General features: G+C 42.4%; 1 protein-coding gene across 1 annotated transcript; it reads left to right on the plus strand.

Moving 5' to 3' along the window:
- The first annotated feature begins 31,978 nt into the window (after positions 1 to 31,978).
- Positions 31,979 to 45,250, plus strand: LOC117347549 (interleukin-20-like). The gene is made up of 6 exons (XM_033918637.1): positions 31,979 to 32,002; positions 33,844 to 33,894; positions 36,682 to 36,744; positions 37,082 to 37,234; positions 42,901 to 42,975; positions 45,061 to 45,250. The coding sequence occupies exons 1-6, from the start codon at positions 31,979 to 31,981 to the stop codon at positions 45,136 to 45,138; spliced, it is 444 nt and encodes a 147-aa protein (XP_033774528.1). The 3' UTR covers positions 45,139 to 45,250.
- Positions 45,251 to 62,936: the final 17,686 nt, after the last annotated feature.

Genomic DNA, 62,936 nt, shown 5'->3' on the forward strand with positions numbered 1-62,936 from the left:
CCTAGGCTGGTTTTGTCCAAGAGTTCAAGTTCAAGTTCAAGTTCACTTTATTTTTGATGAATCGCCTATTTAAAACATTCTAAGCGATGTACAAAACAAATTATAAGAGAACATACAATCATATTAGTAATACATTAATAACAGCAAAATAAATAAATATTTGTTAAATGATTACATAAAACAAAAAAGATCTCTATACATAATGTTAAAAACAAACATGAAAAGAGGGAAAGGGGGGAAAAAGTTACAAATTTTTCTCTTAATGGAGGAAAAAACATATATTAGGGAAAAAAAACAAAGGGAGGGGAAAAGGAAAAAGAAAGAAAAAAAAGGAAAAAGAAAGAAAAAAAAAAAAAAGAGCATGCATGGTGAAGTGAAAGGCTGTATTACTTTACCTCACCAGAGATCCGATGTGATACAAAAAAACAAACAAACCCAAACCTCCCCCCCCCAAATAAAAATAAAAACCAACAAGGTTACATTATATATTCCAAAGCATATAACTTTTTATTCTAGTAATTAGTATTATAGCAGCATTTGTCAAATCAGAAATAAATCAGTTTGGACATATACAATGGAGAGAAAATACCTCATACGAACAGTGTCAGCATCTGTAAGCATGGCACAGTCTCTCTAAGGTAACTCTGCCAAAGCATGGGGGTTTTATACAGAAAGTATCTTTTCCTAGTAAAACCTTTCCCTAGCTATTATGTACCACCCTATTGGATAAACCAAATGCCTATCTAACCCTCTCCTAGTCTACGCCTCCATTCTTCCCTGGGGGGGGGGGGGGGGGCCCTGGACAGGCATAGCTTCTAGAACTTTCTTCTTCTTGAAGTTTCCATTCTTCACTCGGGTACATAAATATCAGTGCCTGAGTGCTTTAGCCTGGCATCACTTTATCAGGAGAGTTCTGCTGACTGGCATTTTTCTTTCGGCACTGTTCATTGTCTTTCCAGCACTGGTTGGTGTCCTTGAGCAAGAAATCCACACACTCACATGCCACACATTAGCATCTCAGCATCTGAACTGAAACCAGTTTGCACAAGCCCTTGACTAACAACTTCAGCAAAATGTAGGAATAGGTCTCACAACCTGTAAAAGTCTCCCAAAGGCTCCTGCCATCTATCTCAATTGATTTCTAGTTCTACACTAAAGTCCATATAATAGTGGGAGTTTGATTCATTAGCAAAGAGCTGACGTATGGGATGCTTTGCTTGTTGAGGTGCGCAATGCACATGTTACCAGGGTTATTACAGTACCGGAAGTAACCAAAGCAGTGGTGTGGCGAGGATGAGAGGTGCCTGGGGGAGGGGGTGCCCCTCCCCTGATCCCCCTGCCTCGAATTGTTCACTGCCGCGAGCAACAAGAACTTCATTGTGCTCCTCGCGACCCCGTAATCTCTCCCACTGACGTCACTCCCTATGCACCCGGAAGTGACATCAGCGGGGGAGATGATGTGGTTGCGAAGAGCTCGTTAAAGTTGCTGCTTGTAGGGGTGAACAACTAGAGATGCCGGGAAGGGGGCGGGTGTTGCGAGGGGAGGAGTGGGAAGAGGCGAGCTGCTGAAGATAGAGAATGGCAACAACATGATTATGATTGGTTTTCTCTGTTTAATTTGTAATTGTGTCTGGTTTTTTTTTTTTTTTATTATATCCCGCTTAGATCTATTGGATATCGTGACTAATGAAATAAATCGATCTGTAGGAAATGGAGCCAAGGTGGGGATGCTGTCTTTCTTGCTGCTGGAACCCAGGGAATAAGGAGGCAGAGAAACATTCCCAGAATCCTTGCCACTGGGATTCTGTCTGGTCTTAGCAGGGAAATAGCGCATTCCATGTGTAGAGCTTCCCAGGCCGGGAGGAACAATTGATGCTCTGCTACCCTCTGCTGCTGATAATAGGGATTTGTCGGAAATCATTTCATTTCAAAAGCCATTAAAGTGAGCAGGAGAGGCTCCAGCCTGCTTACATCACCTGGGGCTGCTGATATTTAGTGGCATTTAACCATGTAGTGCCAAATTTGCCAAGACACCCAGTTCCAGGAGGCCAGTCCTCGTTATAAACTTTACATCCCAATGCACTGCAGTCCAGACGGCTTTTCAAAACCCGGCACTTTTGCCGGGTTTTGAAAAGCTTCTAACAAATCACCATCGGGCAGGAGGGCATCTGCACACACACGGATGCCACGCAATTATGTCTTGCGCACACGCCCATGCGCATGACATCATCGCATCACATCCATGCATGCATGCTCGGATGCCCTCCTACCCGAAGAGAGCAGGCAGCGGAGAGCGGGGCTGGGGCAGAGCTAGGGTGGGATTGGGGGTCCAGATTTTCGGTTTGGTAACCCTAGCCATACTGGGTCAAACTGAGGGTTCTTCTAGCCCAGTCTCCTGTGCCCAACAGAGGCCAGTCCAGATCCCAAGTGCCTTGCAGAATCCCACATGGTAGTAAGAGTCCAGAATCTCAAAGAGTGGCAAGATTCCGGGGTGCCAATCCCTGGCCCTGGATTATTTGGCTGCACACCCTGAAACTTAGACCAGTTTCCAGATTCCATAGATGATATTTGGGCAACGATCCAAGTGGTGTGCCCAGCTAAACTGGCTCATCCTATGCCCTTCAAATGAAAGAGACTTGCCTCATAAGCCAATTGGGGGAAATTCAGTAAATGGTGTCTTAAAAAGGTGGTCAACTATCTCTTGTCAATCACACTTATGTGTCTATTAGAGAATTGCACCTAACTTACTTAGGCGCTTAGAATGGTTTTAAAGGCGACTAAGGATTAGACACTGATCGTGTCCCGACCACTTTGCCACCTGATTTTCCTCCAACCCGATTCACTAACCTCTCTGCCGATCATCCTCCAATACGATCCGATCTGCGCATGCAAATGAGGGGAAATGGCATGCAAAGTAGGAAGGACGCGAATCACCAAACAAATGCAGACACACCGACGGGGCTTTCCGATCCAAAAACAAGCGACTGGTGAGGACCACTCGCTTGTGTAAAAACCCTGCTCTCTGCCCCGATCCTGCTTCTTCTGCTCTCTGCCCTGACTCTCCTGCCCTTCCCCGCAGTGCAAGCCAGTGGTTTTAACCCACAGGTTTAAAGCGGGTTAAAACCAGGGGCTCGTGAAAGTAAAAAAGTAGTAACCAATATGGAAGATTTCATGCATTCAAATCCATTCCTTAAACCTATGGAGTATTGTTCCTTGAATGCCCACAAAAACAATGGTGCATTTTCAAATGTAACCCAGTGTTCTTCCTGTTTGAAATTTGTATTTGGATAGTGGTAGATTTGTCCTAAAATGACTCCCCACTTCTGTCCCCCTCCTTAAGGTTGTTTCGTTGGTGTTTTCAGAGCTCTGCCAGGCATGGAGGGCCAGCGCTGTGCAGACCATCTAAGGATAGAATGTGCATGCGTCGGGATCACTGGAGAGCGATCCGTGCGGTCGGTTGGGGGCGTGATTCTGATTGCCTTCATTTGCATGAGGGTGATTCGTGAATCAGTCCCCCAGCCATGGATTGGATCGGATCGCTCATGAATCGGATCCAATCCGATCTGTGGCCTTAGTGAATCTAGCCCTAAGTCCTTTAGAGATTCACATCTTTTTTTTTTTAATTATTTTATTTTAGAAATTTTTACATTATTTAACATAGAAACATAGAAAACATAGAAAAAAGCAGCAGAAAAGGGCTATAGCCCACCAAGTCTGCCCATTCCAAGTATCCCCTCCCCTGAATTTACTCCCTTAAAGATCCCACGTGAGTATCCCATTTTCTCTTAAAATCCGTCACGCTGCTGGCCTTTATCACCTGGAGTGGGAGTCTGTTCCAATGATCCACTACTCTTTCGGTGAAGAAGTACTTCCTGGAGTCACCATGAAACTTCCCTCCCCTGATTTTCAGCGGATGCCCTCTGGTGGTCGAGGGTCCCACGAGCCTTCTGACTCGATGCGTCCCATGATGTACTTATATGTTTCAATCATATCTCCCCGTTCTCTTCTTTCCTCAAGTGAGTACAGCCGCAATTTTTTAAATCTTTCTTCATACGTGAGATCCTTGAGCCCCAAGACCATCCTGGTGGCCGTTCGCTGAACCGACTCGATCCTCAGCACGTCCTTTCGGTAGTGTGGTCTCCAAAACTGAAAACAGTACTCCAAGTGAGGCCTCACCATGGCTCTGTACAACGGCATCATAACTTCAGGTCTCCTGCTGACGAAACCTCTGCGGATACACCCCATCATTTGTCTTGCCCTGGAGGAAGCCTTCTCCACTTGATTGGCAACCTTCATGTCCTCACTAATGATCACCCCTAGGTCGCGTTCCGCCGTGGTCCTAACCAAGGTCTCACCATTTAGTACATAAGTTCTACGCGGGTTTCTCTTACCCAGATGCATTATCTTGCATTTTTTAGCATTGAAGCCTAGCTGCCAAGTAGTTGACCATTGTTCCAGCAACAGTAGGTCGTGTGTCATATTATCAGGTAATAAGCTTTTGCCTACTATGTTGCAAAGTTTGGCGTCGTCGGCGAACAGTGATACCCTTCCTCTAAGTCCTTGCGTCATATCTCTTATGAATAAGTTAAATAGAATAGGGCCCAGGACCGAGCCCTGCGGCACTCCACTGATCACATCTGATGCTTCGGATGGGGTACCGTTCACCACCACCTTCTGAAGTCTACCGCTCAGCCAATCCCCAACCCATGTAGTTAGAGTGTCTCCTAATCCTATCGATTTCAGCTTGTTCAGTAATCTTCGATGAGGGACGCTATCAAATGCTTTACTGAAGTCCAAATATACCACGTCCAGTGACTCTCCGGCGTCCAGTTGTCTAGTAACCCAGTCTAGTAACCCAGTCACTTTGGTGTAAGTGGGTTATAAGTCTGTTAAATAAATATAGTTTGAGCCCATTACTAGGTCTCAGTTTGCCATTTCGAACTTGACCTCTTTGATCATTTATGTTGGGTCATTTAACTATTGTGATGGCATTTACAGGCTGACATTCAGCCTAAAAAAGATGACCATATCACTGCCCTACTACCACATGCTTCACTGGCTGCCTCTAAAGGCCCAAATCGTGTTTAAACATTCACACATGGTTTACCATCTCGAGATACCACCATCTGATCATCCCTTCACTCAATGGAGTGAAATACAAGAGCATCTCCAACCCCCTCTTTGCCCCAAGAACCTGGAACTTCATCCCACCTTCGCTACAAACAGAATCAAATGATCTCATTCTTCAGGAAAAGACTGAAAAGCCACCGATTTTGCAAACCTCTTGCAACTTAGGTAGTGCAAGCAAGCCGCCGCATTGACACTCAGCTCAGTGGCGCAGCGAGAGTGAGAAGCGCCCCTCCCACACCCTCGTCTCCACCCCATCCCCCTGCTGTGCGCGCGCCTCCTTCCCTTCCCCTGTAGCTCTAGTTGTTTTCCCGCCGTGAGCAACAACGTCAATGTGTTCCCTGCGACCGCTTCAGCTCTCCCACTGACATCACTTTCAGGTGCCGCGCACAGGAAGTGACATCAGAGGGAGGGCTGCCGGCGTCGCGAGGGGCACGTTGAAGTTGTTGGTTGTGGCAGTGAATGACTAGAGGATGAGGGAAGGGGGCAGGAGTGGAAGAGGCGGACGGGTGCCGTGCCCCCACCAACATGGTGCCCAGGGCTGACCGCCCTCTCACCCTCCCACTTACTGCGCCACTGACTCGGCTGCTTCCTTCCTAAAACAATGTGACCTTTCTTGAACCGTATGGTGTCCTTATAATGTATGGTATCTTTCTACTAGAACATAAGACACCTACTCTCTTTCCCTCTTTTCTAACCTCACCATCATGTTTGTCACTGTTAAACATCCTTTAAGTACACATCCCCTCTTTCTTATAAGTATTATTATTGATAAGCATTTCTCCTACTCTTATTTTTCATTTTATTGTAAACCGGCTAGATACTAGTTGATGGTCGGTATATTAAAAATTATTAAACTTGAAACTTGAAACCATAAGAATTGCTGCTGCTGGGTCAGACCGGTGGTTCATCGTGCCCAGAAGTCCGCTCATGCGGCAGCCCTTAGGTCAAAGACCAGTGCCCTAACTGAGACTAGCCTTACCTGCATACGTTCTGGTCCAGCAGGAACTTATCTAACCTTTTCTTGAATCCCTGTAGGGTGCTTTCCCCTATAACAGCCTCCGGAAGAGCGTTCCAGATTTCTACCACTCTCCACTGTATTCTATCTTCTCTTCTGGAACAATATTCACCTACTTCTCTGTTGTGAATCCTAACCACGTTGCTACATGGGCCTCTTAACCTGTAAATCGCCTTGAGCCTGCGATCATGAAGTCTTCATTGCACTAGATTAGTTAAGGCTGCAACTGCTGTGGACTGGCTCGGCTGATTCTCTTCATAACTAACTAACCAGCTAATTAATAGTTCTCTCTCCCCTGCCCATAGTAGGTCACTGCAGGAGATTTAAATTTGTAAGTTTTTTCCCCTTTCAGTGTGGGGTTTTTTTTCTCTCTTGGGTGTATTCACAGCCATGAAATGTATTTAAAGCACCTTTGTATCTTTATTCTCAGTGGCTTAAACTACATCTTGACTCGGGGAGCTGAGAACGCAGAACGAGGAAGTCAGCTATTTTATTTTGCTAATAAAATTTTGTAAGGGAAGTTTGGAGGATCGCTAAGAAACCCTCTCCCTGTTCTTACAGCCATTCTCCTTGCTAAAGGGGGAGTGCTGGTGGTTCCCCTGGGCTGAGGAACGATGCTACTGATTTATGGTGACCGAGAATTTGATAATGATCCCTCTGTGACACAGAGGGCTATATAAATTTCTCCAGAACTCAGCTGTGAAATACACATTCAAAACATGCCTAAGCAAATAAAGGGTTTCTCAGAGGCAGGGAAGCAAAGCTAAAGCTTACATACAAACTTGTGCATTACACATCTGAGCTGTCACTGGCAATTAGTTAATAGGCTTAATTGGCACCATAATTGGTATGGAGGGGGGGGGGCGGATTCAGTGGGTTCTTGAACAGGGGGTGGTGGTTTCTGACCTGACCTCAGCCCACTAGACCACCAGGATTTTGTTTTGCGGTAGTGAGAGTGGTCAGGAAGATCAGAAAGGGGGGGGAGCTTGGTGTCGGGGGGGGGGGGTACAGGTTTTGAGCCCCCCTGCCATCTGGGCTGCAGGGTTTTAAAAAATGCTGTTGTGATGTGCACAACATACACACAACAGTTACAGCAGCTCCAGAGTGGAAACTAGGGTCTCTTTTGTGAATCGGTAGGGGAGTTTGAGAAGGAGGGGGGGCTCACGGGGAGGGCAAAAAGAGGTTGGGGGCACCACCTACTCTCGCTGCCACTGTCATCTTACCCTCCTGCGATTGGATCCGTGAGGTCCGCAGGAGTTAAATACGAGGATCGGTGCGGACCCCACGCCAAGGCCCTGCACTTCTAGTTCTGTGGGGTCCGTAAGATCCTCTTTTTAATGTCTACCTTTGCTGGCTGCGGACCTCGCGGATCTTAACCACATGACCGGGTCCACAGAGATCCTTGTTTCAACTCCCTCAGACCTCACGGATCCTGCTCACCCCTGAAGTGAACATTTTTAAGGGCATGCAGTTACGATCTGAGAGGTTGGTGGGGTCCGCGAGGTCCTCATTGTACCCAGTCCCACTGGGCTAGATGAACCATTAGTTTGTCCCAATATCACTATTCTTATGTTCTAGCCCCTTTGCCTTCGCAGAGAGTTAAGACAATCTCTGACCCTGTTGGTTAGCCATTCAATCTAATTGAAATTGTAGCCCTTATTTGTGGTTAGAAGTTAAATATATATTTTTCCAGTTCAATTCTCAGGTGATTTGCAGAAAATGCTGACGAATCTTCTGTGATTCTGGGATGGTGAACTGGTGGTTGGATGCTCAGGACTGGATCGTTTATCAGAAAATCATCTCAATTCACGGAAAAGATGCCTGCTCTCACTAGGGAAAAGAGAGGAATAGAGGATAAGCCTCAAATAGTGCCTTGAATACGTTATTCATATTTGAGCAAATAGTAATTTAAATTTGTATACAAATATTTATAGGCCTGGAAGTATTTTCTTTATTTGCTCCTCATGGACTACATGTATTAAATGTGATTCTCCTTGTTTATATAAGACTGAATTCAAAATCTGGGGCTAAATCAACCCTCAATCTCTGATTTCACACGGCTTCTTTTATTATTCTTATGCTAAAGCTCAATGTCCATTATTAGCATTTGGTATTTGGCCAAATACGAAGGGGGTGCTGAAAAGTTCTCAGCCCAACCAACCAACTTCCTCAATTCTGAATGTTATTTTTCCACCATCTTATTTCGTTAAGTGCCAATTTGCAGAAACGAAATTCTATGTCTTGACATTGTTCCAGATCATTGATTGAACCATATCCCTGCCAATCTCTTCTTGCCTGGGCTGAGAACTTTTCAGCACCCCCTCCTAGTTGAGATTGTGATGTCATAATGCCTCATTCCACCAATAAGAGCCAACCTCATCAGTGATGTCACAATGGCTTCATTGTTCTATACTTGGCTCACTTCTGATCTTGTACTGGAGGAGAGTGTGGTGCCGTGGTTAGAGCTCTAGCCTCAGCACCCTGAGGTTGTGGGTTTAACCCCCATACTGCTCCCTGTGACCCTGGGCAAGTCACGTAATCCTCCACTGCCCCAGGCGCATTAGATAAGATTGTGATAGGAAAAATGCTGACTCAAGGGCTTCAAGGTAAAATAACACTATTCGCCGATGACGCCAAACTATGTAATATAGGAGTCACGCTGGATAAAAATTTATCCTTAGAAACTCACACCGACCTCATCGTCAGAAAATGTTTCTCGGTACTCTGGAAACTACGCACCATAAAAAAACATTTCAACAACACCGCTTTCAGCCTGCTAGTGCAATCTGCCATTCTCAGCATTCTAGACTATTGTAATATTATCTACCTGAACTCCACAAAGAAAACTACCAGGAGACTAAAATTGATCCAAAACACCGCCGTTCGTCTTATCTATGGCCTAAAGAAATGGGAACATATCACCCCTTTCTATCACCAACTCCACTGGCTGCCTTTCGAATCCAGAGTACTTTTCAAATTCGCATGCTTCTGCTACAAATCGGTAAATGGCCTCTCGCCAAGATACATCAACCCCCTCTTTAACCTTTACTGCAACAACAAGAAATCCCGCAGAATTCAACTGTTCGCCTACCCCTCGCTAAAACTTTGTCATCTAAAAAGATTCCTAGACAAAACTTTTGCCTTCCTAGCTGCCAAGATGAACCCATGGCTTGCCCAAATGATACTCGAGGCCCCCACTTACCTCAGCTTCAGAAAAATACTCAAAACTTACCTATTTAACAAACAAGACCCATAACCGCCCCCTTCCAGCATTACCTGCCCCAAGTTCGACCCTCCCCCACCTTCCTAAACGCTTTCTTCCCTCTCTTCTACCCACTCCCTTCTGCATCAGCCAAGTTCGGCTAAATTGTGTTATTAATCTAATAAATTGTTGTAAATCGGCATGTCAATGCGGATCCTAATGTAATTGTTGTGAACCGCCTAGAACTCGAAAGGTATGGCGGTATATAAGAATAAAATTATTATTATTATTATTATTAATATAGTAAGCGAATGCAGTTTACAGAATTGTATGGCGCAGGACCTGCTTACATTGGAAAGTTGGTCCTCAACCTGGCAACTAGGCTTCAATGCTAAGAAATGTAAGGTCATGCACCTCGGAAGCGGAAATCCATGCAGGACGTACTTCTTGAACGGAGAAACTTTAACTAGGACTTCAGCAGAACGAGATTTAGGAGTAATCATCAGTGCAGACATGAAAACTGCCAATCACGTGGAGAAGGCTTCATCTAAGGCAAGACAGATATTGGGTTGTATCAATAGAAGTTTTGTCAGCCGAAAGCCTGAAGTCATAATGCCGTTGTACAGGGCCATGGTGAGACCTCATCTGGAGTACTGTGTGCAATTCTGGAGGCCACATTACAGTAAAGATGTGCACAGAATTGAATCGGTTCAAAGGACGGCCACCAGGATGATCTCGGGGCTCAAGGGTCTCTCGTACGAAGAGAGACTGAACAAATTGCAGCTCTACACTCTTGAGGAACGTAGGAAGAGGGGAGACATGATCGAAACATTTAAGTACCTCACGAGACGTGTCGAAGTGGAAGATGATATTTTCTTTCTCAAGGGACCCTCGGCCACAAGAGGGCACCTGCTCAAACTCAGGGGCGGAAAATTTCATGGCGACACCAGAAAGTATTTCTTCACAGAGAGAGTGGTTGATCATTGGAACAAGCTTCCAGTGCAGGTGATCGAGGCAGACAGCGTGCCAGACTTTAAGAATAAATGGGATACCCATGTGGGATCCCTACGAGGGTCAAGATAAGGAAATTGGGTCATTAGGGCATAGACAGGGGGTGGGTAAGCAGAGTGGGCAGACTTGATGGGCTGTAGCCCTTTTCTGCCGTCATCTTCTATGTTTCTATGTTTACCTAGGGGTTGTTGCTATATAACATTCTTTGATAGGACTTTAGAATATCAGGCGGGGAAAGCGGATTCCTGGATAAGCCCGCTGATTGCTCAGGTGTATTCTTAGGAAAGTATTAAAAACTCCTCTGTTGATCTTCAAGCTTTTTATTGATTTTATCATGCCGTGTTTGCAAATTTTTCTTTACAATTAGGTTGTATTTTAATCGCGATATTAATACTAGTATGTTTAAGCTGTATTATAATTCTGCCCATAGAAATGTGTTTACGATTGTATTTACTGTTGTGAACCGCCTAGAACTAATGACAGGGCGGATAAAATGATGATTCTTATGATGTAAACCGCTTTGAGTGTGATTGTCTACAAGTCCCAACCCCTTTCCTTCTGAAAACCCAGCCATTAATGTGGGATTTATTATCTGAAGTTGTGTCTTTCAGAAGAATGTTGTTACCAAATATATATTTTGATACTCTCAAGGTGAAGATAATGTAAGTGCTCAGAGTTAAATTTCAGGATGGGATTTAAAGTTCATTTCTCTTTTCCTCATACCAGCAGAATCAATGTCAAAGCAGCATCTGCATTTCTGTGTGTGGAAATATATCGGACACATTTGCCCCCCCTTTTCTACAAAACCAAAGCGTGGTTCTTAATGCCGGCCAAGACGGTAACAGCCATAGAATTCTGTGAGCATCGGAGCTGTTGCCACCACAGCTGGGGCTAAAAATGCTCGCACAGTTTTGTAAAAAAAATGGAAGGTGGTCCGGAGGGCTGTGGTCTTCTTCATAAAGCACTACAACAACCCGACTTAACAAATTCCTCCCGTTGTCTCTTCTTCATGTTGAGCTCGACACGGTTTACAATGTTTAAAAATATAGGAAGAGAGAGGAGAGAGATTTTACAAGACCATGTGAATAGAGGAGGGTGTGGACAGGGGAAGAGATGTTAGATGTTAGAGAAAAGCCAGGTTTTCAGTTGTTTTCGGAATAGTTGGAGGGAGCCCAGGTTCCGCAGCGGAATAGTGAGATCATTCCAAAGGCCTGTGATTTTGGAGAGAAGGGATTTTCCCAGTTTGCCAGCGTGGAGGATGCCGTGTAGAGAGGGGAAGGATAGTTTATATCTGTGAGCGGATCTGGTGGTAGCAGGCGTCCGGACGAGGAAGGATAGAGGGATTAGGGGCGGAAGGATGCCTTGAATGATCTTGAAGGCCAGGCAGGAGCATTTGAAATGAATTCTGGAAAGTACTGGGAGCCAGTCGAGATTGGTAAGTAGGGGGGAGACATGATCAAATTTGCGTTTAGCAAAAATCAGCTTGGCTGCAGTATTCTGGATATCTCGCCCTTGAATATGCTTCGTGCTCGAAAATATTCAGATATGTCACAACACTCAGAGCTCAAGCGTTGTCATTGCTTCAAGTTTCATGTGCCAGATCATCACTGGTTCTCCACTCACATATAGTTCAAACTTATTTATTAATTCTATTAAATATTACTTACATTTGAATTCAATGGTACTTAACTCTTGTGGCTTCAATGTCGGGGATAAATTACAGCCAACATGTTTCGCCTAAGCTTATTCAAGGCTTTTCCCCTATAAAGCAAACACAAAAAACCCAGTTTTTGAAAATTGTTCATTTAACAAGAAAGTAGTATTAGAAGAAAGGTATATATATATATACTAGTCTTTTAGTCTGTTACATTAATGGGTGCTAGAATATATGTCTGTCTGTCTTTCTTCCTTTCTTTCTCCCTCCCTCCCGCTGTCTATCTTTCTTTCTCCTTCCCTCCCGCTGTCTATCTTTCTTTCTCCCTTCCTCCCACTGTCTATCTTTCTTTCTTTCTCCCTTCCTCCCGCTGTCTGTCTGTCTTTCTTTCTATCTGTCTCTCTCCCTGCCCCCATGCAGCAGCAGCATTTATTCCCCCCCCCCTTACTTCCCTGGGCAGCAGCCACAGCAACATCAAAAAAACGCATTGGAATTTTCCTTCAGTTTCATGATTTTTGCAGTCGGCACCCTCGGATTTATCTTTTTTTTTTAATTATTATTTTTCGATGTGGTTTGAGATTACAAAGGGAAAATCTTACCTGGACCGTAAGACACTTACTTCATTTGCCTTTTTTTTTTCTTCTTCTTGGACATCAAGGTACTTCCATTCAAATATGCATTTTTTTTCTGACTTCCCGACGTTTTTCAGATGGTCCAGAGGGTTTGGAGGTGTGGGACAGTGCTAGGCGCTTCACTAAGGAGAAGAAATCAGAACTGACTGGCTTCAGGTTTTGGTGTCTATCTTATTGAAGTTGCTTCCTATATTTTTCAACCATTATTAAAAAGAACTAAAACAGAAGGGCAGGAGGCCGGTATTCGAACACCTCAGGCCAAGAAACTTAAAACAACCCACAAATTATTTGTAATACTGTGTCTAGAGAGGCACAGTCTTCTTCTAATTTAGTGTCATCCTTTCCCCTACCCCTCCTTTCCCTTCCCGCGTTCTGGCCTGCTATCTTAGTCCCTTGGTGCTCCCCCCTTCCCTTCCCACGGTCGCACAATTATGAAAAACTCACCTCCCGTTGGTGCTGGAGCGGAGCTAATTTGGCAAACGTTTAACCGGGCTTGCTCCGTTTGTCTCTCTGTGGACATCCCCGATGGATTCCTAAAAGCCTCGGAGGAGCTCTTCCGGAGTCTGAACGGTGAAGAGAACTCACTGAAAGAGTGGGCAAAGCAGGAAAAACGGCACTACCTGTCAAAGTTTATTTTTAAGTTTAAAGGAGCCACAGCGGCTCCCTTCACGATCACCGCCTGCGTCGGAAGCCTTCTCCGACGCAGGTGCGGCTTGTGAGAGGAGTCGCCGCTGCACCTTTAAACTTAAAAATAAACTTCAGCCGGTAGTGCCATTTTTCCTGGATGTCGTAAACTTCAGGGGTCTGCGACAGAGGGAACTTTGTAAGCGCGCATGCCGGCCACGGACCTACAGATCAGGGATCACGGAACACGCCGGTAAGAGTGCGCATGCGCGCTTAGGGTTTTATTATTATAGATATTTTATTTCAATCTCCAATGCGTACCTGTTGGTTGAACCACCATCCTCTGCATATAATCTTTAAATCAAAAATGGCGGCAGCGTTCTTTGCTATGGTTTTAAAGTAGACGCCGGCTCCAGCTGAGCAGTGACGTAAAAATTATGCACAGGCTGATGTGCTGAATGCGCTGCACTGCTCCCAAACTCTATGAGTTTCGGAAGCAGCGCAGAGCATTCAGTGGCCCGGCCTGCGCTAAAAAACGCTTTTACAGTTTTGTAAAAGGGGGGGGGGGGGATAAATAAATGGTTGTAATTTCTTGTCTTCTCACAAGGTTCTCCCTGGGCCCCTTCAGCACGAAAGCTCCAAAAATTACATTTTGATCCACGGTTAGCGCCCAAGAAAAAGATCTGGGTGTCATTGTAGACAATATGATGAAACCTTCTGCCTAATGTGCGGTGGTGGCCAAAATAGCAAACAGGATGCTAGGAATTATTAAAAAAGGGATGGTTAACAAGACTAAGAATGTTATAATGCCTCTGTATCACTCCATGGTGCGACCTCATCTGGAGTATTGCGTTCAATTCTGGTCTCCTTATCTCAAGAAAGATATAGTAGTGCTAGAGCTTTGGATAGGTACTTGGAAGACAAAGGGATTGAGGGGTACAGATAAGAGTAGAGGTAGATTACAGGGATGGGATTAGAGGTAAAATTATAAAATTAATCAGGGATCACTGTTCAGGCACTAGGCCTGATGGGCCACCGCGGGAGCGGACCGCTGAGCAAGATGGACCTCTGGTCTTATGTTCTTAGAGTTCAAACAAGAGCGACCAAGATGGTAAAGTGGATGGAACTCCTTTTGGATGAGGTAAGACTAAAACGATTAGGGCTCTTCAGCTTGGAAAAGAGACGGCTGAGGGGAGACATGATTGAAGTGTACAAAATCCTGAGTGGAATAGAACGGGGACAAGTGGATCGATTTTTCACTTTGTCAAAAATTACAAAGACTAGGGGACACTCGATGAAGTTACAGGGAAATACTTTTAAAACCGATAGGAGGAAATTTTTTTTTCACTCGGAGAATAGTTAAGCTCTGGAACGCTTTGCCAGAGGATGTGGTAAGAGCGGATAATGTAGCTGGTTTTAAGAAAGGTTTGGACAAGTTCCTGGAGGGAAAGTCCATCATCTATTATTGAGAAAGACATGAGGGAAGCCACTGCTTGTCCTGGATCGGTGGCATGGAATGCTACTGCTATTTGGGCTTTTGCCAGGTACTTGTGACTTGGATTGGCCTCTGTGAAGACGGGATACTGGGCCAGATGGACCATTGGTCTGACCCACTAAAGCTATTCTTATCTTGGTGCTCTCCTTGTAGAATTTCCCTCTAAAATTCTAGAAATGATGATTCAGCAGAAGCCTGTGCACCTGTTAAATAATCACTGAAACAGAATTTCTAAAAACCGCTCTTCCTGCAGGGCCAGCTGCCAAATACCACAGTAGCTTCCTGCTCCACTTTCAGAACTATGGGCGGCACTCTGTGTACAAGCCAGGTGAGGGCAGCTACCACTTTCTTTCACCTCTTCCTGGATGGTATTCTTGTAAATCCAGGATGAGTTCAAACAAGATAAAAACAAAGCAATTAGATGTAAGGCAACAATTTTTTCAGCTACTTCCAGTAAATAGAAAGACATCTGGAATGTGAGGCTTGATGCTCCTTCTTGTCATTTAATCCATCTGGAAGAACGCAACAACTCTGTATTTTATGTAAGTGGTCCCCAGTGGTGGAATATGCTTCCAGAACAGATTAGAATTACATAGAAACATGATAGCAGATAAAGGCCAAATGGCCCATCCAGTCTGCCCATCCACAGTAACCATTATCTCTTTCTTTCTCTAGGAGATCCCACGTGCCTATCCCTGGCTCTCTTGAATTCAGACACAGTCTCTGTCTCCACCACCTCTTCCGGGAGACTGTTCCACGCATCCACCACCCTTTTTGTAAAAAAAAGTATTTCCTCCTGAGCCTATCACCTCTTAACTTCATTCTAAGCCCTCTCATTCTGGAACTTCCTTTCAAATGAATCGCTCTGGAGCCTGTTTATTCCAGGGTGCAACCAACCCCATGAGCACCTTGGGACCTCTTAGGTGGCATGTCCCGTTGATGATCTTGTGATTTCACGGACACAGCCTTTGGTCCGCAATGTTTTGAAGTACCTACTGCTTGGTAAAGGTGGAAAGTAGAGCGGTGCCTGCTGAAAACTGATGCCATCATGGGAGAGTGACCTGTTGTGGCACCGAGGGGAGGGAAAGGAGAGGAGAACAGGTCAAGTGCCCTATCCCAAGTTAACTTTGAACGCGCCCAAAATAAGTGAGCCACTGCCACACCACTGGACCTGAATGCAACACATCTTGAGCTACAACTGAAAAAAAGGTGGGAGTCATATTCCAATTATACAGGGTGCCCACATAAACACTCCTTGGGGTTTTGGCACTAGGGGCATCCTTTTTCTTATGTTATCCATGCAAATGTGTGATTCATTATTCCTTACAAAAGTATGTCTTCTTTGAACCTTTCCAATTGACGGCTTTCCTTTCAACGTCGCGATTGGAGAAAGATAAAGCTATAATTTAATGCCCTAATTAACTAAGTTATTAAGGTGTATATGTCAACTGGATATCAACCCGATTAGTTCTTTAATCTTCAGTTATTGTATTTTCTTTCTATTATTCCGCTATCCACCTTTTGGATCTCATTTATTGAGGACTAGAGCAATAAGGGGACATCTTTTCTTTTCAATTATATTTGTTGTTAAAGTACCATTCTGTACAAGTTTATACTTGAATTGTTAAAATGAAAATGATAAATAAATAAAAACCAAAAACAAAAACCACTCCTTGCTTTGAAATGGTTACAAAATCAAAACTTATTGGAATATGTTTCTAAATAAGATGACAGCAAATGCAAGTCCCAGCTGTGATTGGTGCAGAAGTTACAACCTTCAGACAATGCAATGTGACAAAAGGACCATGTGTTCCTAAAGTGGCCCCCGAGATCACCAGACTTTACTATTGGTGACTTTTCCCTTTGGGGGTACGCACCTCCACTACCCGCAACTATGGATGATCTGCAGGAACGCATCACTGAAGCTATATCATGCCGGATATGCCTTGGAGAGTCTGGTCCTAGCTCGATTATCGCATCGATGTTTGCCGAGTAACAGGTGGGGCGCACGTCGTGTGTATGTAATCAACAGATACCATATAAAACTTTATGAGTTGATGTAACTGTCGCCTCAAAGGTGAAAGAATATTCCATTACATTTTGGTTTGGTAACCATTTAAAATCAAGGAGTGTAAATTAAATCTCTTTGAGGCAGATAAGGATTGGTGCAGAGCTCACCAGCTGTGTTCGCCCTGACAGGAGCATAAGAACATAAGAACATAAGAACATAAGCAATGCCTCCGCTGGGTCAGACCTAAGGTCCATCGCGCCCAGCAGTCCGCTCACGCGGCGGCCCATCAGGTCCAGGACCTGTACAGTAATCCTCTATCTATACCCCTCTATTCCCTTTTCCAGCAGGAAGTTGTCCAATCCTTTCTTAAACCCCAGTACCGTGCTCTGCCCTATTACGTCCTCTGGAAGCGCATTCCAGGTGTCAACCACACGTTGGGTAAAGAAGAACTTCCTAGCATTCGTTTTGAATCTGTCCCCTTTCAACTTTTCCGAATGCCCTCTTGTTTTTTTATGTTCTGAAAGTTTGAAGAATCTGTCCCTCTCTACTCTCTCTATGCCCTTCATGATCTTGTAAGTCTCTATCATATCCCCTCTAAGTCTCCTCTTCTCCAGGGAAAAGAGACCCAGTTTCTCCAATCTCTCAGCGTATGAAAGGCTTTCCATCCCCTTTATTAGTCGTGTCGCTCTCCTCTGAACTCTCTCGAGTAACACCATATCCTTCTTAAGGTATGGTGACCAATACTGGACGCAGTACTCAAGATGCGGACGCACCATTGCCCGGTACAGCGGTAGGATAACTTCTTTCGTTCTTGTTGTAATACCCTTCTTGATTATCCCCAGCATTTTATTCGCTCTCTTGGTGGCCGCTGCGCACTGTGCCGTCGGCTTCATTGTCATGTCCACCATTACCCCCAAGTCCCTTTCTTGGGTACTCTCATTCAATAAGAGCAAATTAAGTATCTCCTCGGTTAGCCTGAGGAACCTATAGTAGCCCCGTACAAGAGAGCAATCAACCAGGTCTACAAAACCCGATTAGCCAAACTGTTTGGAAGATGAGCGTTCTTCAAAATACTGCGGATCATTTAATTTACAACTTGAAAAAAAATCTGAACGTGTAACACCTTATTAAGGAAAGTGCATTGGCTCCCAGTTGAAGCCAGGATGCTTCTCCAAGTTACTTGTATAAGATATAAGACACTCCCCCTCCTTTACGAAGGCGTAGCATGGGTTTTGGCGCCGTCAGGAATTCTCGGAGCAGTTACCGCCGCTGAAGCCCACGCTGCGCTGTACCGTGTTACATGTGGAAACGTTTTAGACTTCTTGAAATTGAACGCCGCCCTCGTGGTTGTTCCCTATTCTCTTTCCCATCCTTAAAAGGATCTAGAAAGAACCTTATCTTTCCAGGCAGATAAATGGAGTAAAGCGTTACCTTGGTTTAACTGGGGATTCTTATTCCTAACAAGAGTTTAGGGAAAATGTGAAAACTTATCTTTTTGATAAATGTGTCTGATATTTTGTCAGTTATATGAATTTCTATGTTATTGCGGTGTTGTACAGCTTCTCTTTACTGTAAGCCACAAAGAACCGAGAGATGCTACGGGATAAAAATAAAGATTTATTATTATTATTCCTGCCAAGAAGAATGAGAGCATCTTCCACATAGTCACCAAAGTATTAAGGGCTCCTTTTACAAAGGCACGCTAGCGGTTTAACGCGTGTACTAAACCGCAGGACGCGCTCGTCACTACTGCCTCCTCTTGAGCAGGTGGTAGTTTTTGGCCAGTGCGGGGGTTAGCGCTTGATGAAAAGTCACGCGGGTTAAACCCGCTAGCGCGGCTTTTGTAAAAGGAGCCCTAAATGTTCTGATCCTTTGACCGATGAGGTCATAGCCAAAATCTAATATTTTTTTTGACCTCTTTATATACAAGCAGACATTTTACCAAACACAATCCAGTGAAATAACACTTCTACGCACACCATTATTGTGTGGATCCAGATTACACTCAACAGGAGCACATCTCCCGATGACACAGGGTCGTATGTGGGACTCGTAAGTACGCAGTAGTCCTTAATGCCTAGTGAACACTTTTTGGTGACTTCTGCAACAGAACTCTAGAGGCAGGCGGAGTCAGATTCGTTTATACACACACTGATAGTATGCGGTTCCAAGGTCTTTGCATATTATCAGTGCCTGCTCTGTTGGGTTTTTTCACTACATGACATACAACAGAAACCACTGGAGAATAAAGCCCAAAGAGGCCTCGACGACGAGGAAGCACAACACAACGGAGAAGTCGTGAGGATAAGATGTCAATAAGTCGGTCAAGGGCATAAGGTTCAAACTTCACTTTATTAGTGGTAGCACTGCGAAGACTCAAGAACTCAGAGTATGTATTTTATTACACAATTGTGTATTCGGAATTAGTGAAGACTAATCTTTTTGGTACATTTATACCTAAATTAAGAGGTCTTTTGAAATTGTAGTACATATTTTTATACAATTGTGAATTGTTCTGTTTAAATTTTTCTGTCTTTCTTCCAAATCAATATTTGGTCTGGCCCCCACGTATCTGGTTTCTCAATTTAATCTGGATAGTTCTATTAGGCCCAGACGTAGAATTCCTCTGTTCACCTCTCCGACAATACAGGCCTGGACAGAACTCTCGCCTTCCAGGCAGGTAAATGGAACGATTGGCTGGGTAACATTATCACGCATTCCTCATCCTACCTCAATTTTAGAAAATCTGTAAAAACAAATTTGTTTAATCAGTTTGTAACCTAAGAATTTTATAACTTTCCACTCCTTCCATTCTGTAAGCTTGTATTCGATGACTTTGCATTGTAACCACTTCGCTGATTGTCCACCGCCTCGAATTATCATGTCTTTGGCGGTATATAAGAATAAAATAATTATTATTCAATGATTGTTCACTGCTTTTTTAATGTAAGCTCCCTTTTGAGGAAGTAATTATGTCTTTTTTATACAGTTGTACCTTTCACTGAATGTTCAGTACTCTTTTATGTAAACCGCCTAGAACTGCTGGTGATTGTGGTATAAAAGAATAAAGTTATTATTATTATTATTATCCTCACGACTCCTCCATTGTGTTATCCAACAGAAACCATCATCAACTTCTTGTCCTCTCCTCCTTCTTTCCTAAACCCCTCACCCCAAATCCCCTACCCCATCACCCTGCTTTTTAATTTTTTTTAGCAAATAGGTTGCACCGTTAATAACCAAGGTAGATGACAATAACCCTTCTTAACAGTGAGATCATGCTTTCTCTCTATATATCCATTTCATTGTTTATTTTAAAATTCTCAAAAATGACCACACTCGATTTTGACATAAGATACACAAGCTATGGCCACTCTGTACTCTATAAGTCTACCTTCTCTTTTCCGTATTCCATTATTGAATAGTGGAGGTCCTGTCATCCTTTCAGCCACGATGCCCAGAGCTGCCTGTAGCAACAATCTTACTCAACACAAAAGAAAAAATTCCACGACCAAAATATCAAATATATAACATAAGTGGAATAAAAAAGATGAATTTATTAATTCGTCAGTTCAATTGTACTGATAGATAGTTGATGAAAGAAGGCAAACCTCAGACCGTACTTCTGTGTCCCATAACAGCCTATTGACTATTTGACAAATGCAATACAATGGTTTCAATCATTGGTCCGCCTCGTTCCTTTTGATATAAATACAATAATTTGTTAAGTGTGAAAAAAATGATTGTATTTATATCAAAAATTATTGTATTTATATCAAAAGGAAGGAGGTGGACTAATGATTGAAACCATTGTATTGCATTTGTCAAATAGTCAATAGGCTGTTATGGGACACAGAAGTACGGTCTGAGGTTTGCCTTCTTTCATCAACTATCTATCAGTACAATTGAACTGACGAATTAATAAATTCATCTTTTTTATTCCACTTTTGCTATATATGCAACAACCTTACTCTCCACCCCCAGAAGTCTTGGATAACAGAAAAGCTCACTAAATATGCAAAAAAACGCCCTCAGTTGGTTCATGATTTCACATTTTATAATGATTAATGGATGCTGTAAGGGCAGGAAATGGCGTCAGTTTCATGGAGAAAGAAGAAAAAGAGCCCCCTGGGCCTTGAATCATTAGTTCCTGCTGGCAATGACACCTGTAGGTTGATCCCACTCAAACTGCCAATAGTTTATCCAGATCTCTCCAGGAAGTTCTTACCAATATAGGCTCATTAAAGGAGCTGTATTTGCTTTTTCATTATTTGAATATTATTTAAGACTGAAATAATTCTGTTTCTTTTCTGCTCCACTTAATTAATTGCAGGTTTTGGTTTTGCACTCAGCAATTTCCTGGTGCTACCTCTTGCTTTCTAGGTCAGATAGAACCAACCTCTCCTGAAGCCTTACTGTTTCGTCATTCACAATTTCCCCAAATTTTGCCTCTGGTATAGTTTAACTCTCTTGACAAGAATCCATGGCCACGGGGTCAAAGGTGGCTCCTTCTGGAACCTGGGGCTAGATTCACTAAAGTCAGCAATCGCTGCTAACCGACACGATTCACAAAAGGCCCACTGCGTGTTTTTCCCCTCGATCGCCCTTTTTCCAATCCGGCCAAGCGATTGATTCACTTACATTGCTTGGCTATTTCATTGGGTTTTACTGATCCCAAAACCCGATTGCTGTAGACCTGTCGGTAACTGTGTTACTGACAGGAATGACGGTTCATAGTCAGATGCGCACGGACAAATAGGCCAAGACAAGTGAGCGCCCAGACTGCGTGTGATTTTGTGGCGCCATTTTGTGGTACGCTCAATTGTCTTGCGCTCAGTTGTCTGCTCGCAATTGTCCACGTGCTTTTGGCTTGCGCACATTTGACTTGCCACTGGACTGACGGATTTTGGTTTTTTTTTTCAATAGCACAGATATTTTGCATATATTACACAAGCAAAATATCTGCCCATAACCAAAAAAATGAAAAAAAATCCTACCACTGCCACGGTCCTCCCCCAATGACCCCTGACAATCACGTGTGCCCCCCCAACAAACACGGTGACCCTAAAACAAATGGTAGAAGGGATGCTCACTTCCTCCTACCACAAAGGTACTCACTCACTCCCTCGCTCCAACCCCCCCCCCAAAAAAAAAAAATGGCAGGAGGAATGCAAACTTAATAGTGAACCAATCAATGTTGGAAAATAGGCCAGAGTATCGGCCAACGGCGATTGAGTCACTATCTTTAGTGAATCTAGCCCCTGGTACTTATTTCACTGCTATGTGAGGGTTAGAACTCCTGCTTCTCTGGTTGCTGCTTCTGTATCATCTCAAGCCCTGACTACCTGAGGAGCAGAAGTCAGCCACTGGCAATAAGCGAAAGGTAATGGTCACGATTACCCAATAACAAAAACCATAAAATACTAGGAGTCACATTAGATACCCACCTGACCATGATCGAACACACGAACCTGATGGCAAAAAAGTGCTTTTAAGCACTATGGAAATTGAAGACCATTAAAAAATATTTGACCCTCTATCTTTTAGACTACTGGTTCAGTCATTGGTCCTTATCCATCTTAAACACTGCGGTGAGCACTAGAATACCAATACACCTATTGTAAAACTAAACTAGCCAGATTAATACAAATCGATCCTGCACAGTCAATGCTAACAGAAAACCATGTCATTGTTATACACAAAGAACACAGTATGGTATATGTAATGACAAACTAAATATGTAGACGAAGTTAAACTGAACCGCCAAGAAACCAGACTCTGCATACAATGCAACACCACAGAAACAGTGACATGTATTAAAAAAGGGGGAAGGAAGACTACATAGCATCTGGCGTGATTAATGAATGAAGTGAAGGAAGCTATTAGAGCTAAAAGAGACTCCTTCAGAAAGAGGAAGTAGGATCTGACTGAAAATAATTGTAAACAGCACAAGGAATGACAGTCAAATACAAGGCGCTAAGGAAGGCAAAGAAAGACCTTGTAAAGAAGATTGCACTGGAAGCAAAAAGACACAGTAAAAACTTTTTAGGTATATTAAAAGCAAGAATCTGGGAAGAGAATCGGTTAGACCGCTAGATGATCAAGGGATAAAAGAGGCTTTCAGGGAAGATAAGGCCATAGCAGAGAGATTAAATGAATTCTTTGCTTCGGTCTTCACCAAGGAAGATGTGGGGGAGTTACCAGTGCCAGGAATGGTATTCAATTCTGATGAACCAGAGAAAGTTAAACAAATCTCTGTAACACTGGAAGATGTAATGGGTCAATTGGACTGATAGAATTGAAAAATGAACTCGCAGAGCGATTGTCAGTAATTTGGAATTTTTCTTTAAAATCCAGCTTAGTACCGGAAGACTGGTGGGTGGCCAATGTGACGCCGATTTTTAAAAAGGATTCTAGAGGTGATCCAGGAAATTATAGACCAGTGAGTCTGATGTAGGTGCCAGGCAAAATGGTAGAGACTATTATAAAGAACAAAATGACAGAACATATACGTAAGCATGGATTAATGAGAGAAAGACAACATGGATTTAGTCAAGGGAAATCTTACCTCACCAATCTACTGCATTTCTTTGAAGGGGTGAATGAATATGTGAATGTGAATCAGTTGATATTGTGTATTTGTATTTTCAAAAGGCATTTGACAAAGTAACTTTTGAAAGACTTCTGAGGAAAGTAGAAAGTCATGGGATAGGAGATAATGTTCTATTATGGATTAAGAACTGGTTGAAAGACAGAAAACAATGGAGAAGGGTAAATAGTGGGGTTCCCTTTATTATATGCAGGTGTTTATAGTCACCCCAAAATACCTCTCGACTTCAATTAAATAATTCAATTTAAAGTTCATATGTCCAGTTTAGAACATAGAGTATAGTTTGGTGTGATTTATTTTCCAAAGGAGGAAATGCAGGAAAATCCTCAGATCCTCGTTAGCTGCATATGTTAATTCAAGCAGGCATAGTAGAAAGGGAGATGACCTCATCGGTTCAAAAACCTCCAAACCTCCTATATGAGCAAGTTCATGCACAAAAGGTATTTACTGGAAATGCAATCAATCTTCAATTATGTAAGAACAATTCACTCCTTCTTATATTGTGCAAAAATCAAAATAATGTTATGTTTCTAAACTTATCTTGCTCAGATCATTGTTACTGCTCCTTGTCAAGATTCGTGCTGTCTCTGCTCAGTGCTTGGCGGCCCTGGACTTGTTCTAAACTTGTGGCTCTTGCCGGCATTGGGTCTTCCTTTCTGCCAGGTCCCAGCTATTTCCTGCTTCTGCAAAGGCAGGATCTGGCAAAGAGGAGAGCCCAACGCTGGCAGAGTAGTGATTTGTGAACGCCACCACTGCCTCTGCCAATGCCAGCCTTGGGAGCACTGTCTGATGGATGGCAGCTAGAATGGACCACCCCTTCCCTTGGTACACCAGTGGGGAGAGGGATTTTATCTACCACACTTACTTATTTTTCAGTCCCTGTCTGCTTCATAACCTAAGGGGGCTTTTGTATCAGGTATCCTGTATGGCCACTGGACCAGGACTTAATGATGATGTTTGATTCGTAATTAGGATATAAAAATAGATTCTTTGTGGGCTGTGATGCCTTTTTTGGGCCAGTATATGAATTACCTGAAGATGGGTCTGTTTGTGATTCTTGTCTGGATAATTCTTATTCTCTATATTTGTGGGAATACCACAATCTTTATCTGTGATATTAAATATAGTGTTCTATTCTAATCACAGAAATATAATCTTTGTAATAAATCAAATATATATTAAAATAACGTAGTGAAGTGCTCAGACCCACAACCTAAAAGCCAAGTGAATCAACACCGTGCTGGTTGCCTTTGGGGCCATCCTAGCCATTCACTGTCCCGTACCGTTGCAAAAGAAACCCTGCAACCCCATCTCTTCCTCCCTTCCCATCCAACATGAAAATATGAACACCCCGAGGGCAAAGAATTAAGCCATAGAATCATATCGCCATCTCCCAACCATATTTCAGAAACCCCAGAGATATCCCAATTCATAATATTTCAGCAGATTCAGACACACAAAGAGCCTTTTTCCTTAATGAACAAATATTCAAAAACTACAACCCTCCCCCTACATTACAAAAGAACAGGAGATTCTACCTTAACAAAGCAGATACTCAAAGAAAACAGAGAAGGTGACCAGGTGGTAATCAATATCTTTACTGAGTATCTTCTGGGCACTTTCTCTGTTTTCCCCCTCCCCCTACCTTTCTACCCCTCTTCACACCTCTTCGTACACTCACTTTCATTAAAACTCTTCTGCTTTCTCCTAATGCCCGTAAATCAGCTGTCATATCTAACCCACCCATCAAAACATTAGCTACTTCTTTGCGGATGATGCCACAATCTGCAATTGAGTAGACACCCCAGATTGTGTGAATAAGATAAAGAAAGACCTAGCGATGCTTGAAGAATGATCTGAAATTTGACAACTAAGATTTAATGTAAGAAATGCAAAGTCATGTATTTGGGCTGCAAAAACCTGAGGGAACGGTGAAGTTTAGGAGGTGAAGAACTTATGTGCATGACAGAAGAGTGGGACATGGGTGTGATTGTAATCCAAGGAAATACTTTTTTACAGAAAGGATGGTAGATGCACGGCAGTCTCACGGAAGAGGTGTGGAGACAGAGACTCTGTCTGAATTCAAGAAAGCATGGTATAGGCACGTGGGATCAATGGAGAGAGAAAGGGATAATGGTTACTGCTGATGGGCAGACTAAATGGGCCATTTGACCTTAATCTGCCATTATGTTTCTATAACTATAATGCTCTATGATTGCACAATGCAGGTGTAAAGAGCTTTAGCCTATAGGAAGAGGAGATGCAAATGTTAAGAGCCTTAGCCAATAGGGAGAGGAGGAGATAGTGGATGCTGCGGATGGGCCATTTGGCCTTTATCTGCCATCATGTTACTATGTTTCTATAACTATAAAGCTCTATGACCTCACAATGCAGGTGTAATGAGCTTTAGCCTATAGGAAGAGGAGATGCAAATGTTAAGGGCCTTAGCCAATAGCGGGAGGAGGAGGTAGTGGATGCTGTGGATGAGCCATTTGGCCTTTATCTGCCATCATGTGTCTATGACTTCACAATGCAGGTGTAAAGAGCTTTAGCCTATAGGAAGAGGAGATGCAAATGTTAAGAGCCTTAGCCAATAGGGAGAGGAGGAGATAGTGGATGCTGCGGATGGGCCATTTGGCCTTTATCTGCCATCATGTTACTATGTTTCTATAACTATAAAGCTCTATGACCTCACAATGCAGGTGTAATGAGCTTTAGCCTATAGGAAGAGGAGATGCAAATGTTAAGGGCCTTAGCCAATAGCGGGAGGAGGAGGTAGTGGATACTGCGGATGGGCCATTTGGCCTTTATCTGCCATCATATTTTTAAGTTATCTCTTCCTCCATCTTCCTAAAACATATTAATATACTCTACCTAAACCAACCCAAGCACTCAAATGATCATAGATCACGAGTAAAAATTCACAGAGCCACACAAAGGAGCGCACTGAGGAGCTGGCTTGCGGCCATGCACTGCAGCCAGGGCACCATTTAAAGGCCAGTGGCAGCTTTTTAATGAGGGGTGGAGCTTGATGCTATCTCCCACAGCCCCAGCGGTACACCAATGAGCAACGAGGAAGCAGTTAAATTCTTCACCCACACACAGTGACACAACTTGACAGCATCTGAAAAAGAGGAGGAGCTTTTTTTTACTGTACTCTCATGGTCTGTCATAAAAACACATGTCAATTATTGAGGGTGGTGGATACATGGAATGTGCTTCTAGAGGCTGTGGTAGACAGGAGCACATTACAGGGCTTCAAAGAAGGTTTGGATAGGTTCCTAGAGGACAAAGGGATTGAGGGGTATAGATAGGTGTAGAGGTAGGTTATAGGAATAGGAGTAGAGATAGGTTATAGAGCTAGTCAGGGACCACTGCTCAGGGAATGGGCCTGATGGGCCGCCGCAGGAGTGGACTGCTGGGCGAGATGGACCTCTGGTCTGCCTCAGCGGAGACAACTTCTTATGTTCTTAATTAACATAAAGAAATAATGCTAGTGCAATAAAACGAATGATCAGTATTAGAGTCTAATGTCCTGGAATTTTCCCACGTAGAAATCACTGTTAGAGCCACACTGTTAGTGACATTTGTCTTTCTTCAAGACAAAGAAGCAATTCTTCGACTATTCCATGAACCTGAAAAAGCTGAGTTTTTTGGCACTAAGGTTGCGATATTTCCAGATGTTTCTAAATGGACACAATCTCAACGACAGAAGTTTTTAACCTTTCGTCAAGCAGTTTTGAATTTGAGGGCTACCTTTCAACTGCGCTTTCCATGCAAATGTTGTAGTTCCTATCAAAGTAATAGTTATGTCTTCTATGAACCTGAACAATTACAATTTTTCCTGGAAGGCAAGGCAGACAGTGAAGTTCCAGAAAAGCAGACAGTGAAGTCAATGTCTCTTGGAGGAACTCATGCGGAGTACCGCAGGGTTCTCCTTTATCCCCAACGTTGTTTAATGTCTATTTAGTATCCCTGGCGCATTTACTCCAAAGTCTAGAAGTCATGTTTTATATTTATGCAGACGACATCTCTATATTGCTACCTTGTAAGAACATCTCAAATGAATTGATTACTCGAATTTCTATAATCTTAGAAAAGGTAGAATTATGGATGCAAAAAACAAAAGGAATTGACCCCAAAATATCCACAAAGAAGAAAATCCAGAGAAAACAAAAAAAAACTCTGTGGAGTGACGATGTTCCCAAATGGACTTTATTTGAAAGTATCAAAGTTCCAAAGGTACACCAAAATCATCCACATAAAATAATTCCATCCACATAAGAGCCTTAAAGGACCTAGTCCGCTAGGGATACAGGACCCAACACGGTCCGCGTTTTGACAAAAAGTCTTCTTCAGGGGTCCCTGGGGGTCCTATAAAGGTGAGTACATGGGAAACAATTGTGTGGTGAACCAGAAGTGAGACACTGCTTGCATTTGCAATGGAAAAGAATTATGGATGCTACAGGTTAAGTTGAAGCTTAATCCTGAAAAAACAAAGGTTTTTTTTTGGCAAGCCCTACATTCAAGAAAAAAGTTTCCAACTGAAGGACCAAAATTTCGAGATAGCGTCTAATTTGAAAATACTGGGGGTTACTTTGGATCGCACATTAACTTTTAGGAAACACACAGATTTATTAATTTAAAAAAATTTATGGAAATTAAGAACCATTAAAAAGTTTTTTTGACAGCAAATCTTTTTGGTTACTGGTTCAATCTATTGTATTATCAGCTTTAGACTATTGTAATATAATTTATTTAGGGTTACCTAAAAAGATTATATTAAGACTTTGGTTGGTGCAAAATGCTGCAGTTCGCCTGATTTTTAATCTTAAAAAGTATGATCATGTTAGTCCTTTTTATACCAAGTTGCATTGGTTGCCTTTTGGGACCAGAGTGCTTTTTAAGTTTGGATGCATTTGTTATAAGGTGCTTTTTGGATTATCTCCCTCATATTTGTCCCCCTATCTGAAACTTTCTTATTCAACAAAAGGAAGTAGAAATTCTGGAAAGTTCATCTTTCCTACTCCAAAGGCCTGTCGTTCCAAGACCTTTTTAGACAGCACTTTGGAGTATCAATCTGGGAAGATGAACTCCTGGCTAAGTCCGATGATTGTTCAATCTAATTCTTACTTCACATTTAGGAAATCATTAAAGACCTATTTATTTGACAAATAAGAATATTAATTTTGATCTATTTAAATGAGGTCTTATGTTTCTATTCTTATTGTCACAGTATGTTTTTAATTTTTTAATAAATCTTAATATTGTACTTGAATGTTTTCAACAATTATATTACTTCTATTATATAATTTTAGACTATATGTAGATAGTGTGTTCTATGAAACTGTACCATGTGCTGAAATTTCTCAGTATTTCCTGTTGTGAACTGCCCAGGTTGGGCGGTATACAAGAAAATAAAATAAATTATTATTATTAATAATAATGTCCAGGAACCTGGCCGAACATAAATTTGATTAACAGTCTCCGTATTTCCTTTGTTTTTTCTTAGTTCCAAGTTCCCTTGGTTGTGATATGTTTTTTCTCTATCTTTTCATCTTAGTGGACTGTATTATTAAGAAACGGAAATATTTGCTTTCAGGATTTTATTTTAATTTCTCGTTCAAAGTTTTTTGCTTTGATGTAAATATAAGATGATAAATAATAAAAAAAAGAGTATAATGAGAATAATTTCATAACATCGAGAGAATAAATAGAAAGACTACTCCAATGCCTTACAGATTCACCTCAAAATTATGGAAAAAGAGAGAGGTGGGTTTAATACACAAATAAAGCTGAAAACACAAAAAATAAAAAACAAACCGAGATCTCTGTTAAAAGCGTTTATTATAAAATGATTACACAAAGCCCTAAATTCAAAGTCTTGTATGTTCAACATTTACCCCAAAGCAAAAACGTCAGGACTCTGTATGGTCACCTTATGATAATAAGGGACCTTTGACAAAAGCGTCTTGCAGTATCGCATGCTATTAATTTTTTTAAATATTATTTTAGGGAAGGTCATGTTATGGGCAGGGAATGGGGGTGGAAGTTAGAATGTTCTGAAGTCACTTAACCCTTCCATTGCCCCAGATACAAAATAAGCACCTATATATAATATGTAAACTGCTTTGATTGTAACCGCAGCAAAGTAGTGTATCAGATCCTGTCCCCTTACCCGTTAGCTGGATGTGGGAGCACAAAGTTGTTAAATCAGAAGAGGAGACTGAGACTGGGAGAATGGGCGTCAAAATGGCAGATGATGTTTAATCTGAGCAAGTGCAAAGTGATGCATGTGGGAAAGAGGAACCCAAACTATAGCTATGTGATGCTTGGAGTCGCTGCCCAGGAAAAGGATCTAGGTGTCGTTGTTGAGGATACGTTGAAACCCTCAGCTCAATGTCCGGTGGCTGCTAAGAAAGCAAACAGAATGATAGGAATGATCAGGAAAACAAAGAGGAAAATTTTAGAATGCCCTTGTATCGCTCTATGGTATGGCCACACCTTGAATATTGTGTGCAGTTCTGGTTGCCGTATTTCAAAAAAGATATAGTGGAATTAGAAAATGTACATAGAGAGTTGATAAAAACAATAAATGGGATGGAACGACTTCCCTATGAGCAAAAGCTAAGGCCGCTAAGGGCTCTTCAGCCAGGTCTAGGATAATTCATCAGGGCTAGTTCGGCATGGGCCTTTCTTTGTCACAAATTAAGAGCGGCCATTTCAGTGCAGCTCTTTCATTGTGGGATGAGCTCAGTGTGGCCCTAACCCGATTCAAAGCCACCCCCTCCCCCACACTCCCTGATCAGCTCTCCACCTGGATCCAAACCCCCTGATCAGCACTCCACCTCAACGCAAAGTCCCCCATTCTACCTCATAGTGGGGGTGGGGGCAATGTCCCCCCCATAGTTCCCCAATCAGAACTCCTCAGTATTTCACCTTGATGGAGGGGCAATGCCTCCCCCCCCCACCTACCCCGAACAGTACTCCACCTAGATCCAAAGCCTCCCAAATCCCCTGATCAACACTCCACCTCCCCACTCCACACTCCAACACTCCACACCCCCGATCAGAACTCCTCAGCGCTCCACCTTGATCCAAAGCCAGCGCTACGATCCATCATAGGCTGCGCTGAATATTCCTGCAATGAAAGGACTACACTGAATAGTCCCAAGACGAAAGGGCTGTGATGAAGCATCTCATTCCACTTCAGCCAGGATAAGAGACAGCTCAGGGAAATATGATAGAGGCCTATAAAATACTGAGTGGAGTGGAAAGGGTAGATGTGAATCGCTTGTTTACTCTTTCCCAAAATACTAGGACTAGGGGGCATGCGATTAAGCTACTAAGTAGTAGATTGCCCGAGAATGTGGTGAAAGCAGTTAGCTTAGCAGGGTTTAGAAAAAGTTTGGATAATTTCCTAAACCAAAAGTCCATAAGCTATTTTGGATATGGCTTGGGAAAATCCGTTGCTTATTAGGATAAGCAGTATAAAATCTGTTTTATTTTTTTTGATATATTGCCAAGTACCTGTGACCTGGGTTAGCTACTGTTGGAAGCAGGATACTGGACCTCTGGACTGTCCCAGTATGGCAGTTCCTATGTTCTAAGGGTGTGCTCTGCTCTATTTATATTTTGCCTTTTGCAATCTTGTTTATGGGTTTTTTAAAATGGTTGTACAAATGGGGCAGGAAATAAAGTCCCAAAAACATTTAAGAACATTCCAAGGGCAGTTTCAGACCCACAAACCTGCACATATTTCCTCCATTCAACTTCATATATATATGCAGAGCTACCTCAACTGTCAAACAAACTTTCAGAAGACAAGTTACAGAAAGCTTGAGCTGACCCAAGGTAAGAAACTTGAAAATAAATTATGCCTACAGAGTTTTAGGCAACTTAGGATAAAAATGGTAACCAACTATGGTCTCGCCCAAAGTGGTGGGATGCTGAATGATTGTGCATACATCCAACAGTTCATATATTGCTTATATCCATGCCATGGTTAATTAAGATGCCATCTCTTTTTCATACAAGGGGCTACCGAAAAGTTCTCAGCCCAACCAAGAAGAGAATGATGTGGAGCCATGAAACTTACAAGAAATTCCACTTTTCTTGACACTTTTCAATTCAATGATATGAAACAAACTGATAAGTGTCAAGAAAAGTGTGGAATTACTTATAAGTTTCATGTTTGCCGGAGCTAAAACCTATGCTATGTGTTAGGAAAGGAGAAGATAATATCCTGTATATTTCTGCATCTCGATGGCCACGAATTTGGACTTGGAGGTTAAAATGTACAGCGTCAGCATCTATGAGACAAACTTGGTTTTTCTTGTTACATAGGATTTTTTGACCCCAGTTTGTTTACAAAAGATAGACAGTTCTAAGTCTAATAGATGCTGGCCATTGTCATGTTAATATAGGGACTTTGGATCATCTGTTGTTCTATTGTCCATTAATACTCAATTTTTGGAAGTCAATTTGGGGACAAATCCATGTTGTACTTGGGTCATCGATACCAATGACTTATGAAGCCATAATTTGTGGTCCTCTATTACATGGATCGACATAAAAGCCGGCTTTTCTTGATAATGACGGGAATAGCCATCCATATGGTAAGACGTAACTGGAAGAGTTATGGTTGAGTGAATTATACTTTCTGGTGGGCAAACTTATGTTCCAGTTACAAGTATGAAAGAATGAACGCGGAGTGTTTGGGATCTAGTAACGCATTCAAAATGGCGTGGAGCCCATTGACTGCATTTATTCAGTCACAATAACTGTCATGTACTTTTCCTTTTATCTGACTTCCTTACACATCCAGGGTGGGTGGGGAGGGTGGGGGGAGGGGAATGTATTATTGTTTGCTATACTTAATTTATCTATATTATTGAAATTAAATATGTACTTCTACTTTTATTAGTTAAGGGGAGGAGGGGGGGAGAAAATGATTGTTTTTCAAATCATTTGTGTATTTAAAAGTGCATTTTGTGAAGTGTTTATGCTTAAATTCATTGTATTGCACTGTTAATATTTGAAAATTAATAAAGATTTAAATGAAAAAAAGAAGATAATATCCTGTAGATAAACTAAGGTATGCAAGATCATTTATTCAATTTTCAGTTCTCCCAGAGGAGCTCAGAATGGTTTACATGATTTTATTCAGGTTCTCAAGCATTTTTCCCTGCTTGTTCCAGTGAGTTTGCAATCTAGCTAATGTAACTGGGGCAATGGGGGGATTAACAGCCTGTTTTACAAAGCCTCATAGCCCTTTAAATCGCTATTAGCGTGGCTTTGTAAAACAGGCCCTAAGTGACTTGTCCAGGGTCACAAGGAGCAATGTGAGTTTGAACCCACAGCCTCAGGGGACTGAGGCTGTAGCTTTAACCACTGTGCCATGCTCTCCCTCCCTTCTTCCTTGCAAAATTCTAATCTATGAGTTATTTAAATGCAGGTGTCCAATTTTCCATGTTTATTAAAATTTTCTAACCCACACCAAGGGTCATAGCCTTCTGGGCAGCTTAGAGTCTAAAAGCCAAATAATTGAATTTACATAAATCTATATAAAAAATAAATAAAACTAAAGAATTAACAAAAACCTTTACAGACATATTGCAGGAAGTTCATGGTTTGCTTGATCCACTGTTTTCTTAGCAGAATCTCAGCTTTGCAGGTTTGGTGGGATTTCTGTCGGAAGAGCAAGATGAAGACCACTTTGGTTGTACTTTGCCTCCTTTCCACCATGCTCTCCCTGTACTGGGCATCAGACCCCAGTGACCAAGGGCTGAATTTGGGACTCTGTAGAGTGTCAACAAATCTTGATGAAGCCTGGAATGCCTTTATGGCCATCAGAAAATATATAGTGAGTATCAATACACACACATCTGTTGTCACAAGTTAGTGGAAGAGCAAATAACTCTCTCCACTTTCCAGCTTCAGACTTCAGTCTCTTGAGGTTTCACCTTATTCTTTTCCCATTGTCTCTCTCCCATATCTCATTCTCCTCTAAAAATTTTCAATGGGAGATTAAGAACAAGGTGAAACAATGGCCCATTGTTTAAAATCCTACCCTAGGCCTAGAAAGAGGTCCTGCCTGATGAGTTGAAGTTGCCCCTCTGCCACTGCATGGAACTCTGGGCAAAGTACCTTGTCCCACGGCGCCTTGAATTCAAGCTCACTCAACCATTCACTCTGTATATGGCATTAAGCAAGACAGTTGATGTTTCTAGCCTTCTGGACTCAGTTGAAACAATTCACCTTAAATTTGATTTTCCCAATTAAAATTAAAAAGGTTCCCAGAAAACTTTATTGAAAAAGACTTGTATTTTGAACCTTGACGGAGGGAGGGGACTTTACAAAAAGCTCTTCCAAATATGGATTGGTGCATGACATCATTTTGCTTGAGATCCAATCAGAGAGCCTAAAACCTCCCCCCCCCCCCACACACACTTCCTAGGATGTTACAAGGGGTCAGAGTGCAGCAGGAACAGAGGGGTATCAAACTAAGGTAGGTTTAGCAGTGTTGCATATCCACCATGCAGAAGAGTTTGCCAGATGCTATTCTTAGGTATGAGTGACAAGAAGGTTGAGGGTATAGTGTCCAGTGATTTGGAATCTGATTGGCCAGTTGGGCCACACAATTACATGTGAATCAGGGCCTTAGACAGCAAAGCAACAAGTTGCATTGGTTGCCTGTGAAAGCTCGGGTATTGTTCAAGTGGGACTGTTTTTGTTACAAGGTTTTATATGGTGCTTATCTGGCTAATAGTTTTTCCATAGCTACGCACAAATGCAGTAGAAAACTCATGCTATGTTCAATTTCCCTTCTGTAAAAGGTTGTAAAAAGCAAGAAATTCCTAAATCACTCTTTAGCATTTCAAGCAGCTTCTCATGAAAAAGAATTTCGATCATTGTTGCTCACAGCTGTTTCTTACAGATATTTTAGAAAACAGCTAAAAACCTATTTTTTCTCCAAATACCTGACTAGCTGACATTCAAATAGACAATTATGTTTAATGTTTATAATCGCAAAGAACTTTTTGGTAACGCGGTCTATAAGTATAATGTTATGTTATTTTATGTTTACCCTGACGGTTCCAGAGACGAGGAAATCCATGGAAAACCAAAGACTCTGTGGAGAGTTGATGTTCAAGATGAGGACTTTATTAAAAGTTCAACTTTGTAATCCACACAAAAACAACAAGGACCAATCCTCTGAGAGATATGGACCCAACACGGTCTGTCTTGCTCAGGGGTCCCAACGGGTTCTATTGAAAAACTCGTGGATTATGAACAAGTCGAAATAAACATAAACCAAACAATCGAAGTACGCTGTGTTGGGTCCATATCTCTCAGAGGATTGGGTCCTTGTTTTTAAGTGGATTACGAAGTTGAACTTTTAATAAAGTCCTCGTCTCCATAGAGTCTTTTGTTTTCCATGTGAATCAGGGCTCGTTCTGCACTGGGGCCCTTTATGCTCAGATCTGCCTCATGCATGAAAGTGTCCAACTGGCAGAAATATTTTTGACAATACAATAAGACCTAGACAGGAAATACCAGTGTTGGACACTTTAGCTGTACTGTTTAAAGTACTAGATCAAAGTACTTAAACCCCCCCACACACACTTTTTTATCAAGCTGCGATAGAGGTTTTTAGTACGGGACGGTGAGGTAAGTACTCCGACACTTTTTTTTCTATGAGTGTCGGAGCATATACCGTGCCAGATCACCCTAAAAACCTCTAGCACAGCTTAATAAAAGGGGCCCTAAGTAAAGTAAAAAGTATAACGAAAACCAAATTAAAAATTTACTCAAGGATACGTAAAAAAGTAAAAGCCTAAAATAATACTTTTTGAGTAAAAGTACCACAACTACGATGTTTGCAAAGAATTGCCACCAGCTTCAGCTTCATCTCCGCTTTAAAATGACCCAACTCATCTAGCCAGTTCAAACACAGGCAACTCCACTTTTCATCTAGGCAACACTCACTAAACAGCAACATTTAAGATGAAAGGATTCACTGTTTGCAATAGCAAAATCCTGCTCTCAGTTTTGCGTTTCATTTTAATAATAATAACTTTATTTTTGTATACCGCCATACCCAGGGAGTTCTAGGCGGTTCACATCAATTAAATAGATTTACAAGAATTACAATTATTCAGATTTACAGTCAAGGAAGTCGTTGAGGTAAGCATGAAGGGGTTGTACAAAACATTGGGGTTTGGTAGGGAGATGACAATAAGAAGGAGTAAAGGGAGAGTTCAGATCGTTGGTGGGAGGGGTGGGAGGAGTGGGAGAAGGGGGGATTATGGATTCTGTCCGTGGAATAAATCAGTTTTGAGAAGTTTCCTGAAATCGAAGTAGGTCTACTCCCCCCCCCTTAAGCCCCACCTCTCTCCTCTCTCCCCTGTCTATCTTCTCTATAAATTTCAGTATAGTCCTCTCTTAGTCTATACTCTGACAAATTGTATCTAAACTCAAATAACTTGTACTTAAACTAAACTACTTATACTTAAACTCTACTCTTAATTTGCTGTATACTTCCTGTATTTAAATTACTACACAGTCTTGTATGTCCAAACATTTAAACCTATTGTACTTCTTATATGTCCAATTACTCTCCATTGTGTATGTTCACTTGTAGACCGTTCTGAGCTACTGGGAGGACGGGATAAAAATCTAAATAAATAAATAAAAATAAATAAATAATTTGGGCTAGCCATGGGTTCTGTTTGGCCGCCTGGAAGGCGAAGGTTTTGTCGAAGAACCTTTTGAGGTGACCTAGTTTTGGGGAGGGGAAGGCGAATAGATTGATTCTGCGAGAGTTCTTTTTGTTGCCGTTCAGGTTGAAATGCGGGATGAGGTAGCTCGGAGATAGGCCAAATAAAGTTTTGTAGCAAAAGCACGCAAACTTGAATTATCCTTTACATCTCCCTTCTTTGACTTTTGACTTTTAACTGCATGCATCAAATGTAGCTAGGTAAAAGTAGTGAAAATTGGCAAAATTATTACTTCAGTAAAAGTAACAAATGTTATCCAGTACTTCTTTACAAGTAAAAATATCAAAACTTTTGCTAAAGTACAGTAATTAGTTACATTTTACAAAACCGGCCACGGCGGCAACAGCTCCGATGCTCAGAGAATTCCTATGACCGTCCGAGCTGTTACTGCTGCGGCCCGTGCTAAAAACCGCACTATGGGGGGCGGGGGGGGGTTTAGTTGCTATACAGCTCTCCATTTTAGAGTATGGTTTCAGAGAATTTTATGCTTAAACAGAGCTTTTTTCTCTCTTTAGCAATCTTTGGATAGCAGTTCAAGTCTCCGAATAATCGATAGATCCTGTCTGCAAGACATTGCGGTAGGTGTCTAAACACGGGCTGCGCATACCGTCTGACTTTCATAGTCTTGGGATATTCCGGCATTTGACTAAGGGATTCAATTGTTTTTCTATGAATGAAAGTGGGTTGAGTATATCCTTACAAACTGCATAAGTCAACAGGTGAGAGCTGATTTTCTAAGTGATACTGTATAGCTGAAGGCAGAAGCACCAGAGATATGCAAATTGCATGCAAAAAAGCCCTGGTAGGAAGTGTTTTGGAGAAATCTAAGGTAGTGAAGCCCTAGAGCAGGGATTAGGTTCAGGATTATTTTCCGTAACCCGGTTATGTAAAGCCTGAGCTGTGATTTATTTGCAGCCATCGGAGCAGTGTTGCATCCTGCGTCTCCTGCTGAACTTTTACCTGGGAAAGGTGTTCCGGCACTGCGAGAGTGTTGACCCACTACTGCGGCGCAACATTGGAGTTATCGCCAATTCCTTCCTCAGCATCAAGAGGGAACTGAGAATCTGTGTAAGTGGCGTGCCTGGCACAGGGAAAGGGAACACAACTACCGATCCAGGGCAAGCCGTGGCTTCCTCCAGGTCTGTTCTTGAGAAAGACATGGGGGAAGCCACTGCTTGCCCTGGATTGGTAGCATGGAATGTTAATACTCTGGGGATTCAGGAATCTTGCTACTCTTTGAGATTCTGTTTGGAATGTTGCTACTCCTTGGGTTTTGGCTAGGTACTAGGGACTTGGATTGGCCACCATGAGAATGGTCTACTGGGCTTGATGGACCATTGGTCTGACCCAGTAAGGCTCTTCTTATGTTCTTATGATCAGATATGGAAACCGCTAAAGCAAGGGTGCCCAATATGTCGATCACGATCGACCGGTAGATCGGGAAAGCAACGTAAGTCAATCGCGGAGCCCATCCCAGGCTCCGTGATAGACTCGTGTTGCCATCCCGATCTACCGGGCCGATTAGCCTTCCTTTCCCTGCCGTCCCCCACCGCTGCCCCAAGCTCTCCCTGCAGTAGCGTCGGACTTACCAGCATTCCGCTCCCCGACGTCAATTCTGACATTGGAGAGGAAGTTCTGGGCCAGTGAATCGCTGCCCGGAACTTCCTCTCCAACGTCAGAATTGACGTTGAGGAGCGGATTGCTGGTCAGCGCGACGCTTCTGCAGGGAGAGCTTGGGGTGGCGGTGGCTTGGGGGCCTGTTCCCCGATGGCGGCAGCAAACCTAGTGGCTTGGGGGAGGGCAGGGAGAAAGAAAGAAAGGGGGCAGGCAGGGAGACAAAGAAAGAAGGGAACAGAAAGAAAGGGGCATGGAGAGAGAGAGAAAGAAAGAAAGAAGGGGGCAGGGAGAAAGAAAGAAAAAGTTGGGGGAGAGAATGAGGTCTGGAGGAGAGGAAGCATACAGGAGACTGAAAGAAGGGAAGAAATATTGGATGCACAGTCAGAAGAATAAAGTGCAACCAGAGACTCATGAAATCACCAGATAACAAAGGTAGGAAAAATGATTTTATTTTCAATTTAGTCATCAAAATGTGTCTATAATAGCGGTTTTTAGCGCAGGGAGTCTATGAGCGTCGAGAGCAGCGCAGGGCAACTGCTATTTCGGTTTAGTAAAAAGGGAGGGGGTATATTTGTCTATTTTTGTATGGTTGTTACTGAGGTGACATTGCATAGAGCTACCTGCCTTGACCTCTTTGAAAAAAACCCGGAATATGAATGATAATTAACATTTTCTCTGCCTTTCAGTGTACTTAGTGTTTTTTTAAAAAAAATTTTATTGTTGGTAGATCATTTTGACTTGGTCATTTTAAAAGTAGCTCGCAAGCCCAAAAAGTGTGGCCACCCCTGCCGTAGAGGATGCATTACAGGTATATGGCTCCAGACAAAGGATGACGGATTGAGCCATCTGAGTTTTACTTCCATTGAAAGTATGCCTTGGATTCTTTCCACCCCTGCTCCTGGGATGCTTCTGTCGAGTGCCAGAGAAGCATGTGTGCTGTCAACTATGCACATATGAAAGGATCGGCAATTTTCAGACAAATGACTTTTTACCTCTTGAAATCACTTTGAGAATTATCCTTTTAAGTTGACAGGAATCTCTACTGATCAGGTCCAAGATTTTATTGTTAAATAAATGAGAACACACAAATATCATAAAGCCTGGGCTGGGTCAGTCAGAGCTTCCAGGTTACCCAGTTCCAGGAGGGAGATTTTAGGCCAGACCTGGATTTCTGCCAACCTCATCATGGTGCATTATGGGGCAGGCAGCAGAGATTTCAATGGACAGAATCAGGGATTACAAATCCTCACACTGCTTTGAAATGTGAATTCAAAACCAGGACTGGGTAACTTAGCTGCCCAGCAGATCCTTCTAGAAAATCCATTCTAGGATGCTTACTTCCAGAAGGAAGAGGCGGAGACACCCAGTTCAGTCTGGCTATTAATTAACTGTGGTCCTATCATCCAGGAACTAGCTTATCTTGAAAAGTTCTCCTTCCCTATTCAAACCCCTTAGGGCTCCTTTTACTAAGCCGCGTTAGGGCTTTAACGCTCCGAATAGCCCCGTGCGCTAGACTTTATCGCCAGCATTGAGCTGGCGTTAGTTCTAGAAGCGTAGCGCGGGGTAATTTCCTATGTGCGCTAAAAACGCTAGCACACCTTAGTAAAAGGAGCCCTTAGTCTCTGTGAAATTTCAACATTTCCCCCCCCCTATGTACCCACTACCCTATGACCAGTCATGACCTTCGCTTTTGTAACATGTCTGCTCTGTGAATGTCCTTATGTAATCCGTTCTGAGCTTCGGGGCTAGAAATCGAATCAAATAAATATTAACTTGTTCATATCACATATCTTTATAGACCTTTATATAACTAGGGTTTATTTAAATACTTATAACCTACAAATCTTCCCCATTTCTCCTACACTTTTTAACATTTATTTAGCTTCCTTGTATGCGTGTATTCCTTCAAGTTGACCACCAACCCATGGCTGCATGCTCAGTGAGGATTCTTCCCTGTGATGTTTCGAGGCAGAGTATAGGAGTGGTTTGCCATTGCCTTCTCCTGTGCAGTGTTTGGCTCCACTATGTTGCTGCTGACTAACATAGGGCCCTGGTATTTCCCAGGGGTCCCCCATCCAGGTACTAGGCAGGCCTGGTGTGGCTTAGTTGAGCTTTCTCAGAATGATGACTCGGACAGCCAGGCTGTAGGCCAGTGGTTCCCAAACCTGTCCTGGAGGACCCCCAGGCCAGTCGGGTTTTCAGGATAGCCCTAATGAATATGCATGAGAGAGAACTGCATATAATGGAGGTGCCAGGCATGCAAACCTGCTCCATGCATATTCATTAGGGCTAGCCTGAAAACCCGACTGGCCTGGGGATCCTCCAGGGCAGGTTTGGGAACTACTGCTGTAGGCTTAGCTGGCTTCTGCATCAGATTAACATCCTTAGGATTAAAATTGTAGTCATGCGGATGACATAACTATTGTTGTTCCTATTTCATCTTTAACACCTGTAGCATTACAATTTATATCATCCATAATTATGATAGTGGAGCAATGGAGAAAAGAATTCAAGCTGAAGCTTAATTCAGACAAAGCAATATTTTTTCTAGCTACTCCTTTTAATAAGATCAAAGAGAAATCCTTGAGACTGAATGGAGTTATTTACCCAATCAAGCCAGTTATTAAAATCCTAGGAGTATATTTAGATCAAAATCTATCTTTAGAGTCACAATTAGAAGTTTTAGTTAGGAAAAACATTTTCATGCCATGGAAGCTGCGTGCAAGTCGATCTTATTTTGATTTTTCCTTTTTTAGACTCGTAGTAGAATCTTTGGTCTTGAGCACTTTAGATTACTGCAATATCATTGAGACTCCTATCAAAAGACCATTAGGAGAATGTGAATCATTCAGAACACAGCTGTGCGTTTGATTTTTAATTTGATAAAAGTCAGATCATGTGACGTCATACTCTCGGGAATTCCGTTGGCCCCCTGTGGAAGCGAGAGCGATATTCAAGTTTGCCTGCATTTGTTACAAAACATTGCATGGTCTTGTACCATGTTATCTCTTAGATCACTTGAAATTAGCAGAAAACCTTTCTACAGTCTAACCTCATGGGTTCACTACTCTCCGCTTTTTCCTCATCTCTTCCCCTATCACGTTCTCTGCCATTCCTTTGCCGCTCTTCTTTCCTCCAATGGATTGAAAAATATACCTTTTATCTCCAGTGTAATTGTTTTTTGCAACCCTCATTTCTAATGTATTAGTATTTTAAACCGCTTTATACTCACCTGTATCAAATGTAATCAATCCGATGCAATCCAAGAAGACAGTTGTCCAAGGTCAAGCCCAGGATTTGAACTCGCAGTCAAAGCAGCGGATCTCTGCTCTTACAGCCACCCGAAGCACCTTTTAAAAAACTGGCATTTCACTACAGTACATCTTTACAGATCCCCCCCCCCCTTCCTTTTAAAAAACCGCAGTAGCAGTTTTTAGCGCAGGCTGCGCGGAGCAATGCAGAGCATTCAGCATGCCGGCCTTCACTGAAAACAGCTATCACGGTTTTGTAAAAGGGGGAGAGGCAGTTACTAAATCCTCATGAGTAAATGATTCCTTGCTGCATGCCAGGATGATTTAGAAAGAATAACACATGAATTCACTAGCGAATCAGCAGAGCTGCTGCACAAGACATTACGGGCAGTGAACCGTCCTCGTGGCCATTTGCTTTCCTTTGTAGCCACAAGAGGTTCCTAGATAAGACTCTATCATTTCTTTTTTTAATTTATTTATAATTTTTACAACAGTTCATTATCCAGAACAGTAAAGAATGGAATTTTACAGTCAAACGCCATTAGGAAAAACAAAATCATTATTAAATATCAATTATTTCCATCTAGCCCACTTTAAGAAAGGGCTAACTTCCTTTATATAACAACATGATGAAGAAAAGCAAGAATTCCCCTTAACGACAGGGGGAAAATTCCTAAACTAAACCTTAGGTTTGTATACCGCATCCTCTCCACAATTGTAGAGCTCGGCACGGTTTACAGGAGCTGGGATAGAAAAGGAACTCCAATGAAGGGTTATAGGCCTCCTCGAAAAATCACAGTTACTAAATCTTATTTTGTTCATTCATATTCAAGACTCTTTCCAATGGAATTGAATCCCAGAAAATATATTCTTTACCCTGCAGTTGCCCAAGGCACTTGCATGGAAACTTTAAATAAAATGTGGCTCCAAGAGCCAGTACTCTGGGTTGGTGTCGGGTCAAAAGCGCACGCAGACAACTGAGCTCAATGCGGAGGCGCACGCCGAAGAAAATGACTGTTTTAAAGGGCTCCGACAGGGGGTGTGGGGGGGAACCGCCCCACTTTACTTTATACAGATCACGCCGTGTTGTGGGGGCGTTATGGGGGGTGTGGGGGGTTGTAACCCCCCACATTTTACTGAAAACTTCACTTTTTCCCTAAAAAACAGGGAAACAGTTAAGTTTCCAGCATAATGAGGGCGGTTACAACCCCCCAAACTCCTCAAACCCCTCAGAACGCCGCTGCGATCTGTATTAAGTAAAGTGGGGGGTTCCCCAACAAAAACCCCCATCGGAGCCCCTAAAACCACTCTTGCGCTCAGTTGTCGGCGCGCGCCTTTGTCTTCGGTGGTTTTGTCTATGAACCCTCTGGGTTTTAAAGAAAGAAAATCTTTCCTCTTCATCTGGGTAGATCTAGCGACATCAGGAAATATATGTACTGTATCATCACAAAATTTTACTTGTTTATTTTGAAAATATGTCTTCATAATTAGACTCTTATCTGTCTCATTAAGACAAGTACCATTAGTAATTAGACTGATCTTCTAGAAATTCTGTAAGATTTAAATCAGTTGCAACCGACTGGGACTCTGCCATTTCAAGCTGGTAAATGGAATAAATGTGTAAGCGAATTTATCTTAGATGCCTTCTCCTAGTAAACTTTTAGAAGATCAGTTAAAACGTATCTTTTTGATAAATTTGTTTGAGTCTATACCCTCGTTGATGTATTTCTGAATCCCTCTTGTAACCGTGCGGTTTGTATGCAGTCAGTTTCTTTTTGCTGTAAACCGCTTTGAATTGTTTCAGGTATTGTGATATATAAAAATGAAGTCATTATTATTGTCATTATTTCATCTTTTTGTATCCAGCAAGCAGAAACGAGATGCGTTTGCAGAAGGCAGTCCAGGCTGACGTGTCAAACGATTCAGGAGAATTTTGAAAAGGTGAGTAGAATCCAGGGCATGTTTCAAATCTGGGACATGTGCTTGATTTGGAGAAAATAAAGTATTACCGTCAAGTTCAAGTTTCAAGTTAATTAAAAAATTTGATAAAACACTAATCATAAATTCTAAGCGTTTCCAGAGGACGTTATAAGGCAGAGTACGGTACTGGGGTTCAAGAAAGGATTGGACAAATTCCTACTGGAAATGGGGATAGAGGGGTATAGATAGAAGATTACTGCACAGGTCCTGGACCTGTTGGGCCGCCGCGTGAGCGGACTGCTGGGCACGATGGACCTCGGGTCTGACCCAGCAGAGGCATTTCTTATGTTCTTACAATAAAAAAATTAAAAAAGGGGTCCAGTTAACAAACTTTTAATGACATAACATTACTTACATGGAACAATAGGGTAGTGGGGAGAAATACAATTTGAAAGAAAGAGAGAACAATTAAGGATAATAACATAGGGAAAGGGGAAAAAAAAATTTTGTATAGGAAATGAATTTTTATATTGAAAATGAGCTAGAAAAGTCCCATAGACCAACTAACAGTCATACGCGTCTTTAAATAAAAAGCTTTTGAGGCCACCCTTGAATTTATCCAAATTCTGTTCAGACCTTAAATATGATGGTAACGAATTTCGTATTGTATATACTCAAATATAAACCGGGATTTTGGGGCCAAAAAATTGGCCCAAAATGGGGGTCCCAGTTTATATTCGGGTCAATGCCCCCTCCCAGAACTTTTTAAGGCTGCCGCAGCCAGGCTCTGCCCCCGTCCTCCTCCCTGCCCTATCTTCCTACCTCTGCCGATCTGGTTGAGGTGTAGCGGGTCCTCTGCCGATCGTTGGTGGAGGTGTAGCGGGCAGGAGCAAGCTTTCTGAACTCCTGCCCCGCTGCTAACCGGCTGCACGGATCCACTTAGTCCATCTCAGCAGAAGAGCAGCAGTGCGATTTGGTGCTGCTTCTTGGCGCTGAGCGGCTTCCTTACTGGCTCCCGCATTTAGGTAGGGGGGGTCATTCAGGAGAGATTGGACATCTCTCCTGCCGCAGGTCGTGGCAGTTCGGGTAGAGGGGTGATTGCATCGTGGCAGGGGAGATGAGCCATCTCTCCTGCCGCGATGGTTGCGGTGGGGGGTAGGTTGCCGGGCCGCTGAACTGATCGCGCCAGCCGCCATCAGCTCAGCGGCCCCTTTTTCGGAACTTATACCTGTTTTGACTTGGTCTAAGTCAAAACATATAAGTGCCGACTAGACAACCTGCCTAAACTTTTGGTTATACCTGCTGCATGCCTAGGTCTAGGTCAGCCCACCTCCCGCCCTTTCCCCTCCTATAAAAATGCTCTTTTCGCTCTATGCGTTTAGAGGCAGAGGAAAGACCTAAGCTGGTTTTAGATATGTCTAAAACCAGCTTTGATTATGGGTACTTGGATGATCAGGCTTTTTGATCGTCCAAGTACCCATTTAGGCCACTTTTTAGACTTTTTTGTTATTATTATTATTATGAGCCCCATATTGTTTACATCAGCTTCCTGTTTAAAGCAGATAACTTTAGCCCAGCTATTAGCACGGACCAACTTGTCCAGATAATATGCAGCAACACTCAGTTAGCCCACCCTCCCCACACCTCAGTCATGCCTCTGTTTTGTCTATGCAACTCAAATCAGTTCGCGTCCCTTCTCTGTACCTTTTCCAGTTCCTCTGGATCAGAGGTGTCCAACCTTGGCCTTTGTCCAGTGGGATTTCCCCAATGAATATGCATGCAATCTATTTGCGTATAATGGAGCCATGCAAATAGATCTCATGCATTTTCATTGGGGACATCCTGAAAACCCGACTGGGTTGCGACGCTTGAGGACTGAGGTTGGATACCCCTAGGGGGGGGGGGGGGGGGATGATCTGGAAGCATTAGGTCTTTAGTTATTTACACTCGTCTCATCCAGGGAAACAAATCTAGATTCTAAGTAGATGTTCTCCATTCCATTTTGAATAATTTCTATTTGCTTTCTTGATTTGCTGCTGAATGCTGAGCTGAGGATTTCAATATATTGTCTACAATCGGTGAACTATGTGCTTCAATCCCTTACAGATGGACATCAGCACAGCAGTCCTGAAGGCCTTGGGAGAACTCGATATACTGCTGGACTGGATGGAGAGAATTCGTTAGTGTCTGTGGCACAGATGATTATGGGACGGATGCCTTCCATTTTAGGGAAGCAAAGGACGGAAGACAAATCCACCCTAGGTCGAGAAGCAACAACAGAGGAGAATAAAAAAAACAAAGCACTCTATGGCATTCATCTTGATAAATGAATTAAATGAAAGGTGATACAACATGATGTGTTTTTAGTGATTTCCTGAATCGAAGGTAGGAAGGGATCTTCGTAAGCAGGCCAGAAGGCAATTCCAAGTCTTGGGGCCCTGGAACTCGAAGGGGGGGGGGGGGGATTTGAAGAACGATTTTCTCCAGATTTGACATGGAAAGGGCAGAGGCAGTTTGCAGCGCTGGGTCACTCTTGAGTTGTAGAAGAAATGTGAAACCTGAATGGCTGGTGTTTGTCTGGTTGAGTTTTCCCCATATGTAGCCTTTAGGACCATACATGCGACTTTAAATTGGATTCTGCTCTTAACTGGCAACCAGTGCAGCTTAGCCAGTAGCAGACTGGCCCTCTCAGACCAGTTCTTGCGAAGGACAATTCTAGCCACTGTGTTCTGGAGTAACTACAATCTCTTAAGACCTTTCATTGGGATGCTGCAGTATAGACCACTTTTTAAGTTTAGTGAAATTATGAGTTTTAATGTATATGATATCTTTATAGATATATTAGAAACCTAGAAATATGATAATAATAATAACTTTATTTTTGTACACCGCCATACCCATCTAGGCGGTTCACATTTGTTTATCAAAAATTACAAGTGGTTCACAACCATTGAACAAAGTTGGAAGCAACGAAGTAGTTGAGGTTAGAGAGAGAAGGGATGGCAGATAGAGGCCAAATGGCCCATCTAGTCTGTGATATATTATATTTTTGAAGCATGTAGCTTTGTAAACCGCTTAATATGATTGGTACAAGTGGTTTATCAAGAAAATAAATGCAATCCAATCCCAAATTATTTAAACATCCAGGAATAATTCCTGGCTGGTTAAATCTCCTGTTTGCAGCTTACTCACTAATTTTCAGTGGTATTATACTGGTTACTGCTGCTGAGAATAACCAATTAGTGCCAAATTAAAAAAACAGCTATTGTGGGGCATTCGGGGGAGGGGGGGGCAGAGTAGGCACTCGACCATTAAGTCTTATGTTCCTGGATTGTTTTAAAATTTCCTGTTAGTATTCTCACTATAGATGCAGCTTGAAGTTAAAATGGAGGAATATTTTGATACTCACCAGCCAGGATTTAAGAGAGATCTGGGTCTCCCATCTAGTTTCAAGTTTTATTAAAATTTGATAAATTCGCTTATCAGGATTTCTAAGCAAGTTACGATAAAAAGATTTTGGGGTAAAAAAAAAATTACAATACGAATAACAGAACTAAAATTAGACATTTGACTACCGGGAAACGCAAGAATGGAGGAGGTGAAGTACAATTGCGAAAGGAAAGGAAGACATTCAAGCTGAGGACAAAAGGACCAGGGCAAGGCTAAGGGGTCCTTTTACTAAGGCGCGATAAGTTTCAAGTTTAATAAAAAATTTGATTTGATCGCAAAATCGTAATTCAATGAGATTTACAAATAATGATAAAATTGGGGTAAAAATAACACATTAATCAAACCAGACGGTTAAAACAACTTTAGACCAACCAACACATAAGGTAAAAAATAAAGGATTAAATACAATGTATAAACAAATAAAAAGGGCGAGGTGATGAAACAATAGGATGGAGAAAAGGATACCTGCTCAATTTTCACCTATCAGCATTACTAGTACTCTAACACAGAGTTCTTCAGCCTTTTTACACCCGTGGACTGGCAGAAATAAAAGAATTATTTTGTGGACCGGCAAACTACTAAGACTGAAATTTTAAAATAAACCACATTTCCGCCCCGTCTCCGCGAGCTCAGTCCCCGCAAACCATCTGATCCCATCCGCACAAGCCTCAGTTATGATTTTATATTGAACGTATTTTAGTAAAGTATAAAAAGAAACAATATTCTGCACAATTGTCATTTTATAAATACAAATATACAGAGCAAGGACCAACAAAACCCCTGTCTCCCCTCCCCTTCACATATATCTCCTCTACTATCAAGAAAACTGAACAAGCCAAATTATTACAGAATGCTACACAGAAATATCATGCTAACAGAATACCGCAGTCACACATGACAGGAATAGTGTTAGGGGAGTGCAAGTAGGGCAACTGCCCCCTGGTCAGAGAGAGCTCTAAGCCAGCTGGAAGCTAAAGAAGCACTGCCTGGGCTTTGCAGTCCCCAGTTATGTCTCTAGCAGGATATATATTTCAAATCTGATATATTCTAATGCCAAAATAGAAATAAAATTATTTTTTTTCTACCTTTTGTTGTCTCTGGTTTCTGCCTTTATCTTATTTTCACTCTTTTCCTTCCAGCATCTGTCCTGTCTCTTTAATCCAGCATCTGCCCATTCCATCCACTGTTTGCCCCTTCCAGAAACTGTCTGTCTCCCCCTGCCATCTCTCCTCTAGACCCTCCCCTTTGGTCTGGCATCCATCATCATCCCTCTGTTCCCTCATGGTCTGGCATCTTTCTCCTTTCATCTCTCTTTCCCTCCCCCTGTGGTTTTTAGCATCTCTTTCTTCTCATTTCCTCCGCTCAGATCTGATATCTCGGTCTCCTTCCCTGTTCTCTGGCATCTGTTTCTCCTCTCTCTTACCTTTCCTTTTCTTCTCTGGTCTTCCTTCTTTATTTTCTGCCTCTGTCTAAATTAAATTCTTTCTTACTATGCAGTCCTCAGTTTCGCTCTTTTCACTGTGTCTACCCACACCCACTGTGCCACCCCTTTCCTTCAACCCTCCACTATCTCACTAACTCTATCTTCTTCCCCTATCCTGCATGTCCTTTTTCTTTATCCTTTCTTCCATCCAGTATGTGTTCTCTTTTTCCACTTCCATTCAGCATTTACTTTCCCTTATCCCCACTTCCATCATCTGCCCCTTCTCCTCACTTCTATCATCTGCCCCCTTCTCTCAATCTCTCCATCCACAGCAGGCCCATTTCTCTCCCTTCCTCTCACCTTTCTTTCCGATTTTAGTGGTGTACAAAAGCGCTAAAACAATGTGTTAAATATAATACATTATAAACACACTAAGACAAAACCAGGAATAATGGCAACTTTTTTTTTTTTTTAAATTCTTTATTCATTTTCAAATTTACAATAAGTGTAACAATATATCCAAAAAAATTAACAATAAATATAACACTTAATAATCATCAATGGTACAAATAATATGCTCTTATCTCCCACCCTTCCCACCCTTTCTTATCATATAATCAATACCTTATACAATATGTAACAATAAATTTACCCTCCCCTCCCCCCCCTCACAATCAAACTTGTAAATTTAAGGGAAAAATAAAATAAAATGTCATCTAATCGGTACAATACTTTGTAAATGGTTCCCACACATCCTGAAATTTCCTGAAAAAACCGCGCTGTATTGCAATAAATCTTTCCATTTTATAAACATGACATAAGGAATTCCACCAGAAATTATAATTTAATCTATTCCAATTTTTCCAATTATACGTAATTTGTTGAATACAGTCATTATGAGTAATAATTTGTTATTATTTGTAGAAATCTGACTTTTTGCTCTCATTGCCATACCAAACAGCACAGTATTATATGATAATGCCACTGGGTTATCTAATAAACAATTAATTTGGTCCCAAATTGATTTCCAGAAATTCATAATAAATGGACAAGAGAATAATAAAGAAGGACATGGCAGTACTTGAGGGAGTCCAGAAAAGAGCGACTAAACTGATAAAAGGTATGGAAAACTTTTCATACGCTGACAGGTTGGAAATGCTGGGGCTGTTCTCCCTGGAAAAGCGGAGACTTAGTGGAGACATGATAGAAACCTTCAAAATCCTGAAGGGCATAGAGAAGGTAGACAGGGACAGATTCTTCAGACTGTGGGGAACCACAAGTACAAGGGGGCACTCGGAGAAATTGAAAGGGGACAGGTTTAGAACAAGCGCTAGGAAGTTCTTTTTTTACCCAGAGGGTGGTGGACACGTGGAACACGCTTCCGGAGGTTGTGATAGGCCAGAGCACGCTACAGGGGTTCAAGGAAGGTTTAGATAGGTTCCTAAAGGATAAGGGGATTGAGGGGTACAGATAGAAGTAGAGGTAGGTTATAGGAATAGTCAGGGACCACTTCACAGGTCATAGGCCTGATGGGCCACCGCGGGAACGGACCGCTGGGCGCGATGGACCTCTGGTCTGACCCAGTGGAGGCAACTTCTTATGTTCTTATCTAAAGTCCCTGCTTCGAGATGACAGTGGCAACATCTATTAGACTTAGAGCTATCCAATTTTTGTAACCGAACAGGGATCCACCATGCTCTATGCCACAGGAAAAACCACGTTTGCCTCATAGATGCAGACACTGTACATCTCATCCTCCAAGTCCAAATTCGTGGCCATTGAGACTTTTTAAGACGTTGACAAATGGGAACAAAAGGGAAGGAAGGGTTAGAACTACAATTGATAAAGAGAAACACTGCATTAGATAGATTGTGACAGACAGGGGAAAAGGCTTCAGTACCTGAATAAACTCATGTAAACCCTTCTGAGGTCTACTGGGAGAACAGTATAGAAAATTGAATAAAGAAAAGACCCACAGACTCAGTCAATTGCAGTTTTCTACAATTGTTGTTCATCGTTGAGCACTGATTTTTCCAGCCCTAGGTGGGTATCTCACTTTCAGGTGTGAACATTTATAACAGCTCCGTGCCTGGCACAAGTGTTCACGCCTAAGTCTCATGTGCAAACTGCCTTTATCCAGTTATTCTGGCATCTGTATTCCTTTACAGCAGTGTCCCGCAAACTTTCTCGAGCTGGGGCACACTAAAGTTAGTGGCGTTAGCTTGAGGCACCTGGAAGTGCGTGTTCGTCACTGTGATAGCATCACACGCCTCGATGTCCGCGCATAGGTCCTACACACTTCGCCTTGTATTCTCATAATGAAGGCTTTTTGAAGATGGAACCATCAAACTTGTCTGCGTGGAGGAGTGTGTGACGCAGTGGATGGAGCTACAGCCTCAGACCCCTGGAGTTATGGGTTCAAATCCCACGCTGCTCCTTGTGACCCTGGCCAAGTCACTCAGTCCTCCATAACCCCAGGTACGTAAGATAGATTGTGAGCCCACTGGGACAGAAAGGGAAAATGCTTGAGTATCTGATTGTAAAACCACTTAAATAACCTTGCTAGGCAGTATATAAAAACCTAATAAACTTGAAACTTGGAAGATCTTATTGTCTCGTTGGAACCTACAGTGCCAGACAATCACATAAATACCTAGGCACCATTTGATTAAAACTCAACTAGACCATCAGCTACAGTTTGTAGTTTGAAGGACAAGAGGATTAGGATATGAGACTGGGAGGAAGAAATACTAGAGGGGGGTACTCAGTGTCTGGAATAGGCAGTAGCAGAGTTCAAACACAGAGCATGGGAGGACCAGAGGATGAGTAGGGTCTTCCATGACATGGCGTTGACTTGAGCAGACTGGGGAAGGAAGGGGTTGGAGAGGCCCTTAATCTGATGAGCATCCCTGGAAAAGAACTATGAGAAACAGAGAAAGCCATTGGGGGGGAGCCACTGTGGAATGTTGCTACTCGTTGAGATTCTAGAATGTTGCCACTATTTGGGATTCTAGAATGGAGCTACTCCTCGGGGTTTGGCCAGGTACTATCCAGCAGTTTAACCATCTTCCGCTAATGATAACCCCTACCCTGGCATCAAATTTAATTACACATTGTGTGAAAAACGTTGGCCCCCATGGATCCTATGTTCAATGGATCTTTTGATGGTTTTAGAGCATGGTTGATAATTATCTGAGTAGTCTATATTCCACCTTTGGCCAAGGCGGATCACTATATCAACATATATAATATGAAAACAATACAAAGCGGAAAGCATCAATACATATACAGTATATTACAAAAAGGTTTTCATCCAAGAATAGTGTCAAAATTAGATCACTGTAATATGTCAGACAAAGCCTGAAAAACTCAGTTCAAATACTAATAACATAAGAATAGCCTTATTAGGTCAGACCAATGGCCCATCAAGCCCAGTAGCCCGTACTCACGGTGGCCAATCCAGGTCACTAGTACCTGGCCAAAACCCAAGGAGTAGCATTATTCCATGCTATTGATCCAGGGCAAGCAGTGGCTTCCACCATGTCTTTCTCAATAACAGACTGTGAACTTTTCCTCCAGGAACTTGTCCAAACCTTTCTTAAAACCAGCTACGCTTTCCGCTCTTACCACAACCTCTGGCAATGCGTTCCAGAGCTTCACTATTCTCTGAGTGAAAAAAAATTTCCTCCTATTGGTTTTAAAAGTATGTCCCATGGCTTAGTAATAAGGGTGGGGGAGGGGGTTAGATTTAAAGCCCTCTTATGGACTGAGGAGATAGAAGCATAGAAATGAATCCACAAAATTACCCCCTTCATGACTAGGGAAAATTGTGGGGCGCATCAGGATCCATGGTGGCTGAAACTTTTTGGGACAAGCCAATGACTAACATCCTGTCGGTTGGTATCACCTTATTTCATCTATCTTTTGGTTTATTTCTCTGCATTAACATGCTGTGGGAATTTTGGGGCTGTTCAGGCTTTGGTATAACAGGAAGCAGGAGCAGGACATCTCTGGCATCGTCAATGCAGCCATGTGAGGAAAGCAGAGCAACGTTTGCCAATAGAGGAAGCGCGGCTGTCTCGTAGCAGGGCTGCTGCTCTCTTGACGGTCTAAGCCCTAGGAATCCCAGCACGTTCTTTTTTCGGGAGAAAGATGAGCCTGCAGGGCAGGTTCACCCGTCTTGGCTTGTCGGCTCTTCCTTCCGCTTTCTTTTAATTTCTGTTGCTGTGTGTGAAAGGGAAACCTTGCACTAAATTGCACAAAGGGAAGCCTTAAAATTTACATATAGCAACATTCACAGTTTTCCTTGTACAGGTGTTCGTTTTACAGTAGGCATTTCTACGGGAGTGAGTCAGAGCCTGGTCATAGGTTCAAACCCACACTGCCCCTTGTGACCCGGGGCAAGTCACTTAATCCCACCAATGCCCCAGGTACATTAGACAGATTGTGAGCCCACGGAAAAGACAGGGAAAAATGCTCGAGTACCTGAATAAATTCATCTAAGCCACAGGTGTCAAAGTCGGTCCTCGAGGGCCGGAATCCAGTCGGGTTTTCAGGATTTCCCCAATGAATCTGCATGAGATCTATTTGCATGCACTGCTTTCAATGCATATTCATTGGGGAAATCCAGAAAACCCGACTGGATTCCGGCCCTCGAGGAGGGACTTTGACACCCCTGATAAGCCATTCTGAGCTCCCTTGGGAGATCGGTAAAGAAAACCTAATGAATAAATAGTGTGGAAAGTGTCCGCCTCTGGTCGCCTGAGCTGGTATTGTGACATCACAATGCCTCATTCCACCAATAAGAACCAACCTCATCAGTGATGTCACAATGGCTGGATTGTCCTATACTTGGTTCACTTTAGCTACATTTTGATTTCTAGAGTGGTGCAGTGGTTAAACCTACAGCCTCGGCACCCTGAGGTTGTGGGTTCAAACCCTGGGCAAGTCACTTAATCCCCCCATTGACCCAGGTACATTGTGAGCCCACTGGGACAGACAGGGAAAAATGCTTCAGTACCTGAGCAAAATTCATGTAAATCAGTCTGAGCTCCCCTGGGAAAACGGTAAAGAAAACGGAATAAATAAATAGGCTCTGACCAGAGCTGCTATTGTGACATCATAATGCCTCATTCCACCAATAAGAGCCAACTTCATCAGTGATGTCACAATGGCTTGATTGTCCTGGACTTGGCTCACTTTTACTACATCCCGATTTCTACAGTGGTTAAACCTACAGCCTCGGCACCCTGAGGTTGTGGGTTCAAACCCATGCTGCTCCTTGTGACCCTGGGCAAGTCACTTAATCCCCCCATTGCCCCAGGTACATTCGATAGAGTGTGAGCCCCCCAGGACAGAGAGGGAAAAATGCTGCAGTACCTGACTGTAAACCACTTAGGCTATAAAAACAGAAAAGGTCAGGAAAAAATGGCAGGTAAAGGAAGCCGCAGAAGCTCGTCCAGTTCTCAGCCCAAGCAACAAAGTTGGGGCAGTCTCCATCAAGGACTGTACGCTTACTGCCTCTTTTACAAAACCGTGCTAGCAGCTGCCACACGGCAACGGCCCCGAAGCCCTTTATATCTCTATGGGCTTTGGGGCCATTTGTGCGGCTTTGTAAAAGAGGCCCCTAGTCCAGTGATTTTCCACTTTTTTTGTTCCATTTTTTCCCCTCCTGGTCTTTCATTCAATACCAGGCCAGATACCGCACCTCACTGCCCCTTAAGAGGGGATAAAATCTCCCCTTTACTTTCTGCTTCCCCAGTACTGTAACCCCCATGTGCAATTCGACCTGCGGTTCCAGTACGGAGACTCCCAGGCTGTTGTTCCCAAATCTCTCTTAGTCTTCTCCTCTAGTTTTTCGCTTGGTTTTGCACCTCAGAGATTGTCAAACCTTGCAGAGACTGCTGCCTGGAGAAACCTGGATTTCATTGTAAGTTATCAACACACACCCTATCAAATTTTCCCTCGGGGATCAGGTGGAGAGGAAGGGAGTGTCAGAAACCAAGGTCGGGAAAGAGCTGCCTCCTATGGAAGAAAGGAAGCTCCATTTTTCTATAGAATCAGCCCCTAAGAGCCTTAACTAGACTTTTAAACACACTTTATCAATCACAGTCCCACAAAATGACAGAGGTGTTCTTGGCAGGATGTTGCATTGGTTTTCTGCCACCTTCCACAGCCCAGCACCTGATTTTCCTAGTGCCCCTCCCACTAGGCCAGACCTGGCCTGCTTTACCGTTTGAACTCTAATAAGCTCAGGATCTCCTGGGCCAGTTTTTCTGAGAAGACTAAAACCTATTTCACAGCCTTTTAGACCTAATGGTCACTTAGGGGCAGATTCTATATAGTCCACCTGAAGTTAGGTGCCTACAACAATGCATCTAGGCAGCTAACTTAATTGATTAACTGATAGACTCAATCATCACCAATAATTGGTCTTGACAGGGAGCCAAAAGCGGTTAGCACTCTCCAAACACCCCATAATTGATCTTAATTGGACTTAATTGAAAGTTAGGCCTTGAACTCAAAAAACTTGATTCTATAGTCCAGTATATCGCAAACTGTGTCATCGGCACATTAATGTGAGATTTGAGGTGTGTCATGAGACGCTGGGGAGGAGGAGAGGCGCCAGCGAGAGGCACGTCTGTGGGCAATCAGCAAGTGCACGTGTTCTCTGCCGGCACCCCCTACTGGTAGCTCAGGGCCCATTTGGAAGGCCTTTGTTCATGCACTGATGTCGACATGATGATGTCACGCATGCGTGTGGTGTCATCGCATCAATGTCGGCACACTTCCGGATGCCTTGAGCCACAGCCACTACATTTGACGTGCCGCGGTTCGACAAAGTTTGCGGGATACTGCTATAGTCCATAGTGTCTAGTTAAAAGTGGGTGTGCTTAGGGGCCAGATGGTTGGCATGTTTTTGAGTTGGGCATCTGTTTTTGCTATACGTGAAGCATTTAGGCCAAGAAAAGCTTGGGGTGTACCCAAAAGTTGTGATGCCTAATGCCGCTTAGGCGATGCTAAGTGTGATTCTATACAGAATCACACACAGCTACACACAAGTCAGTGCCAGCTTTATAGCCAGACTATATAGAATCTTAGGTGCCATCGACTCATGCTTGTGTCCTAGCGACTTGATGAGTTACAGATCTAAATCTTAGGTGCCATCGACTCGTGCTCGAGTCCTAGCGACTTGATGAGTTACAGATCTAAATCTTAGGTGCCATCGACTCGTGCTCGAGTCTTAGCGACTTGATGAATTACAGGTCTAAATCTTAGGTGCCATCGACTCATGCTTCAGTCCTAGCGACTTGATGAATTACAGGTCTAAATCTTAGGTGCCATCGACTCATGCTTCAGTCCTAGCGACTTGATGAATTACAGATCTAAATCTTAGGTGCCATCGACTCGTGCTCGAGTCCTAGCGACTTGATGAGTTACAGATCTAAATCTTAGGTGCCATCGACTCGTGCTCGAGTCCTAGCGACTTGATGAGTTACAGATCTAAATCTTAGGTGCCATCGACTCGTGCTCGAGTCCTAGCGACTTGATGAATTACAGATCTAAATCTTAGGTGCCATCGACTCATGCTCGAGTCCTAGCGACTTGATGAGTTACAGATCTAAATCTTAGGTGCCATTGACTTGTGCTCCTAGCGACTTGATGAATTACAGATCTAAATCTTAGGTGCCATCGACTCGTGCTCGAGTCCTAGCGACTTGATGAATTACAGATCTAAATCTTAGGTGCCATCGACTCGTGCTCGAGTCCTAGCGATTTGATGAGCTACAGATCTAAATCTTAGGTGCCATCGACTCGTGCTCGAGTCCTAGCGACTTGATGAGTTACAGATCTAAATCTTAGGTACCATCGACTCGTGCTCGAGTCCTAGCGACTTGATGAGTTACAGATCTAAAAAGAAATCAGTTTTGTGCTAGTCCAGAAAGGTCCTCCAGCGTCATCCCCATGGTTGTTTTCAACGTGTCCATCCATCTGGTTGCAGGTCGCCCTCTTCGCTTGGTTCCATAAAATTTCAGGCTATTATCAATTTTTTTGCAAGTCCTAATGAAAAAAAATATTCTTAGAACTTGCAAAACAAATGATTATTTAATACGGATATGGAAAATCATGGCACAATGTATGGAAAAGTCTTGATTTAAGATGTCTTAAAGCATTTTAGTAAAAAGGCCCTTTAGCGTTTTTCAATTTGTCTGTCTATCCTATTTCCTACGGATTAAAAATCACTTCTTGAGCCGCTTACAAAGGTGACTAGTTTCCTTCCTGTCAATATTGCTAATTATTTGATGGAAAAATAGGTCCATCGCATATAGCCAATATTGAGTTGTTGAGTTCAAGCTAGGGCAAAATATTCCAAGAAAACTTGACAGGCCCTCAGGGATGTGAAGAAGTTGATGTGTTTCTTAAGAAAAGCAAAACTAAAGTTTTATTTCATGTAAAAATTTGAAACACAAGGAGCCTCTTCAATTAGAGCTCTGGCCTCACAAAACGTGTAATATTTATTTTTGTGTTTTGTATGTATTATTTCATGGTTAGAATGAGAAAATGTAATTTTTAATGGTGGCATCTTTTCTACCGCGTCACTTTCTTTTCGTAGCGTGTGTAAATTATTCTTGTAAGGGATGTGAGGCAACCATTGTAAATTTCTTAATTATTAAAAACCATAAAAGAGCAATTAGTAACAATCCCAGACAGTGGAGTTAATCTTACAAGGTGATGAAATAATAGAATATTAGTCATAACTGGGTTTTTTTTTGTTTTGTTTGTTTGTTTGTTTCTTTCAAACAGTTGTGCATATGCAAGAAGATAGAAATAATCCAGGGATGCAATTTTACCTGTTAGGTAAGGCAGGAATTTCCTGTAATCTCTTACCTATATAAAAAGAGCCAGAGATGGATCAGCTGAAGTACCAAAATCAAATCTCACAGAGCAGGTAGGATGCCATACTTTATAATATCTCTAACTTACGGTGTGCTTTAATTAACCAGCATAAATATACTATTCGGGATTGAATAGGAAGGGTTTTTTATCCTGCTAAGCCTTACAGAGCTTTTTCAGGAGTCTTTTTTTTCACTCAAAGAATAGTTAAGCTCTGGAAGGCATTGCCAGATGTTGTGGTAAGAGCAGATAGCATAGCTGGTTTTAAAAAAAGCTTTGGACAAGTTCCTGGAGGAAAAGTATATACTCTGTTATTGAGAAAGACATGGGGGAAGCCACTGCTTGCCCTGGATCGGTAGCATGGAATGTTGCTACTCTTTGGAGTTCTGGAACCTTGTTACTCTTTGGGGATTCCACATGGAATGTTGCTACTATTTGGGGTTCCGGCATCTTGCTACTCTTTCAGATTCCGTGTGGAATGTGGCTACTTCCTGGGTTTTGGCCAGGTACTTCTGACCTGGATTGGCTACCATGAGAACGGGCTACTGGGCTTGATGGACCTTTGGTCAGACCCAGTAGGGCTATTTTTATGTTCTTATTTCATTGATAGCAGAGTGCAATAATGTATATTTTTAAACAATGACCCTCATTGGTGAAAAGAAATCAGATTGTCAAAAAAGTCTGATATTGGATGAAAACCAGAAGGCAAAGGGTTTTATTCCCTCCCTCCCTCTTTTACTAAGCTGTACATGGTTGAGGTTTCTACTGCGACCTGGAGTGTTAAATGTTCTGAAGCTTCTAGAATTCCTATGAGCTTTGGATCATTTAGCTCATGGCCACGGTGTGGGGGGGGGGGGGGGGAGGGGGAGAGGTATTCTACCATAGAATTTTTCATTTTCATTTATTTATTTTACAAAGATGAGATTAGTCAAAATGGACATCTACTAAAATATATATTTTTTTATTACTGTTTGGTGATAATATCAGGGTTTGAAATTCTTTGTATTAGTTTTGTTAATGACAGTTGCCACGAGATAAAGAAGGCTTTTGTTCTGATTTATAAACCCCTGGGGATTTGGACTCAAATTCAAGCAGAGCTCTATGAACTTAATTTAGTGTCTGAACATTGAATTGTTTTGGGTGACTTGAATTTGCATTTGAAGAAAAGCTCAAATTATCACCTTTCAGAATGTATAGCTTTTTTTTTTTTTTTTTTTTTTAACTTTGGGGTCTTTTTACTAAACTGCATTAATCCCTTATCATTCTGTTTCCCTCGTGGTAACTTCTAGCACTGAGCCACGTTAAGGGATTTTTGCAGTATTTTACCGGTTACCTATTATGACGGGCTGCTAAAATGTTCTCAGCCCAACCAAGAAGAGAAAGATGTGAATACGGTTCAATCATTGATCTGAAACAATGTCAAAACATAGAATTTTGTTTCTGCAAATTAGCACTTAATGAAATAAGATAACAGTCTTTTCAGCTCCAGTGGCAAAATGGCGCTCGGAATTTAGGAAGTTGATTGGCTGGGCTGAGAACTTTTCAGCACTTCCTTGTATGTAATAAAAGTGAGCCAAGTAAAGGAAAATCAAGCCATTGTGACATCACTGATGAGGTTGGCTCTTATTGGTGGAATGAAGTATTATGACATCACAGTCTCAGCTCTTTACACTACCAGGGGGTGCTGAAAAGTTCTCAGCTGAACCAAGAAGAGAATGACGTGGATACGGTTCAATCGATGATCTGAAACAATGTCAAAACCTCGAATTTTGTTTCTGCAAATTGACACTTAACCAAATAAGATGTCACTCTTTTCAGTTACAGTGGTAAAATAACGCTCAGCACCCCCCTCATAAGTGGTTCTTGTGTCAGGCGTTGTGGCATGGGTGGAGAGTGAGCGTGGAAAACATTGATGAAATCTAGGTTAACCTTACAAATATTACAATACACAACAGCTCGACATTTTCACATTGTGAAGTTTCATTTTCCAGACACTTTCTTGTAGCATTTGCCCTGCATCGCAGGTGGCAATTTCATCTGGAATGCAGCTTATGCTCTGTGTTTCTCTCAGGCAGGAGATACCTGGGCCTTGATTCCTGAGAAGAATGAAGACCCCGAGTGCTCGCTCTGCTTTCTTTATCTTTGTGATTTTCTTGAGTGGGACTGAACTCATCGAGACCACACACCTCTATGTTGGGCAGTGCGAACCGATTGTCGATCTTCGTGAATTACAGAGATACGTCGATGCCGTAAGCGATAAAGCTGTAAGTATGTGATAATATTTGTGAGTATTTCAGGAAAGTGACATCTGACTTATGGGTCCTTAAATTTAAACTAGTGGGAGTCTTTGAAGAGAGTCCTTAGGAAGCGCTTTTTAACCATCTCTTTGAAGCCTACCTAGCCAGTCAGGTTTAATATACTGCCAAATCTCCCAAAGAATTTGAAGCGGTTTACAAAACAATTAAATTGACATAATATATTTATTCTTCTATACCGCCCAACCACGAAGTTCCAGGCGGTTAACAGCAAAGAAGAACGGTACAATCAGTGAAAGATACATCAAGTTAAAAAAAAAAAAAGAGTGATAAGAAGAAAATTACATAGTTATTTAACAAACTTATCAAATGTGTGTTTTTTAAAATTTTCTAAAAACGTTATAAGAATCTAACTGAAAGGCAAATGTCCTGCTCAAAAATTTCTTGTAACGACAGTTCTTAGCTGAAGGATACATTGTGTTTCTCACTAATTGTACTTGGTAATCATTGACTGCTCAGTGACATCTTCCCTATTCGTATTCTGTAATTCGCTGATTGTCCAGCTCTCTTCACTGTAAACCGCCTAGAAATCGCAAGATTGTGGTGGTATAGAAAAAATAAAGTTATTATTATTATTATAAACATTAACTTATTACAAATGTTTCTTAATGAAGTATAAAAATTAAACTGAGAGACTAGATATCCCGGAGCCAAACCAAAACAAGATTTAAAACAAAGACAACCAAATTTAAAAAGAATACGTGCCTCAAAAGGCAACCAATGCAATTGCCGATAAAATGGGCTAATGTGATCATATTTCTTCAGGCCAAAAATTAAACGCACTGCTGTATTTTGTACTAATGAATTTCCCTCTCTGTCCCAACGAGCTCACGATCTAGCTAAAGTACCTATGAAAGAAATAATGACTTACATTTACCTATATAAAGAGAAGGAAGAGGGAAAAGATCATGCAATAAATGAAATATTATAGGTAGGTAAAAGGCACAACAGAAGGGAAAACTTCAATATCAAAGAACCCCAAAGAAAAATCTTCAAAGTAAAAGCAGGGCGAAAAAAATAGCAAAATAAAGTAAGCCCAACAAAAATAAAGCAAAGTGCAAATGAAAAATAAACCCCTGTCATTCTCACCACCCTCAGTCTCAGTCAGCTTCTTATTTCATGCCCCCAGTTGAACTAGGCCAACCCTGGCCGGTACCACAAAAGTGACTCTGCTCCAATTTCCCTGCTCCTGAAAGGCTGGAACCAAATGCTGCAGCTCCACCAGCCCACTCTGAGTTGGCAGAATGAAGAGAGGTGGACCATCCTCCAATGGGACTCCAGAAGAAGTCGTGGGCTGGGAGCTGGATGCAAGCGGAGGCTCTGGGCTGAAAGCACCAGCCCTAAATGCTGGTTCATTTCATATGGCTTGTTAGATGACCCCTTTGGGATTGTAGATCACATAGCGGAGTCCCTCCAAGCTACTGTGTTGAATCCCCAGGAAAAGCAGCAGTTAGGAGAGATGAAAGAAAACACCGTTGCATATCTTGGAGCCTGTTTTATGGATATTCTTTGTGGCACTCCTGACACTCTGACTACCTAAGTGTGCCTCCAGGAGAGCGTTGAAAAGTACTGATTTAGAATAAGGGTAGCTCTCTAGCGGAGTCCATCCTGGTTCCTCTGCATTATAAACAGAGTTTTAGTTAGGGAATGCCTGGGCTTTATTCTGTTTATACCTTCAGGTATGGACACTTTTCTTCCTCTTCATCGACCTCTGGAAAATGACAGCAGACTGGATGAGTTGAATGGATTTATTTTTTCCTTCTGTTTATCTTAATGAAATAGAAACTCCTGCTAGGGACCCAGTGAAGTACGAGAGGAGTATCAGGAACCTGAAACCCACAGAGCCAAATACTGGGGAAACCGCAGCTCTGTGGAATAAAAGGGTCATGATTTGCTGAGTCATCTGAAATTGACAATTCCTCCCTGCAGTGTGGCAGGATGACTCAGCAGGTCTTTTCATTTTTTTTCTGCTACGAAATGGAACTGATCCTTGGGATCCTGCTCAGTGGCCCGGGACGATGGCACCCCTCCCTCACCCCCTGCCCCATGCACGCTCCCTTCCCTTTCCCAGTCCCTTTTCAACTTCTCCGGTGTGAGCGGCATGCTGCCCACATCGGTGTCAGCTCGCCTGCTGATGTCACTTCATAGGCACGGATCCTGGAAGTAACATCAGAGAGCGCGCTGATGCCAACGCAGGCAGCAACCTCACGCCGGGGAAGTGAAATAAAGGTGAAGGCAAGAGGCATGCGCACGCAGCAAGGAAAGGAGCAGGAAGCAGACGGGTAGTGGTCGGAGAGGAGAAGGGATGTCACCACGCCCTTAAGAAGACCACGCCCAGGACAGACCGCCCCCACACCCCCCTTACTGCGTCACTGACCCTGCTGGGTATTGGTGACTTGGACTAGCCACCCTCAGAGATGGTTGCTGAGTTTGATGGACCTTTGCTCTGACTCCGTCTAGCACAACTTATGTTCTTCTGTCTTTAATTCTAGCAAGCTCAGGACCTTGAGATGAATGTGAAGCTCTTGCAACACCCCCTGCATGAGATCCAGGTAAAAGTCTATCATTATTTCCATTGCATTATACCATCTCCCCTGCATCAAGTTGGAAGCACTATTGATCAGATCTGCAATCCAATTAACCAATGAAGAAAATGTCAGCGTTGATAGTTTTGTAAGTTCTGATAAAGGGGAGCCCCCTTTGTTCTCCACTAAATATAACAGAGTCCCTTCAGATTTTAAATTTTGAGGCTAGTGACTCTTAAAACTCCCCTCCCCCCCAGGGCCTACTTGAGTTGCTGTGAAGGATGAGAAGTTCTTCAGGATGCCAAAGTCTTTAGGCTTAGGGAGACTTCTGAGTGTTCTGTGAGGTCTATTGACAGCTGGAAGGACCAGAAGGTGTTTTTGGGTTGGTTTTAAAGGCCATTATTTCCATATGCGTCTTTCTTGAGAGATCACCTCTGTGAGTTGGAAGAGGTGGAGTTATTGCTGGAATCACTAGGAAGGTTGCTCACCCTGAGGAGTCAGTGGTCACTCAGTTTCCTCTGTGAAATGTTTTCCAGAGTCATTTGTGGTATTTCTAAGGAAATAGTTTCAAGTTTTATTTAAAATTTGATTAAAACGCTTATAAAAAATTACTAAGCGATTAACAATAGGCATCTTGAAACATATAAATGACAGATATTAACCATGACAGACTTGGGGGAAGGATAAAAGGAAGAACCACAATTTATCCTGAAAAGAACATAGATGGGGAAAGACATTAGGGAAGGGTTACGATGGTATTTGAACGTGGCAGGACAATGACTGAGATGAACAGAGCTGATCTGTCAATTTGATCTTGTTATTTTTCAAAATTGTCTATACAGAGAAAGCTTTTGAGGGAGCCTTTAAATCTCTCCAGTGTAGTTTCTTCCCTGAGATAGATTGGTAAATAATTCCATATTTGAGGAGCAGTAATCGAAAAGATTTCAGTACGCCTTGTATTTATAACCTTTAATGATGGAATGGATAAGAGGTGCTGATTTGTAGATCTGAGTGTCCTCAGGATTGCATGTGGGATTAGAAACTTATACATCTGGAACTAGGTTTCAAGGAAAGACTAAGGAAGGATTCTCCTCCCCCATGGAATGCCTAGGCTAGAAGATAGTGTTGACTAACCTCATAGACTGCAGGGTTCCTACAAGTGACTGAAGATAATTGGGACTAAAATTCAGGTCTGTCTTTGGATACTGGGACTTAGCCAGCCAGATGATGAATACTGGCTTAGCTGGCTATGTCTTGGTCACCCCCCCCCCAAAAAAAAACCCTCAAAAAACAAACTACCCCTGGAAATTAAATGCCGGTTGTTGGATATTGCACCAGCATTGAATTTCCAGTTTGGCCCCCGAGCACATGAAA

The sequence above is a fragment of the Geotrypetes seraphini genome, chromosome 13 (assembly GCF_902459505.1).
Source record: "Geotrypetes seraphini chromosome 13, aGeoSer1.1, whole genome shotgun sequence".
Classification (NCBI taxonomy): Eukaryota; Metazoa; Chordata; class Amphibia; order Gymnophiona; family Dermophiidae; genus Geotrypetes; species Geotrypetes seraphini.

Coding starts and splice junctions, on each gene's coding strand:
- LOC117347549 (XM_033918637.1), top strand. CDS start 31,979: ATGACGGGAATAGCCATCCATATG. Junction 37,235..42,900: donor AGAGGGAACTGAGAATCTGT/GTAAGTGGCGTG, acceptor TTTTGTATCCAG/CAAGCAGAAACGAGATGCGT. Junction 42,976..45,060: donor TTCAGGAGAATTTTGAAAAG/GTGAGTAGAATC, acceptor AATCCCTTACAG/ATGGACATCAGCACAGCAGT.